At 41.7% G+C, this 60948-nt stretch overlaps 1 protein-coding gene, 1 long non-coding RNA gene and 1 pseudogene across 4 annotated transcripts; 1 reads left to right on the top strand and 2 right to left on the bottom strand.

Annotated features, from left to right (window-relative positions):
* Positions 1-5715: 5715 nt before the first annotated feature.
* Positions 5716-46088, bottom strand: GGCT (gamma-glutamylcyclotransferase). 3 transcript variants are annotated; one of them, XM_074367290.1, is made up of 5 exons: positions 46008-46088; positions 12827-12991; positions 8553-8698; positions 7445-7580; positions 5716-6304 (listed from the first exon to the last, which is right to left on the bottom strand). In XM_074367290.1, exons 1-5 carry the CDS (start codon positions 46071-46073, stop codon positions 6161-6163), a joined length of 657 nt encoding a protein of 218 aa, XP_074223391.1. In that variant the 5' UTR covers positions 46074-46088; the 3' UTR covers positions 5716-6160. The 3 variants fall into 3 exon arrangements, with proteins under 3 accessions (XP_074223391.1, XP_045364023.1, XP_010969637.1); XM_045508067.2 differs by lacking the exon at positions 46008-46088 and adding an exon at positions 38364-38488; XM_010971335.3 differs by lacking the exon at positions 46008-46088 and adding an exon at positions 13112-13129.
* Positions 12980-35384, top strand: LOC141578150 (uncharacterized). Its single transcript, XR_012508133.1, has 2 exons — positions 12980-13114; positions 35117-35384. It is a non-coding gene; the product is annotated as an uncharacterized LOC141578150 (long non-coding RNA).
* Positions 29612-30211, bottom strand: LOC123613369 (large ribosomal subunit protein uL6 pseudogene; annotated as a pseudogene).
* Positions 46089-60948: the final 14860 nt, after the last annotated feature.

Below are 60948 nucleotides of genomic sequence, written 5' to 3'. Positions count from 1 at the left end.
ATTGCTATGTGCTACAATATTGATGAGCTTCAAAGATATTATGTTGAATGAGAGAAGTCAGACACTAAAGGTCACATATTGTATGAGTCCTTTTATATGAAATATCCAGAATAGGTAGATCCATAGAGGCAGAAAGCAGACTGGTAGTTGCCAGGGAATGGGGGAGGGGAGAATGGATATGTGGTTTCCTTCTGAGTAGGGGTGGATGTAAATGTACTGGAAGTAAATAGTGACGGTTGGACAACATTGTGAGTGTATTAAACGCTACTGAATCGTTCACTTTAAAATAGTTAATTTTATGTTATGTGAATTTAATCATAATTTTAAAAGTCAGTCTAAAAAAATTGTGAATGGTATTATATTTTAAAATTTAGTGTCCAAGTGTTCTAGCATATAGAAATACAACTCATTTTTGTGCATTTATCTTGCATCCTATGACCTTGCTGAACTCACTTCTTGGTTCTAAAAGGAATACTTTTTTTTTTTTTTGTAGATTCCTAGGGATTTTCTATGTAGATAACATGTCATCCGTAAAGAGGGACTGTTTCATTGATTTCTTTCCAATTTATGTGCCTTTCATTTCCTTTTTTTGCCTCATTACACTGGCTAGAACTGCCAGCACTATTTTGAATAAGAGAGGTTGGAGCAGGCATCCCTGCCTTGTCCCCGGTTTTAAGGGGAAAGCACTCAGTCTTTTACTATTAAGTATAATCTTAGCTGTAACTATTTTATAGATGCTCTTTATCAAATTCTTGAAGTTCCCCTCTGTTCCTAGTTTTCTGGGACTGTCATAGCATGAATGGGTGTTGAATTGTGCCAAACACTTTTATGCCTCAACTGATACGATCACACGACTTTTGATAAAATACAGCAGATTACTTTGATTTTCAAGTATTGAACCAGCCTTACAGCTCTGGAATAATCCCCACTCGGTCACAGTATATAATTCTTTTTATGTATTGCTGAATTCTGTTTGCTAGTATTTTGTTAAGGATGTTTGTATCGGTATTCATGAGGGATATACCTTTGTAGGTTTATTTTTTTATTTTTTTTTTTTTTCTATTGTCTGTCTGGTTCTGGTATCAGGGTAACACTAGCTTCACTAGCTTCACAAAATGAATTGGTAAGGGTTACTACAATGCCCTTCTTCATCTCTGGTTATTTTCTTGGTTCTGAAATCTACTTTATCTAATATTAATAAAGCCACTCATTCTTCCGTTTGATTAATGTTTGCATCATATATCTGTTTCCATTCTTTTACTTCCAAACTGTTTTTACTTTCCAAGTTGTTTATAGTTGAAGTGAGTTTCTTGTACCCACCATAAGGTTGGGTCATGTTTTTAATCCACTCTGCCAGTTTCTGTGTTTTAATTGGTGTATTGAGATCATTTATGCTGAGTGTGCTCATTGCTATGTTAGCGTTTAAGTTTGCCATTTTATTTTTTGTTTTCTGTTCTTTCATTTCTGTTGTCTTGTTTCTGTCTTCCTGTGGGTTAACTGAACATTTTTTAGAATTCCATTTTTATTTACCTGTGGTCTTTTTAAGTGTATCGCTTTGCATACCTTTTAAAATTGTTGCTCATATTATATGCACATATAGAATATATATTACATATAATTTTTCAGTCTACTGGTGTCATTTTACCAGTTAGTTCAAATGAAGTGCAGAAACCTTACTTCTGTTTACTTTTCCCTTTTTATAATGTAATTGTCTTTAAGTATTAATTCTACATATATTTAGAACCAGAACGCACACAGCATGGTAATTGTTGCCTCAACCATTACGTAGGAAACCCAAGAGGAGTGTCCATTGCATTTATCCATACTTTTGCTTCCCATGTTATTTTTCCCTTTCTGATATTTCACACTTTCTTCTTTTAGCATTTTCCTTCTGTTAGCATTTTCCTTCTGTTAAGAGAACTTTCTTCAGCCATTTAGGGTAAGTCTGCTGGCAACAAATTTTCCTAGTTTTCCTTCATCTAAGAATGTCTTGCTTTCCCCTTCATTCTCAAAGGCTGTTTTCACTGGATTCTGGGTGGGCGGTATTTTTCTCTCAGCACTTGAAAGGTGTGCCACTTCCTTCTGGCCTCCATGGCTTCTGAGGAGAAATCTGGTATCACTTGAATTGTTTTTCTCCCATAGGAAAGGTGTCATTTCTCCCTCGCTGCTTTCATTATTTATCTTTAGTTTTCAGAAGTTTGACTATAATGTGTCTGGTGTGGATTTCTTTGGGTTGATGTTTGGGGTTCACTCAGCTTTAAATTGTAATACTAACTACTATTTTATCAGGCAACAGCTGTATACCAGGCATTGCGTTGGGCAGTTTTTTGTACACAATCGCTGATCCCACCCACAAACCTGGGAGATTTTTTTTTTTTCAGCTTCAGTTTTATTTTTTTTTTTAACGAGAGAAAAATAATCTGTAGAAAGAAGTTTCTATGATGTATGCAGAAGTCTGCTCCATCCTTCATGTCCTCACACCCAAGGTTGAATGATCATAAACAGAACTATAACCATTCACTGTAAAATAAGCCAGTGAGATCCTTAAAGAGAACAACAATACAAGGACACTGTTAGGTTAAATCACATGAAACTGTCACGGCTTCACTGAGCTTCTTCAATCTGTCAGTTTGTGGCTTTTGCCAAATTCAGGATCTTTAAGCCATTATCTTTGGGGTAGTTTTTCAGCCTGCCCTCTCTCCTGTCTCTCTGAGACTCCCGTGACGCAAATGTTAGATCTTCTGTTACAGACCCACAGGTCCCTGAGGCTCTGTTAATTTTTTTCAGTCTGTTTTCTCTCTACTGTTCAATCTCTATTGTTCTATTTCCCAGTTCACTGGTTCTTTCCTCTGTGCCCTCCAATCTGCTGTTGGACCCATCCATTGAGTTTTTAATTTCAGTTATTATATTTTTCGGTTCTAAAATTTCCATCTGGGATCTTCTGTTTCTTTGCTGAGAATTTCTGCATTTTCACGTGCTCCAAGCCTGTTCTTCATTGTTCACGAAAGTATTTTTTATGATGTCTGCTTTACAATCTTTGTCAGACAATTCTAACACACCTGTCATGGTCTGTTTTGGCATCAGCTGATTGTCTTTCTTCATTTAGTTTGAGATCTTCCTGGTTCTTCAAATGACAAGTAGTTTTTCAATTGACATCTGGACATTTTGGAAATTATGAGACTCTGGATCTTACTGAAATCTTCTACTTTAGCTGGCTTACTCTGAAGCCACCCAGCAGAGAAGGGTAAGGGGCACCACCGCAATACTGCTAAGTGGAGGTGGAAGTCCGGGTTCCCACTCAGCTTCTGTTGTAACCCAGGGGAGGGTGCCCCTTGTTACTGCTCAGCAGAGGTAGGAGTTTCAACTTCCTCTCCACTGATACAATACCTCCTTGGCTAGGAGGAGTAGGAATGCCTCACTACTGCCTCCTACAGGCCTTCACTGACACCACAGGGAAGGGTGGCTTTGTTCCCACTGGGTGGTGATTGAAGTCCTAATCTGCCACTTGGCGTCCTCTGACCCCACCCCAGCAGGGATGGGGAGGGGCACCCCGTTACTGCCAGAGGGGGTGTAAGTACAGGGTCTCCACTGACTCTGCTGGGGAGGGGAGATTGTTACTGCCGGGTGGCTCCCTACTTGAGCTTTTCTGACACTACCCCAACAGTGGGGTGACGGTGGGGGATGGGGTTAGAGTGCCTTGTTACAACCTGGCAAGGGTGGAAGTCTAGACTCCCCTCTTGACCTTTTGCTGGCTTGGGCGGAGGTGGAGGTTCTACAGTTTTTCTCTGCGGTGTTTGGCTGGGTTCTGGGGTAAAGCACTTACCCTCTCAAAGTTTTATCTTGCTAGAGTGTCCCTTTCACAGCCCTTTGGCTGGAGAGGCTTTTCTTGTTTGTTGCTGTTGTTTTGTTTTTTGTCTGTGCTCATGCTCATTGGTGCTTTCAGGCTGCTGGCTTCTTCAGCTGCAAGTCTGAGATGTACAAGGCAAAAGAAAACCCAGAGAATTCAGCACCACGTCATGCCTAGGGTCCCGAGGTCCCTAGCTAGTCTGCTTGTTTTATATGTACTGTTGAGAGATTTCAGCTGCACTCAACAAAACGTATTGGGAAGAATATGTCTACTCCATCTTCCCAGAAGCCGAAGTCTCCAAATATACTTATTTCATATTGTTTCTGATCATTTCAGTATCTTAAAACTTTGCAGAACTAAATTGCTTTTTTCTGTTCTCACTCATAGTGTATCATTTTCCTTATGATTATCTTTTAAATTTTTAAGTGGAAATCCTGAGGACCTGAATTAGGATTGCTTTTTTTCAGAGGGGATTTATGCCTGCCTCTGCTGGGAGCCACCAGGCTTACTAACTGGGGACCATTTAGTTCTCTTCACAGGTTCTGGTTTCATACAGAAATCTCAGGTTGTTTTCCTGTCCTGTAGCAGGAACGCTCAAGAGTTAATCATCTAATTCTGGGGCTATTCTTGTCAAGGACACCAGGGCCATTACCGTCTAGACTTTCAGTTCAGTTTAGCTTCTTTCTCTTTGTGGGAGAGGGACTGGCACAGCTTGAAGATTTTCCTTGTTTTCTTGCAAGCCCAGAAATGCTTTTCAAAAACTATGTTTGCTATGAAGTATCCAGGAGCTGCTTGTATTGTGGTTAGAGGGTCAAAATCACTGGTAGAAATGGAAATTCCTTACAGATGACATTTGCTGGGACACCTTGAAAACGACTGGAAAAAGTTATAACTAACAGATTTTTGTTAAAAGGCCAACATGAAGGTTTTATTGTTAATGTTTTAAATTTCTTCAGTGAAAGTTGTCACTAGGTAGGAGAGAGAGAGATTAGAGTAATATTTAATTTTTAGTATCTACAGCCAAACTGAGTCTTGCTCACTGTATCACCATAACTAGGTTCCGGGTCACAGACAAACCTGGTCTTCTTGGGAGGAGTTAAGAACTGAAGAAAACTGGAATATTTAAGGGTATACTTGAAAAGAGTGAGGCATAATAGCTATAAAACATGGTCTAACCTGTAGTCTGTGCTTCAGCCTCACGACAGAATTGCAGCTGTAGCTGAAAAGTCCTTCGGTCCTTTTTCCCAAGAGTGAAAACCAAATCTTTATTTTTCGCTCCTGTACCTAGTTCACTCTCATTCTAATAGCCTGTTTTGAAGGTCCAGGTCACCGCATTTCACAGAGACATGAGATTTTTTGATAACCAGTGTTGTTTTATTCATGACTCTTCTTTCTTCCATTTATTCAATAAGTAAGAGGATGACCATTTCTTGATAAGCCAAATAAAATTTTAGCTTCCAGGAAACACTTTCCCCTCATCGTCTTGATTCTTCTACTTTAAAATCCTGTTCCAAGGATGGCTCTGTACCAACCAAATTCTTCAATAGGAACAATAATGATTGCTAATACTTACTATAGCCCAGGCTCTGTTCTAAGCTTATTACATATATTTATTCCTTAAAACAATCCTAAGACATGGGTATCTGGGCTGGCCTCCATCTGCAAGCAAGGAGACTGAGGCACGGTCAAAGAACCCAAAGCTTCCCAGCTGGAAGGTAGTGGAACTGACGATCGATACTAGGCTGTCTGGTTCCACAGTTTGGGCGATAATCCTCTAGCATAGACTGGACATGGCCAAGGCCAGACCCAGTATGTGTGACGTTTATGAGTCTCTCTAACAAAATAAAATGTAGTATTTCAGTAGGGAATACAGGCTAAACCACAAATACATTTATTCCTCTAAGAACAGTATGCCATCTTTTAAATTTGTCAAATTTTATTATCAGCTGTCTCTGCAGCTTGCTTGCTCTTATGAAGCAGACTAAAAAATCCCAGAGCAGAGTGATTCACCAGCACCACCATTAAGCTGCAAATCTATCCTTTGTCACAGAGCAAAAATACATGTCAGATCAACTCAATAAAATAACTTTAAGGGTTCACAGAAGTACTCACATCTCCGTGTCGTGCATTCCCGTGCTTCATGGCCCCCTTTTCAATGGTCTAACTTCTAACCCGGTTTCTTTTTATAGTCTGAGAACAGGATTCGCCCAAGTGAGATCTCCCTTCAGAGCACTGTTAAAAATGCATTAAACAGAGAGATATCCCAGGTCCCTGTTCTAAAGTTTAAAAATATATGAGCATATCTATTATGTCTTAGTGAGTTTTTGTTTCCCCCTTTTTGATCATGTCTTCAATTTCTTCTGAGAGCTTTCCTTTGTAGTCATTTGGTTCTACTGCATTTAACTTCTTTTGATACTCCAGTGGCAAACCATTCTCTTTTGCACCCATGCAAATGACCTAGAAATAGTTAAAATAAACAAGAAGCCCTCCTTTAGTTAGGAACATAATTTAATTTAGTATACCACAGCTGTATTTGAAGTATCAAAGTGTGAAATATTAGCTTTTAGATAATTCTAGAATAAACAATTTATAGAACGAAACAGCGAGCGAGCCAGTCCTCTCACAACGAGCATGAAGGCGCAGGGAGCTTTCAGAGCCACACGATCCATTCTTACGGGATATCAACTGTACTCAATAATCTGATTTAAAGTCTTTTTCCATTAAGATAAAAACTTATACAGAATCTGCATGATCTTTTAAGAAACAAACACCACTTTTCAAAAAAAATTTTCTTTTAAGTTTCCAGGGAGCAGTTTTACTTCAATCCTGGAGTCTACCTCTGAGTTAGACATGAGGGAACACACAGCATCTGTGTTCAATGGTACTTCCCAGATCCATCCCAGGAGAATTCCTCTAGGTTCCGTATTAGAAAATTCCAGATTAGGCCCAGGAACTGGGTCACCCTCTCTGAGTGTCATGTCCTGATGGGCCCTGCCAACAAGTACCTAAGTTTGGGTTTCTGAAAAGGGATGTTGGGCTCTCTGTCCTGAATTCTTTTCCTGTGCTTGCAGGAGTGGCTTCCCTGATTTTTAAAAGCAGTGTGACTCTTTTTTTCTCTCTCCATCTAGAAATGGAAAACATTTCAGCAGTAGGAAATATATTTTCTTCCCTATAAAATGAATCTTGATGTTCACTGAAATACCGTTTTGTGAGGAAGAAAAACAATGACAAAAGCAAAGGCGTAGGATAAACCTATCAAAAAATACATTCCTGTTCATATTCATATTTTCTACTTTAAGAAAGAAAAAACATGTCTAGAATTATGACTCAAATACATTTCTAAAAGCTTTTTTTTTAAATAAAGTTTTAGGAACATAGTTCTATCATTATGAATAAATCTGAACATTTTTGAATTTGCACTTCCAGTAAATAACTACCATTTTTGCACTAAAAAACATTTTCAGTAAAATGAATTGTTCATGTAGAATCACAAACACACAAAGCCTTTTGAAAACAAGATATTCCTTAGTTTGGCTCAGTAAAAGCTAATGAGGAATCACCACAAGTCTTTTGCAAGCAGTAAGTTTAAAAAGATACCTTTTTATACTGGGGTGATGGAGGAACGCTCTGATAATTTTTCATCTGATAACTTCGACAGGTTATTTCTTTTCCTTCTTGAGTAGAAACATTAACTTCTATTGGGACATATGTTCCACTTTTAACCCCTTCTTGCCTGAAACCAGAACAGTCAAATTTTAGTCATACTTGACTTAGCCAAATTAGTTTACGGGATTAAAATTTTTACTTGTGTATGGCTATACCTGCTCCCTGTGGATTCTGGGACAGAGGAGAACATACTGTAAACACTACCACATCCAAAGTAAGCTTAGCATTTCAGTTAGAAAGCTTAAGACATTACTTCATATACTTCTAACAGATCTCTACGTTTATGCTTTCTAAAAACATAAATCAGTGTACTTGATTCAAGATGTATAACCCTGAAACATTAATCTCCAGGCTACAAAAACTGGACTGTGTGTTCTGACAGCAAGAGAACAGCCAGCCAGAGAAAAGACTATACACCCGGAGAGGAAGGCTCATTCCCGTTTGCAAGTGACCTAAAGTATCAAGCGTGTCAGATGCTTGTCTGCTCTTCTCAAATCCTACATTTTTCTGCCAACTTTCTTTGTATTAAATGCTCTGCCACATAATCCTTGTGTTCTAGTTGTAAAAAGCATCAGAACATTTCTAATGTGTTTTAAAGTTTTTACAACTCATTATTACTTTTTTAATGATTCAACTGCCACCTTAAAGAATTATTTTTTTTCAAAATTGGCTCTAATAAAAACTGAACTGCTTTTGAAATCAATAAAAGTATATAACAATTATAAAAACTCTTCATGCCTTTTCACAATATGAAACTACAAAGCTACTTTAAAAAAATGAAACATAATAAAAATAAGGACTTTCATCTATTATAGAAGAGATTACTACAAACACCTCTCCAAATCTCAGTCAGAAAGTGTGACCTTTCTAGGCTTTTCTTTTTGGGAAATGAACATTACACCTTTTAGGGTAACTTTAAAATACAAAGAATACGTCCTCAGTATATGGTTTTGAAAAACCAACACATATATGTACATCCTTGCACATGATCCCCTTTCTAAATCAGTGATTATTTAATATATAATTAGAAGCCACCTACGTATCCAGAGAACTTAAGTTGCTTTTGTTCATTTTCCATACGACTCCCCATACTTCATCACCAGGACTTTCAAAAACGGTGGCTATACCTCCGTGCCAAGTTTCACTTGTTTTGCCTTGGGAATTGCCAAAGTCAAGCTTAAAATCCTACAAAAGAAACCAAAGTGAAATCATCAATATCCACTTGAACCAAAACTGCCCTCCTCAAAATAAAAAAAAAGATTTACCTTGAACTGTATGCAATTAAAACATAAACCTTGAGTTCCTTCTAGGCATAAGAAGCTATGGAAAATACAAAGATAAACAAACAAGGACCCAACTCTCACAGACTGTATTTTTTCATAGTTTTCTTTAAAAATAAAATGTATGCTGAGATGGTACATGCATAAACAAGAGGTTTAAGGGGGAAAATAAACTCCATAATCCCAATGCCTTAACACAACTATTTTCATTTTTGAAAATGATCTTGCAGTCTACTTACATACACAAAGATTTTAACCTAGAAGCAATCATAGTGTACATAATTGTTGAAGCTGGGTGATGGCTACAAAAGGGTTATGACATTCTTTCTACTTGTCTGTATGTAAGAGCACCCTGCTAGCATATATCACTGTGTTTGCCCTAAGGGAGCTGGCATTTGTATACTTATGAACTTAACCTAATATTCATATTCATGAATTGTACTAATATATCTGTATCATAGGAGCAGCTAACGCTTACTGGAAAATTACTGGGTTCTATACACTGTACTATGAGCTTTTTCTTCTTCTTTTTTTTTTTTTTTCTTTTTGAGGGGGGAAGTAATTCGATTTATTTATTTATTTATTATGGAGGCACTGGGGATTGAACCCAGGACCTTGTGCATGCTAACCATGTGCTCAACCACTGAGCTATACCCTCCCTCCTGTACTATGAGCTTTATATGGGCTTTCATTTTTTTAATCCTGTCAACAACTTTGTTATACCCATTTAACAGAAAGAAAAACTGTGGCTTAAAAAGATTAACCAACTTGCCTAAGGTCTCACAACTAATAAGTAATGGAGTCAAGGTTTCAACTTTAGGATTCTTCCCTCACAGAGATGGGTAATCAAAGGGCTAAGCTAGGAAGATTAAAAATCCTTCTTGGCTCTTTGGTTTAGGAAGATTTCTTTCCATCTTTCCAGAGCTTAAGTTTCCTTAATGATAAAATAAAAAAGGTTGAACCAGATAATAAACCTAAAGTTTACATTTGATCTCTGTCACCTTTATTTTTTAAAAAACCTGTCAGCAATCTCACAAAAAAAGCTCAGTTCAAGTGGCCAGTACCTTCAACTGGTATGTTAGATGTTCTTGGACCAAGGATCCCTGGCAAGACACCAGGAGGTCTGATAAAAGTCACAACCCCACTGGGAACTAGGAATTTTCATTCCTTGTCTTGTTCTACTCCTCAGCTGCTTCTGACATACTTAGCCTCCCTGTCTTGATCTGTCTCCTTTCTGGCTTTTACACTGTTCCTAGATCTCCTCTATTCATTTTGCCAACTCCTCATTTGCTACCTGATCTTTAAATGTTGCAGTTTCTAAGAGCTCAGTTTAGGTCCTTTTCTCTGTTCAGCAATTTGCTCAAGACAATCTCATCCCCTCCAGTGGCTTCAAATACCATCCAGTATTCCAGTCATCTTTTAATCCAGCACAGATCACTCTTCTGAGCTTCAAAAGTGCTTAGAACATAGTGAGCACTTAATAAATGTTCACTAATATTTTTCTGCTCCCTTGGATATATAATTAGCATCTCAAACTCAGTTCAGCTGACCCTTGAACAACACGGGTTTGCACTGCATGGGTCCACTTATACATGAATTTTTAAAATAAATATAGTACCTGCAATTTCATTTTACAGATCATTAAATTAAAACTAAGTACATGGAAAAGCTTGTGTTCGATTAGAGATTGAAACAGAGAATATGTGGAATCAAAAGAACTAGGACTTGAGCCTTGATTCTATCCAAACTATTCCAGCTTCCCACCCTTGGGTGAGTCTTTTATCAACTCTTTTGTTTTTGAAGCAGAGATGGCAGTTCTCGGATTTTCGGCTGGGCGAAAGGTCGGCACCACTGACCTTGACCACTGTTCAAGGGCCAACTATATGCCCAAACTGAGCCTGATTTTTTTTTTTCACTCCCAACCTAATTCTCCTCTTCTCTTTACAAACATCACCATCATCCACATTGATACCATGCATCCACTATCACTGCATCAAAAACCTTAGTCATCGCCATTATCTCCTCCTCCTTTCACAGTCACCAAGGCTTAACATTGTTCTCTCCTAAGTATCTCCCAAACTCACTTACCGCCCATGGCTACCACTCCAAGGTACCATCATCTTTAGTGTGGACTACTACAAAAACTTCCTAACTGAGCTCCCAACATCTTTCCAATCCATTTTCCACAGCAACCAGAATGAGCTTTCAAAGATGTAAATCTGGCATTTCATTTGCCTAAATTCGGCCGAGGTCTTCTCACTGCTTTCAAGATAAAAACCCACGTCTTCTTTGGCTTCTGTGGTCCTGTAACATGTGGCCCTTCCCGACCTCTCTGGTCCCCACGCTACATCCTCCTCACACACTAAATTCCAGCCACGCTAGCTAGAAGATCCAGGCTTTTTCTTTCCCGAGGTCTTTTGTACCTTCTATTCCTTCTATTTGTTTGCTCCTCCCCTCTCCCCAGTCATTTAGATCTCAGCTTAAAAATCACATTTTCAGGAATGGTTTTACTGAGCATCCTGGTTAGGTTGGGTCCCCAAGTCATATACTCCGATAGCATCCTATGTGTCTCCTTTAAAAAAGAGGGGAGCTTTTTTTTCAGAGCAGTTTTAGGTTCAGAGCAAAATTGAGAGGAAGGTGCAACGTGTTTCCTTTTAAGACCAACCATATTTGTGACTGAATAATCATTTGTTTGATAGCTCTTCACTTCATCCCAACTATAAACATCTGAACTTCTTTCCCACATTTGGAGAATTCCTTACCTTATGAGTTTGGGGAGTAGAAAGTGCCAGAGCCCACCTCCCATTTTTGAAATTTCAAATGCCAGAAGTTGGTTCTCCCAGCTTTGCTTGAAGTCAGGGCATGGGTACATGGCCAAGACAGCCAGTCAGAACACCCACCTAGGGCTCCGAATTAGAAGCTAGTGACCCAGGACAGCAGAAACTCCACCCTGGTGGTGGCGGCCACATTTGGGTTTCAGGAACCGCAGGGAGTAGTGGCAGTGGCAGGCAGGGTCCAGAGCAGGCGATGCTGGATGCAGGGTCCATGCTTACCAAGTTCAGCGGTGGTGCAGCAGCAGCCTCCTGGGCTGGTTCTGTCTGATACCGGTTGTGCTACAGCTCCCTTTATGCCTGTCTGTTTTGTCAGCTTTGTGGTCCTACCTTCCTGGTCATTCTGTGAGCTCTTCAGCGGCCTTTCAACACATTCTTTTTCTGCTTAAATCAGCCGCTTCTGTTGCTTGCAACTAAGAACCCTGACAACAATAGCAGAGACCATGTTTGTCTGGTTCAATAATGTCAGAAGGCTTTGTATGTACTTTGTTTGCTTGTCTCTCCTATAGACTGGGAGGTCCTGAAAGTAGAGAACTTAACTGCGTTATCTTTGTGTCTGCAGGTTAAGTGCTGTAAGAATATGTGCTAAAGGAATAAATGGACTGTACTGAGCGCACTGATTTTTACCAAGGTGCGCGATGGTTCATTCAGCCTCTTGACTTAACTGAGCACAGCCCTTACTATAAATAAGACAGGGCTCCAGCTTTCAGGCTCTCTCAGATCTGGAACAAAAGGCAGGGAAACGGGTTTTTACAAAAACCAGGCGACAAGTCCTGGAGCAAAGTTAGGTACAGAACAGAAAGCATTCTGATTCCCTGTCTTGGGGCAGAAATGGCTTCTCAGAGGGACCAACCGAATGGATTCTGTGCTGATGTCCCCAAGTCAGAGGACACCAGAGAGGAGGTGGGATCTGGGCAGAACCAGCAGCTGGTGGGCATATCAGGAAGGGGAGCTCAGGGCAGCCTGGGAGGCACAGGTGCGGGAGGCACAGCACCGCTCAGCAGGTGTCCAGCATAGAACCAAGGGCCAGTGGGGCGGCCTGGGTCCTGCAGGGGACCTGATGTGCTCTGATCAGAAAGAGCTGCATTCCTGGCCCAGTGCTGCCGACGCGCGGTCCTGAGAAAGAGACTTCTCGAAATCCTGACCCCCTCGTCTGCAGAGGCGGCACAGGACGTCGCAGCGGCCGGGCAGGGAGCACTGACCTGCAGGCAGGCCACGCAGCAGAACGCGGCGGAGGGGTTTCGAAGGTGGATCCGCTCCGTCAGCAGGTTGCTGCCGTAGGCGAAGTAGAGAAAACTCTCCTCTTCCTGGTTCCGGAGGGCCTCGCCGCTCACGTTCGCCATGTCCCACCGGACGTCTGCACGGACCTAGGGTCGGTAGCAGAAGTGTGAGGAGAGGACGATGAGCACAGCGCGGTGGCCGATGACCAGTCCAGGGACCGCGGCGCCGCCGCACCCGAGGTTAGGGGAAAGGCGGGAAGCTGGTACCAGGTGAGTCGGCTGGGAGCACTTTGCTGATAGGTTGCCAGGACTCAACGCTGTGAGTTGCCCCCCTCTGATTGGTCAGCTCACCCTCTTCTCTTTGCTCGCTGCTTGGACTCTGTAATACTCTGCCCTGAGTCGACCGGGGGCTGATTCCTCATTGAATACGCTTCTCAGTTATCCCGCCCTTGTCCTCAAGGTTCCCTCTGATTGGCGGGTGGGCGGGCACTACGCGGGGTGGGGGTCAGGTCCTGCAAGCTCTGTTTCAAGGTCTTGGCCCGCCGGTCCTAGATCGGCTTTCTCACCTTTGGGTGGAGCGTGTGTGGTTCCCTGGCTGTGTGTGCTCTTGAGGGAGTTTTCAGCAGATGTGAGGGGAAACCGCGGCTCTGGCCACGCCCCTGACACCAGACGGTACTCTCATCTGGCAGCTCTCCCGCTTCCTGCCCTCTGGGTTTGGAGGAGTCAGGACCGGTCTGTTCACCCCACACGCTGGTTCCCGCACCCTTAGCCCTGATCGTCTCCCTGAGACCTTTACTAAGCACCCTTGTCTTCCTGGAGAAGCTATTGTGAGTGTCAGGGGCTCCCTTCCCTGATGGAAGTAGTGTGTCCGGTCAAATCCCGACGCTGCTGTTTACTGGACACCTCGGGTACCTCTCAACTCCGTTTCCTCCTTTTAAAATAGAAATCATAACATAACTTGATCACAAGTTATATAACATAAAGTGTGATTCCCCTGCCTCATAGGATTGGAGTAAGTATTAAAAGTAATTTTGTTAAATGTTATTAGGTGCAAAAGCTCCAGTGTAAATATAAAGAAGGATAATAACAATGACATAAAAACTCTATGTTATTAACACGAAATGAAACCGTTAATATGAACCCAGGTCCTAGAAACAATGACTATACTTGGCACCCAGATTTTGATCTCTACCACTTCCTACTAAAAGGTACTAGAGCTCCTTGGAGAAATGGCTGATGCCAGGTCAAGCGCTGGGAAATAATAGGAGCATTTGGAACATCTTTTGACAGAAAGTCAGGAGGTATTAAAAAACAAGGTCGTTTGAAAAGGACGCAGAAGCCGGCTTGAAGGAATGCCTACTGGCCAAAGTTAGAACAATTTGAGCATCAAAAATAATAACCGCAACTGCTTTAAAATGTCAAGCATATAAAATTCATTTCCCCAGAAGAGTAAACCAAATGTAAAATACAACAATTTTTTAAAACTGCCTTTGCCATACTGCTGGTAGTGACTATTACATGAACTCTTTACTCCAAAAAGTGGTGATTTAAGAAAATAAACATTTTTCCTGCTTTTCTAGTTGCAGCTGTATTTCAGGGTAACCAAATGGCCCCAGCTGATGAGGAAACTTCTCTTTACAAAAGTATGCCAGCTAAATAATGTAAAAATGAATGACAGAATTAGAAATTCACCATTTTGCATTCCCTAAAAATAATTGATTCATGCCAGGGTCATCAATGAAACCAATTGGTAAAAGTGAGATAGAGAACAGGATATTCACATAAAGACAAATTGTCCCCCAGGGATTACTTGCCAGTAATCAGGGGAAAACCACAATGAAGAAATCTGGTCCCCTCCCACCTTAACCTAGATTGATCTTATCATCTCTAAAATTGGACCAATCTGCCATTATGTGTCCCCTGATGTGGTACAATAAGAAGCACCAGCATCATTTGTGAAGTATTGTTTCCAAAAATCTTTAACCTCAGTATAATCAAGCAAAAACTACAAAGATAGAAGGAAATAATTAGAAAACTCCAGAACAAATGCTGAGATATCGTGCAGAACAAATGGTTGTCTCTTAAATTAACTCAGTGTCATAAAAAAGAGAAAAAAAAAAAAAAAGAAGAATAAAGCAGTACTGAGGGAGGGCTGTTTTAATTAAAAGAAACCTAAGAAACAAAATAACCAAATGCAATGGTTTGTCTTTGATCCTGGTTTAATAAACCAGATATAAAAGATATTTGGGGGACAAGTGAAGAAATCTGAATACAGACTACAACATGAGATGATATTAGACAATTTTGTATAGATCTGATAATGGCATCGTGCTTATGTAGAAAAATGTCTCTTTTTAGACACACATATTAGTGGATTTAGGGCTAAAACGTTTGATATCTACATTTGTAAAGAATTCAGAAGAATTAAAATATGAAAAGTGTTCAACATTAAACTGAGTGTGTATATGGATACTTATTCTATTTTTCTATATATTTGAACACTTTCATGTTAAAAAGTAAAAAGAATAAAAAGAAAAATGGTGATATTTGTAAAGCACTTGACATATAGGAGCACTCAATAAGCAGTAACTTTATTGTTATATAATCTGCAGATAGGAAGGTTCAGACCGTCTCCTGCTCCCCAAACATCAAGGCAGAACTTGACATACATATTTGGTCATTTCAGTGAGCAAGTTGCTTTTCTTGGCAAGATAGCAGTCTAATGCAGCAAGAATTCCCAAGATCTCTGCTTCGGAGCACTACTTTTTAAAATGTCCTTCTGTGGTTTAAACTGCTTTTAGACATTTAAAATGAATTTATTATTTAATGATTTTTTAAGGTATTTGACTTCTTTTCTTATACTTCTCACTGATTGCTTAATTTTATGGTGACTGATTTTTCTCAATACCGTTTTGTGAAAATTTTCGGAAGTGAAGCATTGATGTTTCCTTAAACACTGAAAATTTTTTCTACCCCCGTGAAGCAGTTTATTTAGCTTCCCCATGTAGACTGCAATGTACTGACCCCTGTTGGCCAACAAGAGGCAGCAGACAGCAAGAGTTTTTGTTGTTATCACATTTAACCAAAGCCTGGTTAACATTAGTTAACATTCACTGAGTGCTTATTAAATGCCAGGCACTAGTCTAAATTCGTACATATATGAGCTCATTCAACCCTGAAAATGGCTCTGTGCAGAAACTACTAATATTCTCCTTACTTGACAGTTGAGGAAACTGAGATGCAGTAGGTTAACTAACTTGCCCCAGGTTGTAGTTAGCGATGACTGAAGCAGAGATTAAGCAGTCTGAGTCTAGAGTCATTGCTGGGTGTTGCTTCCTAAATTTCTCAAATTGTAAAGCCCTCATGGTCTTGATATATAACTGGTTATTAATAACTCACTTTCAAGTACAATCTCTATCTTATTTATAAGGATATTATGAAATAATAATACTAGCATTCGGTCAGTTGATAATAAGGATAATGAATTGGTCAGATTTCTTCCAAATGCCGTCTTTTAATCCAGTAGACTTAAAGTCTTTTGTTGTATCATTAAAATTTTTGAGCACACACACTACATATATAATAATATATATCAAAAATATATGATGTAATATCCACAAAATTGGAATTTTAGAAATGAGTATTTTAACTGTCATGTCAATGCAAAACAGAAGTGTAGAGCAAAATTAATTATAAATAATAGTGGATAAAAATCCATTTCTTTTTTTTAATCTCTTTTTTTAATTGAAGTATAGTCAGTCACAATGTGGCAATTTCTGGTGTACAGCACAATGTCCCAGTCATGCATATATACATATATTAATTTACATATTCTTTTTCATTAAAGGTAATTACAAGATGTTGAATATAGTTGCCTGTGCTATACAGAAGAAATTTGTTTTTTATCTATTTTTTTATATAGTGGTTAACATTTGCAAATCTCAAACTTCCAAATCTATCCCCTTCACTCCCTCTCCCCAGGTAACCATAAGATTGTTTACTGTCTGCAAGTTTGTTTCTGTTTTGTAGATGAGTTCATTAGTGTCTTTTTTTTTAATTCCACATATGAGTGATCTCATATGGTATAAAAATCTTATTTCAAATAGTCATGCAAATTTCCATTTTCTAGCTAACTTGGTAAAATCGTATTAGATCATCATTTTTATGTCATTATGGAGGTGAGAAAAGCTTGTTCCAAAGTTAGAAATATCAGCTCTGTCCCTTTCCTTTTTCTTTTCTTGCGCTTGCAAGCTTCAGTCTAGTTCTTTGCAGAAATCTTTGTGAGAATTAGTTAGTTCTCTGGAAATCCACTTAACCAAGCAAATTAAGTAAATCACAAGACACAGAAAGTGAATGAACGAGGGCCAGTGCCACCTTCAGTCCCCCTGGGGAAGGCACTCCCACCCCTCCCCAGGATACCTCACATCTCTTATGAGACAGATGATGACTGTCTGACTGACTGTGGGTTCTAAGTACTACAGTAAAATAAAATTCTTAATTAAAAAAAAAAAAGGAACCTGCTAATTCTAGTTTTCTTCTGTGAGAATTTAAACTTGAGTCTGAAAGGATTAGGTTACTCTCTGGATGCCTAGACTGTAGCTTGTAACATTCTGAGCTGGTCTCAGCCACGTTGACACAGACAGAATGAGAAGAGGAAGGTGACTGAGTGACAGAGAGTAGACCACAGCCTAAGGGGAGACAGGAGATTAGAGAAATCTGAGTCTGGAGCTGTTACCAAGATCCAGTTACCAAGGTCTGGTTTTCACTAGATAATCTCATACCTCTTTTACTCCAAACCACTCTGCTTATGAAGTAAAAGATTCTTATTAAGTATAAATACATCATGTGGGAAGCAGCATGTTTAATCCCAGAATAATATTTTAGAGTGTGTCTTGAAGACTTCTAGCTCCCAAAATATTTTGCCCTGCCTGTATTATTTTAAATAAATATGTTAGTGACCTAAGGAAGAGAGAAATCATTATCAATTATAGGTGGTCCCAGGTTACACCGGCAGTATGAAATAAACACCAACCTCCAACAACTACAAGGATGTGGTGTAAGCAGTTATTGAGAATTCTGTCATTGCCTAAAACGTAAAATGAGTTACCTCTGACTGATCTCTGCTCTCTTTCCAATCCTACATCCAATTAATAGGTATGATCTGTGGCTACTCCCTTGTTCTCACCCTCCGCTGCATTCCCACACTCCCCTCCCTCTGCCTAGTGTCTTGATCGCACACCTGGTTGACTGCAACAGCCTCCTGGCTGGTTTCCCTGACTCTGTTTTTCTCTGGAGATGGGGTAAGGGTGTGAAACACATGAAGACAGGACAGAAGTGGGTCTGGGGATTGGTAAGTAGTTCAATTGCAATAGAGCAATGGATTTATATCAGGAAATGGGAGATAAGTCTGGACATTTAGCATAGTTTATGGGAGGGCCCTGAATTTTGCAGTCAAAAGTTCACACTCTTTGGTGGTCAAAGGGGAGACATTTTTTACTTTTGAGCAGAGAGGGGCTCTCCCGTACCTTTGGAAACTTGTGTTCTTGTGGCTGTGTCTAGGCTGACCTGGGAGGGAGGGAGGGAAGGAGGGAGGAGGCTGGATACAAGTTCACTGCAACAGGCAAGGGCGTGAAAGCCTGAACTGCAGCAGTAGTTAAGGGGCCGGGGGTGGGGGGTGGGGGGTGGCAATGAAGGGATGCCAAGGAGCGGAGTCATAGTCTTTCAGTTTGTTTTTATTGTGTCACTCCTTTGCGCAGAAACCTTTAGAGGCTGCCTGCTGTTTATCACTTTTTCAAGTTCAAGCTCTTGTGCAAGCCTCTGTTATTTGACCCCATTCTGTCTGTCTGGTCTGATTTCTCAGTTGATAGTAAGCCCACTGTGGGCAGGGACCACACCTTTTATTTCTGTACGCCTGCAGTGCTGACCCCAGCGGAGGTCAATAACAATCCTTGCTGAGCGATTCAACCAGAGGCAGAAGCTCCCTACCCTTTGCACAGGCTCCCAGATCTTTTTCCCTCTATTATTTTTTTCCAGGTTCCCTTGACTTACTGAGAGGCACTTCAGCGCTAATGGAAGATTTTAAAATCTATACTAATGCTTTAACATACGGAATCCTGTGTAAATTTTATTAGCCATGGTGGTATTTATATTGCCTCTCAGCTTATGGTCTGACACATGACAGGGAAGCATGCCAGAATATGTTAAATCCAAAATGCTTTGGGGGAAAAATAGTAAAATTTCATGAGGCAATAATTTCTCAGTAATTTGACAGGTAATCTGTATTCTGGTTTTGAGATTAACCCTGAAAAGCAGTTTCAATAAAGTTTATCATTTAGTGTGTGGGTAAATGGTCTCCTTTGATATCTCTATGTTTGTATCTACAACTATACACTTTGGAAAGGCCCACATCAAACTGTTAATGGTGCTTACCTGTGGGAAGGGAAATGGAAGTGGAATGGGAACAAGTTGAACAAAAAACTACTATCTTTTCATTCTGTATTCTTTTTTTTTTTTTGCCTATTTGAACATGTATTCTTGTATAATTTTTATTATTTAAAAATACATTTATTATTAAATTCATCTCTTATGGAATTTTAAGTCAATATCCAGAGATCTAATGTCACAAGGATAAAAAGAGGGCAATGACTAAATAAATTGCCTAAAGAGAAAACTGAATCAGCAAATATATTTCCAAGTAGGTCTATCTCTCAACATATCAATCAGATAATTAGGCCAGATCAAGTCAGCCTTGCTCTGTGGGAGGATATGATCTCATCCCGTGAGGCCCAAAGCTGCAGGATCTCGCGGTGCCTATCTGGATGCTCCCTCTTTGCCCTTTGAGATGTCCATAGATACAAGAACCAGAATATTTCCCTAATCTGGTTTTGAAGAAGGCCACGCATATGTTCTAGGACAATGACATGCTAGACCCTACTGCCAACCTTAAATCACTTCCAGAAGGTCCTGGAAATATAACAATTCAGCTATCTCCATGCCATTTCCCGTAGGAACATTAGATCCAGAGGTACCATTCTCAAGACTGACTACTGTTAAGGTTAAAGTCTGACAAATTGCATCGTAATATATTCGTTTTCTCAGCTTACATGTCCTTGTTATTTGTAACACTTTAAATTCAGCTGAAATTAAAATGTAAAAAGCAAATTTGCTTTACGTTTTTTACTGTTAGTAAGAGGAGTAATATAAGTAATAACACTTTAGAATGTAATTTATTTAAATGAAAATCCCAATGTTTCCCTTGATGATAGACCTCATTCTTTTCTTCCTAGAAAGAAATTTAAACACAGTAAATTCTTAATATCATGTATAGTAATTAGATGAGATCCAAGCTCTTCTTAAGTCGCCATAAGAAGCCTGGCTTTGGAAGGAGGGCTGGTTTAAGCATTTGGAAACATTTTCGGAAAGTGAGAACTATGCTTGAGTTCTCTGCTCAATTAATGTTCCCAGGATTCATGTTTTCGTCTATTCAACAATATTTAACTGATAATTAACTCTTCTCAGAAACTTACACTCAAATGAAGCTGGTTTACTTGACTAGAATACAACTCTGGGTATTTCAAAATCTTTCCAGAAGAGCTGATCTAGTGCTGGTGTCAACCTTTTTTCTTCTTCATTATTTTCTGCTTTCACATGGGTACAACACATCCCAATAATAGAGCTACCAAAAGGCATCTCTACTTATTGTCTTTGTTAAACGCTTATTGGCTGAGAAGACAACAGACACTCTATACAGCTGAGTAACAGAAACTCAAATGGCTCACTGACCATGAACAGTATTCATGGGAGAAATAGGTATGTTTTGTGTATAGAGAAGAAACTTGCTTCAGTAAGTCATTCTCTAAGCTTCCTGTGGGTAGTGCATTTTATATGCATCTTTTCCCAGTGCGTTAAAAACTATGTGTCAAGCTAGCTAAATCATAGGAACCATTTGATTTGCCCTACGATGCCACAAAATTGTAGTGGCAAAATTTTATTTCCATGACCCAACAATTCCACTCCTGGAATATATACCCAAATATACTCAAATACTTCTACATGAATGTTCCCAGCAGTACTATTCACAATAGCCAAAAGGTGGAAACAACACAAAGTCCATCAGGGGATAAACACACGGTGGTGCACCCATACAACAGGACCTCTTTCAGACATAAAAGGGAATGATGTTGGTGCTACATCCACATGCTACAGTGTGGATAAACGTAAGAAAAACATTATGGTATTTGAAAGAAGCCAGACACAGAGGGTCACATATTGTATGATTCCACTTATATGAGATAGCCAGAATAGGTAAACCCATAGAAACAGAAAGCTGATTGGTGGTTACTGGGGCTGGGGGGAGCAGGGAATGGGGACTTACTACTTAATGGGTAGGTTTTATTTTCAAACTGTCTTGGAACTAGCAAGAGGTGGTGGTTGCACAACATTGTGAACGTATCTCATGTCACTGAAATTTTCATTTTGAAATGGTTAGTTTTATGTTATGTGAATTTCACTTCAATAAGAAAAATTGCAAAAAAAAAAAAAAAAAACCCCACAAACTTTTATTTCCTGGAGTTTCCAAGAGTTTCTGATTAGTGGTTGTGAAAAGTAACAGGAGAACGTTGGTAGATAGCTTGGACATCAAATTCCTTTGATCTGAAGTGGGGGTGAGGAGTTTATGGATTTGATATGTCTCCCTAACAGGACACTCCTATTGCCATGTACACTGCATTCAAGGAATGTGAGACCCTTACCATTTTGAAAGGGATGGTGCCAGAACCCTGCCCCTTGTAGGTGCTCAGTGGATGTTGTGAGAAGCGAAAAGTCAGCCATCACTAAGATGCTGCTCCTTCCCTGGAACGTCTTTTTTACTTTTTTACTGTGTCCAGTGCTTCATTAATGATGAGGAATGTTCAGAATCATAAATATACGTGAAAAGCAGTATTTCCCCAAGTATGCTCTGTGGGACATGGACCCCACCAGACGGTCCCCCATTCAAAAACAGCTTCTGTGGTCAAATGAGCTGGAAACAATTATATTCTCTATTTCCTCTTGGAGATCCACGATGGCCTCTACTACACGAAGAAATCTGAGAATGCTTGTAGTACAGAAACCTCACGAGCTCTGTTTACTTCTGACTGCCCCAAACCATTATGGTCACAGAATCCCTTTAATGTGGAAAGCATATTACTGAGAGTGAGGGGTAGGCTGCTCTGTGTTAACAGTCTGGCCTTGGTTTAAGATGATTGTTCAGTTCTTGAAGAATCATATTCAATAAAATCCGAAATTATCCAGAAAATTGAAGACAAGCAGTGGTGGGTTAGCCAGAAAGGGAAGATTCTAAATCTTTGTACTGCTCTGGTTACCACTGCCTGGCTTTGTGGATAATAACATTTTCTCATGGGATTGACTTACCAAAATGTTGCATGGCTTTGCTGATTAAATACCTGATAATCAAGAATTATGTATGAAAATACTCACTAACCTCTATTAAATGCAGTAATGGTTGCAAGCTGGTGAAAATAAGAATTTGATTGCAAGGCTGAGGACCAACGTGATGGAATCCAAAATTCTCAATTAAACTAGAAAAAGACTGGGCTCCTTGGCTCTATTTCCTATCCTCTTTACTGTGTTCCTTCTTCATTCCTTTAAGATTGTCAAAGCAGTTTACAGGCTTAATAGAACAGGCTGGACAACTTATGGAAACATACCTAATTAGCAATGGTAACAGTGGCAGGTGTTATTAAGCCAGTAGCTTCTTGAAACAAAATGCTTGAGCTTAGTCATTAAAACATTTTACTAAGTGTCAGTGTTGATTCACATTTTCTGATGCAAATGAGTTCTTTCTAAAGTCCAATTTGGAGGAAACTGTTGGCTTACTGAGTTCTACTCCTTGGTGTAATATGATTTTCCATGCTGTCAAGTAATTAAATTTTTTCTCAATATGTGTATAATCACTAATGAATTGATGATGACAAATTAGATTATTATATCTGTTGGTTCCAAGTCCTTCTGCCAGTCTGATTATTGTGCACAGTATCTGATGGGTTCCTGAACGGCTCCAAAGAGGACAAATAACAGTAAGCACTAGTCTGGCATTGAACAAGGGGTGCTTTCTGAGTTTTCAGCCAGAGGAAGGTTTAGAGGTAATAGGGAGCCCATTTTTAGGAAGACTATCTTCCATCTGGCTGAGACATTATAAGAAATTAAAATACCTCTGAGGAAAAAACTCAAAACACATCTTTTTTTTTTCTTGAATTAATTTCATCCACTCTGTTAAAAATAATCCCTTTTATACAATTGTTCTGCATCTAACTTTGCCAACCTTTCACTGCCTAGGGAACAAAAGCAAAAATAAACCCAGAAGACTGAAACCCAGCAAAACATTGGTTATTATTAATACTAGCAAATTAGGATTAGACTGGAATCCTGCTAAAAACAAGACCTGTGAGTTCTGGGCTGCCTATAAATACTTTTCCTACTTTCCTTTCCTGGAAAACTCTTACTTGTTCAAGATCAAAACAAATGTTACTTCCTCTATCAAACCATTCCTAATGTCCAGGTGGATACAGTGCTCTATATTTATAATACTTGATTTGTTTTTTTTACTGTTGCCCTAAAACCATTTTAATTATTTGTTAACACACTTCCTCCCCCTACTAGACTATGATGCCCATGGAGGGCAGGATTTCAACAGAAATTTATTGAGTGTCTACTATGTGCCAACAAGCCATTCTGCTACTCCTTAAGACCACAGAATTCATTTTTTTTCCTCATCGCTTAGTACATGCCTGTCCCATTACTGAGTAGGCACTCAATAATGAGTTGCTAAATAAAACAGAATAACTGAGTGAAAGGATGAATGAATGAATTGATTCTATTGTGTAATATAGAAAAATACCAATTTTACAGTGTAGTTTCAGTTTCCCAATTTGAAAACAGAATCAATAGAGAGAGGCATTAAGCTCCTAAGGACAGCAGGATCTGTCATTTTACAAGGGGATGCAGTGATTCAATTCCTGGTAGGTCTTTGGGTCTAAAGAGACCAGGGCTATAACTTTGGGAGGGGGCAGTCCTAGCCTGTCTCTTCTATGTGCTGGAGCTCCGTCCTGTTCTGAGATAAAGATGGATAGCTAGCTAAATAAGAACTCCCAGGGCTCCCTTGCTAATAACCAGGGAGGAGGGGATAATGGGGAAATGGACCAAGGAGGAAAGAATAATGCAAATGAGATATTCAAAGACTGTAGGTTTTCCCCTTATGCTTGCTTCCCCTATGCTTGCTGCAGAGTCCACAAGGCTTGTTGGTATTTCTCTTGTAATATTTCCCTCTGAGTCTATCCCTCTTCCTAAATAAAGTGCTAGGCTCTATATGGCTGTTGCAAATCATTTTTGCTGGCAAGGAGTACTTTTCCAAGGTGAGCCTGAGCCAACCTCAGCCCTGAACTCATCAGCAGCAGTCTAGCAGTCTGCCCACACAGGCAGTCCCTGGGGCTGGCCCAGACAGGCCGCAATGTCTCTGAATTTCACACTCGAGATGAAGGCTCACTGCATGGAGTCTGATCTATTTCCAATAGCAGGTGTGATTTCTGCAGCTGGATTTGGCATAAAGAGAGGCACAAAAGAAAACCATGAATCTTACTTGTGTTCCTAGTCAATTCCCCTGCCTATTTTTTTTTACACGGCTCTTCCATTCCCTTGCCAATCTCATCCAGCTACCTCGTGGTCAGCAAATAACATGCCTTGTGTTTTAATTTTAAGAGAAAATAGAGGCATCGGGCATCTACCTTTTCGCCTTTCCATATCATGCATATCCTCACCTATGATTCTCCAATTTCCTTCTGCCTCAGAGTAAGAAGGTGTGTTCGTTTTCTGTTGCTGGGTAACAAATTATCCCCAGGTTTAATAGCTTAAAAGAACAAATGATTATTATCTTACAGTTCCCATGAGTCAGGAATTTTAAAGTAGCTTAATTGGGAGAGCTTGGCTCAGGGTCTTTCATGAAGGTGCAGTTAAAATGTCAGCTGGGCTACACTCATGGGAAAGCCTGTCTGGGGCTAGGAGACCAACTTCCAAGATGGATCGCTCACACTGCTGTTGGCAGGAAGCCTGAATCCCTTACCACATGGGCCTCGTCACTGAATTGCATGTTCTCATGAAATATCACCTGGCTTCCCCCAGAATGCGTGACCCAAGAGAACAAGTATGGAAGGCACCACGCCTTCTGTAACTTACTCTCAAAGTTGCACGTCGTCACTCCCACCACATTCTATTAGTTAGAGGTGGTTCACTAAGTGCCACCTACACTCAAAGGCAGAGGATTTACGCTCCATCTTGAAGGAAGGGGGATCAAAGACTTCATGGACATCTTTTAGAACCAGTACACAGGGATCCCTCTTCCTTTTCAGGGCTAATTCCTCCACCTATGAACTTGATTCCATCCTTTCCTACCTGGATTTGGCCAATCAATTATGCTCTTTCTTAATCTCTTAATAGTAGATCCAGTTAATATGTCCTGGTCACTGTGCCAAGCACTTCATTAAGTAGATAATCTCACTTAATACATACTGGCAACTCCATGAGGTAGGGGAATGATTACCCTGCTTTTACAAGTGAGTAGACCAAGGCTCAGAGGGTTTAAGAGAGGTGTCAGGCTCAGAGAACTAGTAAGTAGAAAAGTCACTACTTAAACCCCACCCTTACTGACTCCACAGCTGTGTCCTCCTCCTCTAATCTACCCTAGACTGCCCCACATGGACCTTTAGTCTCTGCCTCTCCATCAGCTTCTTAGCTTTCAAAGCTCAATTCTTCCTCATATAGAAATTACCTTCCTTTAAATCCAGTTTGAGTGAAAAATGTTGCCTCCCCATATCAGTAAACAAAGGATGTTGCAGCCATCAAGCCACTACAGCGGCCCTCAATGGTGAGCCCTGAGGGAACTCACGATGGAGATAAACTGGCTGCCTGCTGCCAAGCACTCAGCCTCTGCAGCCACCCTCAGTGGTGCCCCCTGAGGGGCCTCAGGATGTGAAAGAAGATGATACTGGCCCTAGATAGCTACAGTGCATATCAAAGGAATGATTTCAATGAGCCCAGACTCTTGCATCCTCCCACACACAGAAAAGTGCTAAATTCATTAACTTGGGCTATCTAGTTTTCTTTAATTAACAGTAATCTTTTGATGTTCCCAATACCCGGTCTTTGTTGCAAAAACCACTGTGTATCCTGGCTCCTCCCTTACCTCTTCAGAGAAGTCCCTCAGAGCTATTCTGAGAGGCTGACTTCCAGGTTTGAAGTCCTCAGAAAATCCGTCAAATAAAATATAATTCTCAGCTTTTAGGTTGTGCATTTTTTTTCAGTCGACACTTGCCTCATCTCAAGTTTCATCACATCTTCCCATTTTGTAAAGTAGTGGTCAGCAAACAGTTCCCACATCCACACTCCCACAGCCATCCAGTTCTGCACTTACTAATTTAGTGAAATGATTAACCAGCGACTTCCTAATTTCCAAATCCAATCCTTCCTTTTCAGCCCACATTCTGCTGTATTTCATCAATTCTAAGATGCACAGTTTTCAGCATTTCTGAAGTTAAGGTGTCTTAAAAATCAACAGCACTTCGCATGTGATAGAATAAATTTCTTTGCTCCTCTTTAATTCCATCCCATGGCTCGGTCCCTTCTCCTGGAAATCCCCCAGTCCTGTGCCAGACACCCCTGTGAACAGGCTCCCCAATTCCCCTCTGATAGCTCTATTCCATCCTCTTTATTGGCTCCTCTTCCTCAGACAACCCTCAGATGGTGGTGTAGATAATTTGGTCGAACAGGGGAGCCAAATTTGCTACCCCAAAATATCTCTTTGGCATGAAGATTATTTTGAGTTGAAAACAATCAAGGCTCAAAAGACTCACGAAGAACTATTGACCTACTCCCTAACTGCCTAAAGAGTGTAGACAGAGGACCTGTTCCGGGAAGAGAACTATCACCATAGTAACTACAGTATGAACTCCACGAGTAAACTGAGAGGAACCTAGCAAACTCTATTTGTTAAAATTCCTCTCTGTGTCCCACTGTCTCTGCATGACCCAGCAAACATTTGTTTACCAGACACTTGCTTTTCCATCTTCATGTGAATTACCTTCTTCCCCTTTGAGGTCCCAAACCACAACCCTCAACATCCTCTTTTGTCTTCAGTGAAAGGTGATATTTAAGGTGAGGATGTTGGTCATTTTGGAGAGTTACTCAGTTTTCCTGGGGCTTTTCCATGTATATGTTATTAAACTTTGGTTTGATTTTTTCCTGTTAATCTGTGCCAAGTCAATTTCATTCTTAGACCAACCAGAAGAACATTTCTTCCTCCTCGACAGTGGTGATTCACCGTCTTTACCTTATGAATTACTGAGGAATCTATTACAAAATTGTCCACACATGTTAATAACTCTTAATTTCTGCCCCAGCCTCCATCTTTTTCCTTTTTCTCCTGTATGTTCTACAAGTACCACAAACAGAATGTTCCAAACAACCCCTTTCCAGAACAGCCTCCCTGCTTTCACTCCCTATCTTGGATGTTGACATCACCCACCTCAAAGACTATCTCAGAGACATTTAGTTTAGATTAAAGCACAGCTGACACTTACTCATGTTTAAGGGAGATCAGTGGTTTACAGATTGCCGCCAAACAGGCAAAGCAGGGTTTATAGGGGGAACATTCTCAGTCAAGGGAGCAATGACAAAACTTTCTGTTTTGTCCCTGGGCACGCTGATTGGCTAAAAACTACCAAGGGGGCAATTTGCAACCAAGCAGACTGCATTAGTACCAGGGAAGGCAATTTTAGTTATTTGTAATTTTTCCAAGAAATCGTGTGATTCAGCTGCAGAGTAGCTGGTGATACGCTCATCTTTCATACCGGCTGCTGAGGTCCTTCCTTTGGTGTCTACAACGTGGTTGAGCTGGAACTTTATAAATGCTCACTCCCATCTTGTGATCAAACTCAGATCCAAGACCATGGCTGCTATGAAGAATTTCATGTCTTCTTGATGTGGTATCATCCACTAGATGTTGGTTTGAGCTAACAGCTTATAGTAATATTTAAACAGCGGGATATCACATATTGAATGTACTCAAGAAATACGAGAATAATTACAAATGTAATAAACATTTGAAACCATTTATATCCAGTTTCCTAGTCGGCCTAGACCTAACCAGGAGAATAAGTCTCAGTCTTTTTTTTCTCCCTCACATTCCTTGAATTCCTGTGAGGCTTTTGTAGATTTTAGGAACAGCAGTTAATGGTTGGGGGCCTAGGTTCAGCAAAGACATATACAGATATGTTAGGAGGTCTTATTAGCGGGGTCTAAAGACAGACGGTCCAACCACTTGTTGGAAAAATTGGCAGCCATTGCGGTGGTTTGAGACAGGTAAATAATGAGGGCATTCAAAGAGTTTATGGGAAAGAGACAGCTAAGGGAAAGGCAAAACCAACCATGGCAGTCACTTTATAATCGAATACCTTGACCCACACAAAAGAAGAGAAGTAATAAAAGGAGACAAGTGATAAACTGTTAAATCCTAATCACAGATCTCAACCTAAAAGTCTTGCATAGACACTTGAGTAGCTACCCATTTTCGGAGCTGTGTGCTTATAAAAGCTTTTTACTGACTGATCCTTAAGGTTATCTACCTCCAGTGGGACTGGATGTCCAGGTTGTAGAGTCATTAGTGACTTTATCCTGGAAATCATAAATCCATGAGTATATACCCTAGAGATTAAGAGCAATATTTGTGGCTGAGTGTACTCGACATGACCTTTCCAAAGCTGATGCCTAGGCATCCTCAGCATGCTGTCTCCTGGTTTTGTATTATATAGGGTTGTGTCTGATGTTGTCTCTTTCGAAGTACAGCTTATAGCTGTTGGGCACGTGTCTGTGTGCATATCAGTTCTGACAATAGCTGACAAGACTGAAACATGACAAGGTAAAGTCTGTTGGAGAAGGAGTTAATCTGAGCCTCACTAGTTTTCCTGTATGAATTTCATATGGTGAGAGTTTGAGGTTATGTGGTGTACATCACATTATCATTAAGGCGAAGAATAGAACTTCAGACCACAGAAGGTTAAGCTCTCCTAAAAATTTAGACAGTTTTGACTTTACAATATCATTAGTTTGATTTACCTTTCTAGAAGCATATGGACAAGGATGGTTCTGTTTTATCTGGAGATTCTACATAACCACTTAAAGTACGGAACCTGTAAAGTGAGTTCCTCCATCCAGGTGAAAAAAAAAAAAAGAAATCTTAAGTTTTCTTGTATTAGTTAAAGCATTATCCTTTTCATAGAAGAAAGGTTTTGTTCCAAAAAGAAAAACTGCAGGCAATTACTGAAACACATTTAAGGATTTGTCACTTGGGCAATAGAATAAGTCTGTACACTTTCAAGTGATTCTTAAGATGAGATTCCGAGGTTTGCCCTAACTTTGTAGTTTTTTTTCCCTAGATTTTGAAAATGATAGATTAAGGAAACTTCAGCTACCCCTTGAGCCTTGGGTAAAATTCCCCTAACCACGTTTCTGTATTTTGGACTGATTCATCCTTGGCATCCTAGATGCTTCCATAGAACAAACGTAATAAACGTCTGGGGATGCACTTGGGCGCCACCAGGTGGCCATGTTGGGAAGTCCAAAACTCAAAGCTCTGCGTGAGTTTTTTTTCCCCCTCCAAAACAATAGAGCTTTTATTGTCTCCTTAAAATATCATAAATGAATCTGAAGATTCATCTGGCATCTTGCTGTTTCTGTAGCTGGACAACTTAAGTCTTATTCATCAGCCTGCTGAACTGTTCCTTTTTCAGAAACATAGATACCATCCAAAAATTTTCTAATATCCTTGTTTTTAACTGTCGTGGCTTGCTGAATCAAAGCAGCTGAATTTGATACCAGTTCAATGTCATTTCCCTCAAGAATTAACTCATCTTTCTGAGCCTGAAATACTAAACAAGGAACACCTGGCCTCATCTGACCCCCTGAGGATGTATTTTGCACCCAAGAAATTTCAGATTTCAACAAGAGAACCATTCTCCTGAGTGGCGGCTTTGATCGGGGAAGTGAGCATACACAGACCTCAGCTTGTAACGGAACCCTTGATCCTGTTCTGTACACGGCTGCAGGTAGTGCGAACAGCAGCCAGTTCTTTTCTATTTCCCCACATCTGTCAGCCAGGAGCCTCTTCTTTTTTTTTCCAAGGAGACTGAGTTCTACACTGATGTGACTGAAGTCCCTCTGCAGGGTGCCTCTGGGGCACTGCACAATAACTGTGCATCACTTCAAAGTGATATCGACATTTTCTGGAATGTTGACAGTCTGATTGCTGAGAATGGTCTTCATTGTTGCAGTAGATGCGGCAAAGAGCTCTGCGTGAGAGTTTTGATACGGTCACTATCTCTTTCCCTTCTGTAGGGGTAGATCATTGTATTTGAAAAAAAGTCCTTCTGGGTTGATGAAATCACATCAAATAACTCTCCTGGGAAAATCGGTAAGGGCTGGTTGTTTTGTGTAGCAGAGGGCTCGGGCATTCCCTTTAGCTTCAAAAGTATTACTGGTATATATTTATAGTAGTATTTAAAAGATGATATTCCTTTCAGATGTTGTCTTGTCTTGAATAAGTCATTCATCCATTCATTTTCCATTTTTTGATTCAGGTGCTTGAGGAAGTTAGAAAACCCATTTGCTTTCATACTGTACTGAGACCCTGAACAACCCAAAGGCACATCTACTGTCAGCAAGGGGTTTTTGAATTCTTAAATCTTTAACAAGATGGTGTGCTCTTGTTAGGCAGCAGAGAGTTCAGCAGTTACAGCCTATGCCGCACAGAATGTACTTTGATTATTTTAAAGAACCATGAAAAAATAATACATCAGTGTTGGCCAAGGGACTACCAGTCAGGGTAGGGAATGTTGAGTTTGAAGAGCTGTTCAGCAGTCATGCGATTCACTTCTCTTAGGAGGGGCAGGTAGGTGGGTTTCCTTAGGTTGGATTACTGAGTTTGGAGTTGTGCTTGACAATTATGTGGGAGTAGACAATGAAAAAATGCTGTAGGCAAAATGCGACTATCACACATTGTTTTGAAGCAATTATGTTTGAACAGCAAATCTTATGAGAGCAGTGAGTGAGAAGGGAGCCAGAATAATGCCTGCTCAGGCTTAACTACTTGCGCCACAGCGACAAAGTGGCTAAACCTACCTAAGACAGGCCGTAGGCCAGTGATGAGTCTGTAGCTTTCACCTAAGCACTTTTAAAGCACAACTTGCCTTTTCCTGGGCAAACAATACAAAGGATTTAGCGTGGTTAGGTTGCCCAAAGTCAGGAGTTGCTATACAATGTCTGCTTAGGAAAGGAAAAGGCCTATTTAACATTTGGCTCCAAAGGGACGGGCCCTGGAACATGTGTTTTAGGTGGCTTTTGTAGTGATTGAGCTAAAGGAAATGTGGGAAGACCGAACAGGCTAATTATCTGTAGCATGTCTCCTTGAGATGGTGAGGAGGGTTATCAGGTGAGACAGAACATACCTAAAGATCAGAACGTAAGTGATAGGGGCCTGAAGATAAGAAAATTATTATAATCTTTGTCTGATGGACAATTTAAAATAAAAAACAGTAATAAGTAACAATAATTATTAGGAATCCTAACTTTCAGAAGTGAAGAATTTTTGTTTAAAGATGATTCAAGGAAGGGAGGGTGATAGCTGAGTGGCAGAGCACATTCTTAGCAGGCACATGTTCCTGGGTTCAAGTCCCAATACCTCCACTTAAAAACTAAAATTAAAATAAAATTAAAAAAAGATTCAAAAGCATGACCGAAGATCATTCTTTTTCTGAATTATGTCATTCACAAACTTTATTTGTTTACTAATTCATATGCCTATATATATTTATACATGCACATAAAATTAAGTGGTAAATATATAGCTTTATAAAAAAAGACATATCACATTGAACTTACCATTTCAATAAAACTCCAGCAATTTCCTTGAAAGCCCAACAAAACATATCCATCACCTTACATATTTGCTTGTCTTTGCAACTACTGTTTGAATACTTATTTTATTACAACTTTTACCAAAGAAATTAACTTCTATTCCCTCTCAGGCATGGAGTCAACAGGAAAGGAAGCAACGGAGCATAGTCTGACATCAGGTACTTAGCGGACCACAGCCCCCCAAGGATGCCTGCTTTTGTACCATCAGCTCACTTTCATTCATTCTGCACGTCCTGAACAGAGTGAATGGTATCCTGTATGCCAATATGGCCCAAAGGCATTTGTACATCCTTATTAATCTGCTAACTGATGGTCACTCTCTAAAGAATAAAAACAGGAGGCAAGGGCAGACATATTAAGATTATGCTTCCTTGTTTTTGCATTCCCTATTGTTTAGGATTTTGATCTGCTAAGAAATTGGGCATCCAAAGGTTATTTATTAATTAACTCAATTAGTCCAGGGTCTCAAAGTCAGTTTAGGATCTTGGTGTTATGATTTAAGTTGATGTTACATAATAATGTAGTCACTGATGACAGCAAAGATTGTCAGACAGACAACATTATGAAATTTATAGACAGTGGAAGTGGAGTAACTAGTTCTAAACAGTTACTGTCTGAAATTCTTAAGAGCAAATCTTTTTCAAAGGTATAATTCTGGGTAGTTAGATATATGCATTTCTTAACATTTTTATATTATTAAACAATTAGTAATGTAAACTTAAATGAAGAGCAAGATTAGTAAAAGATTTAGGGAGTCCAGATTTAGGCTTTTCATGAATAAACAAATCCAGGTTTTACAAAAGCTAGAATATTAGCTAGCATTTTTTATCCTGTTAAAAACAGGGAAGACATACTATTGTTTTCAAATGAAAATTGTCAAACCAGTAGATTTAAAGTGTATGGAATGAAACCCTCCTAACACTGTTGGTGGGAATGTAGTTTGGTGCAGTTATTATGGAAAACAGTATGAAGATTCTTCAAAAAAACTAAAAATAGACTTACTATATGATCCAGCAATCCCACTCCTGAGCATATATCCAGAGGAAACTAATTTGAAAAGATATATGCAACTCAATGTTCATAGCAGCACTATTTACAATAGTCCAGACACGGAAACAACCTAAATGTCCTTCGACAGATGACTGGATAAAGAAATTGTGGTATATTTATACAATGGAATACTACTCAGCCATAAAAAAGAATAAAATAATGCCATTTGCAGCAACATGGATGGACCTGGAGATCATCATTCTAAGCAAAGTAAGCCAGAAAGAGAAAGAAAAATACTATATATCACTCATGTGGAATCTAAAAAAAGAAAAAAATGAACTTATTTACAAAACAGAAAGAGACTCATAGAAATAGAAAACAAACTTATGGTTACCAGAGGGGAAAGGGGGTGGGAAGGGGTAAATTGGGAGTTTGATATTTGCAGATACTAGCTACTATATATAAAATAAACAAGTTTATTTCAATATCTATATTCAATATCTTATAGTAACCTATAAAAAGAATATGAAAAGGAATATATGTATGAATGACATACTATGCTGTACATTAGAAATTGACACATTGTAAAGACTATACTTCAATTTAAAAAAATTAAAAAAAAAACAAAGCGTATGGAATGAAATCTTTTTCTTTTCTTGAATTCTTTTGTATCTGTATGAAAGAGGATTTGCCTTTGTACGTCAATCAAAATAGAAGGTGCTTTCATTTAAAAAGCTTTATAATGCAATTTATAAACTCTCTGGAGGTCAGCAAAGATCCACCAATCTATTTGTTTCAGAAGTATTTATACCTTATATTTGTCAGGGTTCTCCAGAGAAACAGAGCCAATAGGATGTAGACATATATAGACAGAGATTTAGTGTAAGGAATTGGCTCCACAATTATGGATGCTCCAAGTCCAGATCTGCAGTGTGGGTAGCAGGCTGGAGACTCAGGAGAGTTGATGGTGCAGATGAGGTCTGAAGACAGTCTGCTGGTAAACTCCCTCTTGCTCAGGGAGGTCAGTCTTTTGGTCTATTCAGGTCTTCAACTGACTGGATGAGGCCCACCACATTATGGTGGGCAATCCAGATTTAAATATTAATCTCATTCCAAAACACCCTCTAAGTCAACACAAAATTAACCATCGCATACCGTGCAATGAAAAAGTCTTATCAAACTCTCAGGAAAGCTAGGTAATTAGAGAGGGATGTAGAGCTGAATTTCTATTTTACGAAATGCTATGTTTTCCATACTTGTTCTGTTCATTTGTGAGTTGAGCTAGAGGTTCACCTTTAAGGTTTATTAACACCTTACTGTTGGCTCACAAAGCTTTACCTCATATCTTGACATCGCTCATTTGCATATATTTCTATAAAACTTTCTTATTTCTTTTACAAGATAATGGAGGAAGAGTCTTGTACTTAAAATCCTTTCAATTTCTTGGGATGTCCTGAAGCTGTGGACAAGCTAGAAGCAATCATTCTTACTCCATCAACCCAAAACATGTGTTTAGATACGATTTATGGCATTTCTACAACTGCTATACAGTTAGAGTTCTTCATTTTTCAGATCGTAAAAAAAAAGTTTCATATTTTTTTTCTCTTTTCTTTGCATACATTTCCCTCCCATTTGATAGCAGATGTGTCTATTTGAGTTAGATAGAACCTATGAGGTTCACAAATAACAAATTCCTGTGGCTAGTCAATCTCCAATAATTAATAATAACAATAACCAAAAAAGCTGTCTGACAAGACTTCTGAGATGCTGGTGTGAGTAGCTAAATAAATTTGAAAAAGCAGAACAAATTTGGAGGATTCACACTTTCTGTTTTCCGAGCTTATAAACCAGCAAGACAGTGTGGTCCTGGCATAAAGAAAAACATACAGATCAATGAATTCAGAGTCTAGAACAAACCTTCATATTTACAACTAATTGATTTTCACCAAGGGTAATTCAATGAGGGAAAAATAGGCTTTTCAACTAATGTTACTGAGGACAGTTAGGTGTCAACATGCAAAAAAATAAAGTTGGGCTCTTTCCTCATTAAATCTACAAAAGTTATCTCAAGATGGTCATAGACCTAAACGTAAGGGTTAAAACTATGAAATTCTTAGAAACTATAAAATTCTTAGAAAATTCTTGGTGAGTCTTCATTACCTTGGGTTAGTCAAAACCTACTTAAATGTGACATCAAGAGCACAAATGAAAAAGAAAATAAATAAATTTAACTTCATCAAAATTAAAAACTTTTGTGTTTCAAAGGACATCATCAAAAAGTGGAAAGAAAAGCTGCAGGACGGGAGAAAGCAAAAGCCACGCAGTAGGTGCAAGAGTGAGACTTGGATTTTGCCTTTGGACAAGCTGCCTGCCTGAAAACTACCAAGGAGAACAGCGCCCCCAGAGGAGCAGAAGAGAATTTCAGTTATTTCTTGCTCTGGTCCAGGTTCTAATCTGCAGTCTCTTAACTGAGTGCCCCCATCCATCTGCCACACCGATGCCAAAATTATCGTAATAAAACAGATGTTTGCCATTTCTCTGTTTAGCAGCCTGGATGGACTCTAAGTTGCCAGTAGAATTAAAACCAAACACCTTATAAAAATGGCATGCAGACCCTACACGACCTGGCCCCTACGGACACAGGCAGCCACATCTCCACCAGAACCCCAGCCCCACCTGCCCTTCTCTGGATGCCATCACCTGAGCTACTCCTCTCTGTCTCACATCTCCCTCTACCTGGACACTCTCTCATTCCTCTGCAAGGAAAACCTCCATTCATTTTTCAAATGTTACCTCTTCTGGGAAGCCTTCCCTGATTTGCTGATCAAAGCAAGTTACTTCTTTATCTGAGTTCCCACAGCACTTTGTACTGACTTCCATTCCATCACTCAGCGCTTACCACGCTGTGCTGTGATCACACGGCTGCTTTGCTCTCACCCTGAGGCCAGTGGCAGTGGCTGTTTTGTCCTTGTGCCCTCCGGTGCCTAACTTCTGATTTGGCTCCAAGAAGTTTCTCAATTAAGTATTTGGTGACTGATTGTGTCATCCATCACAGGGACACAGATCAGAGTGTTTTTTCAGTGCCTACGCCAGCACTGCAGGTGATTTTTTAAAAAAGTAGTTTATAGTCTACTGGAGGTTAAGAGAAGTAAATATGAACATCATAAACCATACAGCAAGCCAATTGCCATGTGGGGGTCTGGTGGGGGAGAATGATTCCTAGAGACAACTCTAAAGATTTCTACAGTTAGAGATGGGGGCCAGGTGATGGTTAATAGGGGAGGGGCAGCTGGGAGCTGTTTACAAATTTGATGCTAGCAAAAGTTGACGGATTTAAATCACTTTTTTTTTCCCAACTGCCCTCCTCTCCACCCCCTAAATAACTTCTGGTGGCAAACTCTATTTCTGAAATGAAAAGTCAGGGATATTATGGATTTTATAAAAGGGTTCAGCTCTCTGGGAACTCCCTCCACTAATACAGACAATATAGCTGGAGGGCTTCCTTCTGCTGTCAGGGTGACCTTCCACTTACGTATCTGGGGAAGGGTTGTTCTCACTGAGACTCCTGAGTGCCCACACTGCAGCGGCAGCTTCCCCTTCCCCACTGCCGCCTGCCCCTCCTAGCTTTCAGCTTTGCTAGTGGCCACACCTGGAGCTTCTGGACCACTGTCTCCCCCTTCATCTGATGCTGCTGTGGCTACACTGGCCTGCGTAGAGGGAGAAGCAAAGAAAGCTTCACTTCCCTCTGCTGCCCGTACTTTGGGACTCCTTCATCTCCACCACCACGAGACTCTCAGGCTGAAACACTTCCAGGTTTTGTCAATTGAGATAAGAACACACAGCATAAAAGTGGTGCATTAAGTTTTATACGGGGACCTTATTACAGCCTGAGAGATAGCTTCTCAGATAGCTCTGAGGAACTGCTCCAAAGAGGTAAGGGAGGAGCCAGAATATATATAAATTTTATTATTTTTTTTAAACTGAAGTATCGTTGATTTACAATGTTGTGTTAGTCTCTGGCGTCCAGTTAGTGAGTCAGCTATCCATAAGCATATGCCTTTTTATTATCGGTTATTACAAGCTATTACATACAATTCCCTGTGCCATATAGTAGGACCTTGTTGTTTATCTATTTTATATACAGTAGTATGTACCTGCTAATCCCTACATGAATTTTTTGGCTGGAAAAAACATGTAGTTGAACATCAAAAGACTACTGCTCATCACAAGAACAGACAACTCAAGTTTATGATTTTAGTGCTTTCCTCTGTATGGGAAGATACAATAATCTAGTGTTACTTGAAATTTTTCCTAAGATATGCATCTTAACTACCTAGGGGCTAGTATATCCAAAGCACAGAATGTTTCCTGTTTTTCTCCATCCTGAATTCCCCTCAGGTGCACTGTCAGCGGGCAGCTGCAGTGGCTGATGGCTTGATCCTTGTAGAACAAGAATGGCAGGCAACTTTTTTTATTTCTTTACAGTTTGGTAGGGAGAGATGAACGGATAAATGGACAATGGTCAGACCATATATAAAAGCAGAACTCTGACCCACAATCTGTAGCAACCAGCCCAGGAAGCCAACCTATCTGCAAGTCAGACTTCCACGAAGTCAGACTTCTAACAACTAGCCCAGGAAGTGAAACAATAGCCCGTGTAACAATCAGCCCCAAATGGTCAGGACTTTATTAATATGTGATAGCCTCCCTAAATCATGCCACCATTTCCAACTGGAGAAAGCAAATATGCTCCCCTGACCAATCACATAGGATGCTGTGCTTCTGGCTGGCATGCCTGCAGCTTCCCATGCCAACAGCCTTCAGTCGGGCACACCTGCAGCCTTCCCCTTTTTCCACTAGAAAGCCTCCCCTCTCCTCTGCCTGCCTTTGAATGTCTGCCAAAACTTAAGCGACGTTGGCTGACTCCCTTGCTAGAGCAAGCCCTGTATAAATAGCCTTTGCTCGAGCTCAATCGGTTGGTGTTTATTTCTACAACAGAAAAAGGGTTTCAAATCCAGATGCTCAATATCGTTCCCAGAATCAAAGGGAGGGAAATGTTAAATGCCTCATAAGAGCGCTCTCATGGGCATAACCAGCCTGAGGCTCACTTTGGGTGTCTCAATTTAACCATCCTCGCCAATTCCGTAGGCTGTGGGGAAGCACACACAGGCTGGTCTTGCCCTGGTACCTGTACCCCCACCCTGAGCAGCAGCACGGTGGAGCTAGGTAAGTCATAGGAGTGTGAGTTCAGTTTAGAATCAGGTCACCAAGGAGCTCCGACAGAGGAACCCAGGGTAGGCACTGCCCCCCAACCCTGGGGCAAGTTGCAGTCTCAGCTCCTGTTCCGTATAATCTCCCAGCCCCTGAGACTGACTCTTGGATGGAAGCCCACACACACAGCTCTCGTGATAACAATGTTCAGAGACAGTACACCGGGGATCCATGGCCAGGAAAAAGAACATTTTCCTAAAGCAGCATAATTGGAAAAGAATGCCCTCTTTTTCTTTCTTACCTTGCAGAGAAGTTTTACTTCAACTCTCCCTTCCTCCACTGCCCGACCTGCCCTGTCTTCTTGTCCACACCAGCGTCCTCACTGGCTCCCTTCCCGACAGCCGAGCCCTGCACTCTGAGCACGCTCACTAGAGACGCAGAGAATGAGCAGGAGTTTTCACAATTGTTTTTCATCCAGTTTATAGTCTCAAGCTCAGCTGTGTCTTCCCACTTGGCCGGATTAAGAAGAAAGGGAGTTGGTAAGATTTGCTCTCCTTGTATCCAGAGCAAACCACAGGGGCTGAGATGTGAGGAAGATGAGGGGGAGTTTTTGTCAAATTTGTGTCTGGACATACAATTTGAATTAAATATTCCTGTTTTAAATTTTTTTAAAAAATTGTGGTACTAACACAGCATTGTAAATCAACTATACTTCAATTTCAAAAGTTATGGTAAAATACATGTAAATGCCCATCTAAGGGTACAGCTCAGTGGTGTTAAATACATTCACAGTTGCACAACTGTTAGGCAGTTGGATAGAAAGGAGCACCGGGCAGGGGGAGAGGAAGGGGAAAGGAACAGCCCAGAAAATAACAGTATGCCTGCATTCAGGATAAGGGACTCCAGAAATTTTCACTTTCTCTAAATGAGGGCCAGCAAAAGAAGCCAGTTAAAATCAAAATCCTGCAGCTGCGTATAAGAGAAGGACCCAGGGTAACTTGACACAATGCTCATTATAATGTAATTAACATTACAGTTTGAGCTCCCTCCTGGAGGTTTTTCTGTGTGCTTCATGGGTAAGAACCTGCCCAAAAGGGGCTGGGCATGCCAGAGCACTAGGAACCTGAGCTGTCAATCAACCTGAGCACAAGGAGCCTGAGCTGTCAATCAGCTTGATCACTCAAAGAACCTGTGCAGTTAATCAATCAATCACAAAAAATGCCCCTAAGCCAAGATATAAGATGGAAAAACAAAGGAGCGGCACCGTTTTTATCTCCTGGATTGGCCGGCTCCCAGTTCTCAGGAGTGTACTACCTTTTACCACCTTTTTACTTCACTAATAAAAATCTTACTTGTATCGTGCTTTCTGTCTCTCGTTAAAAATTCTTTTTTTTTTCCGATGACTAAGAACCGAGGTTAATTCTTATTTCCCTTTTCCCAGTAACACAATCAATGTTTAGAACCCTTTTCATCTTGCAAAACTTAAGCCCTGCACGCAGGGTTAAGTAAGTTCTCATTGCCCCTCCCCCAGCCCCTGGCCGCCACCGTTCTACTTTCTGCCCCTATGATTCTGACCACCCTAAGTACCACATATAGGTGGAGTCCTGCAGTGTTTGTCTTTTTGAAACTGGCTTCTTTCACTTACACAATGTCCCTGAGGTTCATCCATGTTGTAGCATGTGTCAGAATTTCCTTTCTTTTTAAGGCTGAAAAATAGTCCATTTTTGGCCTGAAAATAATCAAAGTTCAGCTTTTAAATTCATTACATTATTTAACTTCTGAAATACACTTTAAAGGAAAGTCTGAGGAGAATAGATCCCCAAGTTTATGCCGAACAATAGATTTGGAAAGAAAATGGAACTGAGCTTCTCAGCTCTGGCTGCAGTGGGGAGATTTGAAAAAGCACCTGTGCTAAGGTCCTACGCCCTGGAAAGTCTGAAATATGATCTGCGCCTGTTAGAGTCACCTGAGAGCTTTTAAGTGGCACAATGCCCAGACCCTACCTGAGACCCATTATATTGGAACTTTGGGGGTGGGGCCCAGGCACTGATGTATTTTAAAGGTACCCCAGGTATTATGAGTAGCTGGGACTGAGAACCACTGGCATAGCCCGCAACTCGACACCTAGAGGGAGTAAAGATGAGCCACATGGACTGGAATGGAGTTGGGAGAGGGCTGTGGCATGAGCCTAGAGAAAAGGGGATACTTGGGTGGGATCCAGGTGGAGGGGACCATGCCCTGAACCTATTCACATCCTTTCATTAAACTCTGCTTGATTACCTTGTTAGAGTGAGTCACCTTTCCCTGCTAGATCCTGACGGATATAGTTGTCCTCATCTAGGTAAGGCTGCAAAAAATCATTGAAGGTCAGGTTGCCAGGAGCAGATGCTGTAACCTTATAAGGCTACATCTGGACAAGACCTGGATGAGGAAAGCCATCCTGAGCCAAGCATGTTGAGGGACAGCTACTCCAGCCCACCCTCTTCCCCAAGACTTCCTCATACCTTCCTAGCATCTCTGCTGTTTTTGGCTCTGTTCTCTCCTTGCTGCCCCCAAATCTGCAGCTCCAATGCCAGCAGAGCACCTCTGGTCCAGACCCTGTCTCAGGTCCTGGCCGACCTGGAGCAGCAGCTGCCACCCCTACCTCCAACCAGAACAGAACCTGAGGTCCCCTGGGCAGAGGATGCCAGGAAGGGCAGTGCCATCTAAAAGGGGCACTAGATCACTGGGCTTGACATTTCCAGGACACAGGGCCACTGCTACCCATTAGCCTGATGGACTTCAGTCACTGTTTTCCTTTTCCTTTTTGTGAATTAATAAATGACACAAAGTGCATAACATTTTATGCAGGTGAATATGTTTTGACACATGTGTACACCTGTGTAACCACCACTCAGGAGATACAGAAATTTCCAGCGCTGGGGAGGCTCTCTTGTGCCCCTTCTGGTCAACTCCCTTCACCCCTAGGGCAAGCATTATTTTGTCTTCTTTCACTAGAGATTAATTTTGCTTATTCTTGAACTCCATGTAAATTAAATCACACCCTATGTACTCTTTTTGTTTCTTTTGCTTCATATTATGTCTGTGAGATTCAGCCATGTTATTTACTTATGCATTCTATTTTTTTTAAAGTTTTAATTGATTTATTTTTTATTATAGGAGGAGGCAATTAGTATATTTATTTATTTTGATGGAGGTACTGGGGCTCAAACCCAGGACCTCGTGCATGCTAAGCACACACTCTACCACTTGAGCTGTACCACCCCCATTCTATTCTTAATAGACATTTGGGTTGTTAACAGACTGGGGGCTATTATGTATAAAGCTGCTATGAACATTCTGTCAGGTCTTTCAGTGAACACAAGCACTTATTTCTTTGGGGAACATAACCAGGAGCGGAACTGCTGGGTCACAGGGTAGACATAGAAGATAACTGCCAATTGCCCAAAATGATCATACCAACTTACCCTCCCACCAGCAATATATGAAAGTTCTAGCTGCTCCACAGTCTAGATACTTGACATCATCAGCTCTCCTAATTGTAGCCATTCTGGGAAGGATATGGTCGCATATCATTGTGATTTCAATTTGCATATTGAGTATATTATTAAACCAATTAACTTATAAAACCAACAAATCAAGGAGCTCTTTCTATAAGTTGCCACTTCTAGAGAGGAATTATCCTCTACTTTTCTAGGTTCTTCAAGGTGGTCTAAGAATTAAATTGACATGAGACAGATTAGCAGGAGAAAATCAAAGGGAAGTTTAATAACATGTATACGCTGGGGCTCAGAGTGGGCCTCTCCAGAATATGCAACACTGGCATATTGATAATTTTGGATTAAAATTACTTAAGAAATAGCCAATGCAAGAGGGACACTGTGACCCTCATTTCCGTCTCCCTGAAAGTAGGAAATAAATCTCCCATGTGAAAGGTGCACCCCTTGCATCTGGAGGTAGAAGGACCCCTTGTCCCCAGAGATGGGGATTCAGACCAAGAAGCTTATATAAATGAACTTCGTTACTTCTTTAACTTACTACCCCAAGCCCAAATTCTGTTTAGATTCTTCACTAATGGAGCACTCAACACCTACCAACTCCTCACAAATTTATTGACTCTTTGTCTAAAAAAGTACAAAAGTTGCCTGCTTTGGCCTCTTCTTAGGTCCTGTTTCTAAGAGACTGTGTGTGCACAAATTAAAATTTGTTTTTTTTCCCTCCTGTTGCATGTGTCTTGTGTCAATCTTATTATTAGCCTAGTCACAAGAACTCAAGATGGGTAGAAGGGAAATTTTCCCCTTCCCAACATGCACATGGGAGAGACTCAGGAAAACTAACTCTCCAAAAGGGCCAAAACCCTCACCTTAAGTACAATCTTTGGTTAAAGACAAAAGAGGATGTTGCGGGTAGTGGTTTAGAACTTTAGGAGGGAGGAAGGCACCTCATATGAAGACAGAAAAGAAAATGTTTGGTAAATAAATGTTTGCTGGGCATTGCAGAGACAATGGTCACAGAATTGTCTCTGATCTTTAGGCTTTATGATTCAAGCAAAAAAAAAGAGGGCCAGGGGAATTAGCACCCAAAGACACCAAGCTTTTATGAGCAGAGCCAGGCTCAGAACGTGGACCACTTGATTGTTGCCCAGGGTCCTCTCATACAGCCTCTGAGCATCTTTAGTTCTGAGTTTCTCCAAGCCTTTTCAGGTTGTGGAGAGAGTTATAAAGTCACAATAGCAGTTATAACTCTCCTCCCTACCTGCCAACACAAGACTTCCCTCTTCTTGTAAATTTCTCTGCAACTATTTCTCCTCCATCCCAGGGAGGGTCAGTCTCTCAGGGCTGGTTTTGTTGGACACAGTGTTCTACATCATCATTTCCACCAGGTGGCAGCACTACATTAGCCGGCACAGCCTTAATTCACGGAGTCCTCCTTTTAGATTGTAACAAAGAGTTATTTTCTCCCCTTTGCATTACTTAAAAAAATTTTTTTTACTTTTAAAATTTTAAATTTTTTAGCTTTTGTCTTTTAAAATTTTTGTTTTGTATTGTTTTGTGGGGGGGGTAATTAGGTTTATCTATTTATTTTAATGGAGGTACTAGGGATTGAACACAGGACCTCGTGAGCTAAGCTTGTGCTCTACCACTGAGCTCTACCCATCCCCTCTGCATTACTTTTTTTTGTTTTTGGATATTTTGCCATTTGTGGTCCTTCATTCACTTTTTTTTTTTTTTCACTTTAAAAACCAGAATTTTATAACTGGCATAAACATTTTCATTGCATCAAAAACAACAAAACACCTAGAAATAAACTTACGACAGGACAGATCTCGAATGAGTCCTACCTCCCAAGCTATGAGATTCTGAGCAGATTAATCTCAAAACCTACTTTTCCTCACATGTAAAATGGGAAAAATGGTGGTACCTACTTCATAGGGCCGAAGTGCAGATTAAATGAGAGTCTAGCATGCATAGTCCTTAACACATGGGATGCATTGATTAATGTTAGTACTTATTATTATAACCATATATGCCTATAAAAAAGATGAAAATTATTAACAGTGATTCTTTCTGGTGGCAGGATCAGAGCTGATTTTAATTTCTTCTTTGCTTTCCAAATTCTTTTCAATAAACATACATTGTTTTTATAATCAGGAAAAAAGGCAATTAAAATATAGTAGATTGTTGACTCCAGTTCCTGATGATTCCACTGAAACATTCAAATACTTTCTCCACTGCTCAATGAGCTCTGAAGGGCTGGGCCTAGGTCTTGTCTATTTTGGTATCGTTAACATTAAATATATCATTTGACACCCAGTAGGTAGTCGATACTCATTTCCTGAACAAAATCTCAATGATAACTGCTTCAGATTTTAATTTCTCAGTGTTACTGAATATCTTTTCCTTCTCCATGAGTTCTTTTCCTTACTTAGGTCCAATTTCAAATCCTTTTGAAAACAGCTTTTTTGCCCCTTCCCTTTTTGCCCATTTCTGTCCCCCTCTAACCTGAAAAGAACCTAACTACAGGAAGGTCAATAAGCAATTGAAACCAACTCCTGACTTCTGCTCTCCTGAGTGCACAACATGCCTTGCCTAACCTGTTGATTCCTTCTCTAGATAAGAGAAGAATGAAGAATTAAGCAGTTAAGGAATGACTAGCTCTCTACCCTCAACAGCCCCCTGAGCAAGCAAGCCTGCAGGCAGATCACGTGGGTGAGATAACACATGAAGAGAGAACCAGCCAGTCTGTGGTCATTGAGGGATGCGGAACCCAGCCTCCTGCCTCAATGATTCACTGAGATTCTCCTCTCCATATTTCACTTTAAAAACTTAAGCTTTCAGTTGATACGATGCTAAAGCAGGGCTGTGTTCCCTTTGGCCCCTGCTCCTGAGCCCCCTACCTATTAGAGCAGACACATAGCTAGATATGAGCAGAGAAAAGGGGGGCATGGGCCAAATGGCAGGAAACCATACAGCTTATAAACAATGGGGGGACGGGGAGTGTCCCTGGACAGACAAAGAAAAGGAGGAAACTCTAGACTGACAGGAAACCACATATTTTGGGGCGATAAGGGTCCCAGAGGCAGACAAAGAAAGGTGGGAAAAGGCAAGAAACTCTGGTGTCTGAACGTAACCTTTTGCTCATTATACCCTCCTTACAATAAAATGAGCCTTGCAGGTAAGAAGTACCCACCATGCACTGATGCCATGACACTTCTGATCCAGACTAAATAAGGACAAAAATCTTTCCTTCCCTTGGGAAGGTGGAGCTGGGATGAAACTCAGAGAATACGACCCAAGCCCCTTCCTCTCCAATGAATATTCTGCCCAGTCGTTTTTACATCCCATGAATCAGCTTGCAAAGAAACTGAGCACAGCTTCTCACCTGAGTCCGCCCGCTCTCCACTTAAAAGTGTACTATTGCTTCATAAATCTTCACTTTACTCTCTTGACCTCTTGTGTCCTGTCTCTGAATTCTTTCTACGATGAGACAAGAAGCTACTCCCATAACACATCCAGGCAGGAGTGGGAAGAGGCTCCCACCCTCTCTGCCATGCTGCCCCATCACACCTGGGTATCTGGCCCCCGGAGCAGGAGAGCTCTGTCTTCTGCTGCCCGCAGCTCCTCTCTCCAGATGGCTCAGACCTGGTCCTTGTGAGGCTGAGGCGCAGACACTGTCTTTCCAACCTCTGTCTTCTGCCCCCCAGGCACTGGGACATAAACATCCTCTCTTACTATTTAAGCAACAAACGAATAAATAAGTGAAAGTCAAATCACGCAAATCTCTTTGGCAGAGGCCAAATATCTCTGGGTTGTCAAACTTGCCCAGACCTGCCTGAGCTGAGAAGGAAAGGCCGATCAAGCTCACAGAGCTTGTGCTTAGCAGAGCAGGTGCTTAGCATGCATGAGGTCCTGGGTTCAATCCCCAGTACCTCCATTAAAAATAAATAAATTTAAAATTTAAAAATAAATAAATAAACTTAATTACCCCCCCCCCCCAATTAAACAATTAGAGCCTGGAACCCTGGGTCATAAGGAAAATTCCAGCTAACGGGGAACATTGCCCTGACCCCTGCTTCAAGCAGAAGAAAAGAACAGAAAAAGCAAGTGGCAGAGGCAGAATCCTCACCAGAAACACGGCCTTGGAGCAGACAAGAGCTGTAAATAGACAACCACCAGGCATTTAGAAAATGAAGAAATGGTTGCCTCTGAGAAGAAAGAGTACGGGAAAAAGATGGTAAGACACCAGGACGTAAAACATGAGCTTAGAAAACAAGTAGGGGAAAAAAAAGAAAAATTAGCCCAAGGAAGAAAAACCACTGCTGAAAATATTGCAGTGATGTAAAAAAAACTCAGCAAAATGAAGTGGAAATAAAAAAGCTTAAAAGAATTAGACATGCAAAGGATCAGCAAAGACCTTACGGATGTACTGAGCACCTATGACTTACCAGGCACCATTCTAGGCACTCGTGTAGGGGAGCAAAACGTGCCACCCCGAGGGGTCTCTTTGGCATGTGGAGAATTTTCAATGGAAGACAATCGAGCCTCAAAAGACTCAGGAACAAACTTCGATCTTCTCCTTAACTGCCTAAATGGATTTAGATAGAGGGCCTGCTCCTGGAATAGAGCTGTCACCAGGGAGCTCTGTAAAGATTACAGGCTGGTTGGGGTGGGGGAAACTTGGCAGTGCCTGCACATTAGAGTCCACTCTGGCCCGTTGCCTCTGTGTGGCCCAGCAAACGTTTGTTTCTAAAATTTGCTTTTCCATCTCCATGTGAATTGCCTTCCTCCCCTTTGAGGTCCCAAACCATAACCCCCAACATCCTCTTTTGTCCTTAGCTGAAGACAGTGTTTAAGGTGAGGGTTTCGGTCATTTTGGAGTTACTCAGTTTTCCTGGGTCTCGCCCATGTATACACATTATTAAACTTTTGTTTGACTTTCTCCTGTTAATCTGTCTCATGTCAACTTAATTCCTACACCGGCCAGAAGGGCAGAGGAACATTTCTTCCTCCCTGACATAGGAATACAGCGGCTCCATGATGACACTGACCAGGCCCTTGTAGCCCCTGGAACAAAATCGTGTCTTGTTTTCAGCTTTCCATACCATCTACAGTCGAAAACGCAAAGCCCACTGTCAGAGGATGGAAGGAATGAAAAGCGCCCACCGAACTGAGAAAGCATCTTGAGACCGAAGGCATCTTGAAACTTGGAGGCAGGCAGCTCCATATAACCAATGATCAGTTTATTATGGGACAGCTTACACACAGGGTGGGATCTGGATCTGGTGGGCAACGATCCGGAAGGATTCGCAGTTGCCCTCCACACCACCGAGGGGCTGTGGGGACCACTTTACAGTTACCTAGGACGTGGCGGCAGGTGCTCAGAAGCACGACGTGCATTCCTAAGCTGAGATTTATGAATGCGTAACTAGCCTCAAGGGTGCCAGGATTATACAAGCAACAGTTTTCATCATTGTTTGGGGACTTACAGAGGCCACCTGGCCTCAGTGACTATTAAACAATATCTATTAACTACAAAGCCCTTGATGACAGAGAGGTGATTCACTGCACAGTACAGTCCTGGGTAGGGCCAGCTGAAGGGCAGGAGAAATCGTAAGTGCCCAAGATGGCGTCAGTTATGCCAACAGCCGTACAACCCCGCAACAGAGGGCCCACAGCCAAGGTACCCCATGGACCCCTCTGCTCCCTCCCATCAACAGGTGTCTGGTATTATCCAGCATTGGAACAGCCTCCTCAAAAATTGATTTTCCACACATTTCTAACTTTATCTTGTCACCTCCTCCTCAGCTTGGTCATTGTGATGGATTGAATTGTGTCCCCTCGCCCAATTCTTAGGATGAAGCCCTAGCCTCAAAATGGGACTGTATTTGGAGATATGGCCTTTAGGGAGGTCATTAAGGTTAAATGAGGTCATAAGGATGGGGCCTTGATCCAGTAAGACTGGTTTCCTTATAAGAGGACGAGACACAGGAGTGAGTGCACACGCAGGAGAGGCCAGGTGAGGGCACCGTGAGAAGGAAGCCGGCTACGAGCCAGGAAGAGGGCTCTCACCTGAACCTGAATTTGCGGCACCTTGACCATGGACCTCTAACCTCCAGAACCATAAAGAAGTAAATGTCTGTGGTTTAAGCCACCCGGCCTATGGGATTTTATTATGTCAGCTCAGTCTAATACAGTCACTGAATGTGGCCCACGCCCGGAAAGGGACCATCTCCTCTTTTTGCTTCCTGGGTAATGTCCAGAGCAAAGGGGTGGTGAGCTCTATAAGCTTATTTTGAAAAGTTGGGATTCTACCCTGACCATTCCCGGGCATGGTGCTTCCTTTCTCCCCCAGATGCAACACCAGGCCAGGCTGGTGTGTACCCTCCTGGGGGCGGCTCAACCAAAAGGGGACGAGGGGATCCAGACAATTCTGGATCAGCCACTGGATCTTCTTCTTGGCTTGAGACGGTCCTAGATCATAAAGCTAATGGCTACTTGGCTGAGAGCCCTGCTTGCCGAATCCTCCTGCAGCAGTCCCTGGAGCACTGCTGTGGGTCTCTGTGAATCTGTTAAAAATCCTTGTCACTCTTGCATGTGGCCCTCCTGGACAGAAGGTCTGGGTGTGCTGTGGGGATCACTAAGGAAAGATGAAGGTACAGGCATTGGAACGGGATGGGATGGCCACTTTTATGGTGGTGGAGGAAGAAGCAGAACCCTAGCATCTGTGGGCGGCATGCCTTGGACCCTGGGGGTGCTGAGTTGCAGGGGCAGGGGTGCAAGTAATGGTTCCTTGTCCACAGGACCTGGCACAATCACACTGTCTGCCTAGATCAGGCAGCAGCTATTACTGCAACATACCCTTCTGTGGGGTTTGTCATCCTGATCTGAACACAATGAAAATAGAGAAATTCATGTGGAAATGGTGGCTTCTGAAGCATCCTCTATGCCTGATGCTGCCAGTAGCAGCCCCAGTCATGCCTCCCAGCACCCCTCATACTGTCCAAACACCTTGTTTCTATCTGACTGAGTCAAATTCGCATGCTGCTTCTGATGCCCGAGTGGTCTTGGGTTATGCCACGTGTGGCAATCAAGGCTGCAACGACTCAGGGCCCTGTTCATGTCCCTTAACCAAACTATCATAGTAGTGATCCAAATCCAATTTAACAACGAATCCCAAGCTGGAGTGACCCATGCCCCTTTGGAGTCTATCTCTGTATGTGAGGGAGAACGGGCCACTGCATGTCTCTCCAATGGGATCTGAGTCTCAGCCCCGGAAAAGGCGCTCCCCAAGGTGACTTCTTCCTTGGGTGCTGTGCCTCAGTCCTGAGCCACTGCCTGCTCCTACATCCACTCTTCCTGTTCTTTGTGTGTGTGTGAGTGTGTGGTGAATGGACATAAATAAAATTCACCACTTTAACCCTTGTTTAAGTGTACAATTCAGTGACATTAAGTACATCATGATGTTGGGTAATCATCACCATTATCTATTTCCCAACTCTTCCATCATCCCGAACTGAAACTCTACCCATTAAACAACAGCTCCCCATTCCCCCTCCATCAGCCCCTGGCTACCTCTGTTCTACTTTGTCTGCATGAATTTGCCTATTCCAGATACCCCGTATAAGTGGGACTGTACTATATTTGTCCTTTTGTGTCTGGCTTATTTCACTCAGCAAAAGTTTTCAAGGTTCATCCACTTTGGGGCACGTGTCAGAATTTCCTTCCGTCCTTTGGCAGAATAATATTCCATTGTGTGTATATACCACATTTTGTTTATCCACTTATCTCTTTCTGTATTCATTAGAGTTCTCCTTACCACTCAGTGGTTAACCCTCTGCCATCGGTTAATAATTATTTATATTAAACTTTCCTTGTTCACATCGTGTGGTTCCTGTCTCCTGGCTGGGACCCTGACTGACACACCAGCTTTTGGGAACTGTCTTTCTCTTACTCAGTGTGACTTTGATGGGGCCAATCATGGAATCTCATTTCTCTCATCATAAGTCATACTGCTCCATCACTCTAGTAATAGTGATGACCCAGGACAGGAACCTAAACCAACCAATGCCAACCAGATTCCTTCCCCAGGACTGACAGATGAATACGGGAATCCCCATGGGATTGCTTCTCTGGAGTTCCTGCGGCCGCCTTCCCAACACGGACAGGGGGCTTGGCTCATGACAGAAGAAACTGAGACCAACAGGCCAAGAGAACTAGAGATGGGAGTGAGACGTGAAGAGCCTCCTAATACGGCTGAGGTGGCGCAGCTGGAGAAGGGTCAGGCCTTAAGGGAGTGAGGGGTCAATGGGAGCAGTGACAAGGGGCAGCCAGACGCAGAAGGAACATCAGATGCCGTTAGTACCTGATATTGTGATCACTAGGACACCAAGAGAGGATTTTTTAAGAGAAAGGAGATTTTAGAAGGGCTGGAAAATGGCCCCTGGATGGGGCATGAGGTGGGGGTGGAGAACAGCGCCCCCAGAGCGCTCCCTGTCCGTCTCCAGCACCTCGAGAGCTCCAGGCTCGGCCACACTTGCTGTTCCTCAAAGGTCCTGCAGCTCTCAAGCTTCCCCAGCTCATCCTTTTGACTAAGTCTGATTGATTCTCCCAAATTCAGCTCAAGCTCAGCTCTTCAGAGAGGCCCAGCAGGTCAGCTTCCTGATCCCAGAGAGGAGGAGCCCTTCCCGCAGCACTTGGCTTGTCCTTCCCTCGGACAGTCAATCTTCATGCTGTTGGCTTTGCACGTTTGTCCCCTTCCCCAGTCTGAGGACCCCTGTAAGGCGGGGACTTGGCTTTGTGCATCTTTGTGTTCCAAGCACTCAGCACAGGGCCTGACCTTGGAAGGAGCTCAGCACGCACTGATGGGTCAGGGTCTGCAGGGCTGCACTCGCCACTCTTGTGAGAGGAGAAGGCGATCTGGTTGCCATGGTGCTGAGGGAGCGATTTCTCCACCCGCTGTTTTCAGAAGGAACAAATCACAGTGAGCTGACTGCATCTGGGCGTCTGGCCAGCAGGAGCTGCAGAATTCAGCAGGATGGAGGCCACGCCAACCCTGAGATGGCTGAGACCCCTTTCCAGCTATCCAGACCTTTCTGCCCTTTTCTCCCAGGCAAATAAAAATCAAAGAATTGCCTTCTTTCTGTCCTTGGCTGATTTAAAGGGCTCGTCTTTTGCCAGAATTCCCTTAATTCTCAGGCCAGTTTTTCCTCTCCCCCTGCATGGTCCTTTCTACCTCCTTGCCTGCTGCTACCAAATCTCGAGAGGACCTCAGTCTTTTCCTAAAGGCCTTCTTCAGCTGATTGGATGAGGCCCAACCACATGACGGAGAATTACTCTACTCAAAGTCTACTGATTTAAATGTTAGTCTCATCTAAAAAAAATTCCTTCACACAACAACATGTTTGACCAAATGTCTGGACACCGTGGCCTAGCCAAGGTCACACACACAATGAAACATCACATTGTATGACCCAGTGCTGGACAATGAGATGTCAGCAGAAGTCGCTGAGTGGGGCTGCTGGGAGGGTTCCTGAAGAGGGGGGCAGCTACGCTGGCCCACGTCCTGTTACCTTTTTCTCATCCTTCCTGCCTGAGAGGTGAGCCTAGTGATGGGCACTTCATTAGCCATCTTGAACTAGCCTCGGAAAACCCAAGAGAAGCTCAAAGAACTCAGCCCCAACATCCTTAAGCCCTGCACTCACCCCGGACTTCTCACCTTGGGGCTTCTCTGTAGATGAGAGAACAACAGAGCACTGGGTTGCTGTGCCTCTGTTTCTCATGTCTCTGCCACCTGCAGCCAGAAGCAATTCCTAACTAATACTCTCTGCTTCTTGGACATTCAGACCTCCCTCGGGCCTGAGCATTCTAGAGCCTGGCCCCCCAGGCTCTCACAGACCCTGTGAGGCTCTCTGATGTCTCTCCAATAGGTGTCCTGTCATTTGGGCTTGTCTGAATGGGACCTTGTTTGCACCCAAGAATCCTCCCTGATATAAGTCATAAGCCAGGTAGGAGGAACTAAGGAGATTAGGGGCATGATGGGGGGCAGAGGGCAGTAGAGATGAAAGAAAATGTTCCAGGGAGAGGTATGAGGACACACAGAAGCCAAAGGCAAAAGACCACACTTCCCATAGGTTAGTAAGGCTGGGTCACAGAGTGTGTGTGTGTGGGGGGGCTGACTAGAGTGGGGCTGAGAGGGAGGCTATGGTGAGACTGGACTTTAACTCCAAGGATGTGGGCAGTCATGGGCAGGTTTTGTGTATGTGTGTAAGGTCACATGATCACATTTCCAAACTGGGAAGCTCGCTGTAAATGTAGCAAGGAGAAAGGATTACAAGGAGCCAGTTTGAAGAGAGAAACTTGTGGCAGGGCTCCATGTAAGGAATGATGGAGGCAATAGGGAAAGGAGAAACAAATTTCAGAGAGGTGTGGAGATAAAATAGGCGAGAACTATATCTGGTCGGTAAAGGAGAAAAAGACGTCAAGTTCAGAATCAAGAATTCTGTCTTGATGAATGGATAAAGGAGATGTGATGTATACATATTACTCAGCCATAAAAAAGAATGAAATATTGCCATTTGCAGTAACATGGATGGACCTAGAGAATATCATGCTAAATGAGGTAAGTCAGATAGAGACAAATATTATATGATATCACTTAAATGTGGAATCTAAAAAATAATACAAATGAATTTACTGACAAAACAGAAACAGACTCAAAACAAACTTATGGTTACCAAAGGGGAAAGAGAGGAGAGGGATAAATTAGGAGTTTGGGATTAACAGATACACACTACTATATATGAAATAAATAAACAACAGGTACCTACTGTATAGCACAGGGAACCATATTCAGTATCTTGTAATAACTTATAATGGAAAAGATTCAGAAAAAAATATATAACTGAATCACTTTGCTGTACACGTGAAACTAATATTGTAAATCAACTAAACTTCAGGTTTTTAAAAAAGAATTCTATTTTGAGCACCTGGATGGATACCACTTTTTTCCTCCAGCAGGCAGTTTATCATCTTCATACCACACCCCTGTACCTGTGGAAGTGTTCCTGGTGACCAAAGAACCTGTCATCTCTTATCCCTTCCTTGGAATCACAACGGTCACAGTCTTTCAGATGGTCTCAGGCTGCATCATCAAAGATATTAAGCTCACAACCGGGGAGGTGATGCTCCTGCTCTCCTGACTCTGGTTAGCACATATACCAGCTATATCATATCCAGTCTTGGTCCCTAATGGCAAAGAGAAGTTTAACAACTAGAGCTTGTCCGTGTAAAGTGACCATTAGGAAACCACAGCAATGAGGACATTTAGAGGGACCTGGGACCAGACAATTTTTAAGGGGATAAGGCTCCTGTGCATAAATATCTAAAGGCAGAGGGAGCAGAGGGTTCTGTGTGGCCCTAGAATACAGAGCAAGGACTGGTGGGCTGAAGCTATAGGGAGGCTGATTTTTGTCCAACACAAAAACCTTCTCTGGGTCAGAGTTGCTCCATGTAAACAGGAAGCCTAGGGAAGGAATGAACAGCCCACACTGAGAAGAGTTTGGGGAGCAGCTGAGGGGTTCCTCCTACCAGCCTCCAGGGACAGTGGAACTGGGACCACAGCTCAAATGCCCACAGGAGCCAAGTGAGGCACTCGGAGGAGCGGTCCAGCTAAAGGCACCCAAATTCAAAACTAAAACCAACAGCAGCAACAACAAACACTGTGCATTTGTAACAAAGCCCACTGCAAAGGTGGGGTGGAGTGGACGCACAGCCTCTGCCATTGAAGGTGGGGGGCAGAGTGTATTAATATGCTGGTGCTGCCAGAACACAGAACCCCAAACTGGATGGCTTAAGAGAAATCTATCATCTCACAGTTCTGGAGGCCAGAAGTTCAAAATCAAAGTGCTGGCAGGGCCATGCTCCTTCTGAAGCTTTTGGGGGAGGATCCTTCCAGCTTCTAGCCGCCCCTGTGTTACTTGGCTTCTGACTAGACATGACTCCAATCTCTGCCTCCATCTCTACGTGGCCATCTTCCGTCTATGTCTGTGTCCAGATTTCCCAAGGACACCAGTCATACTAGACTAAGGGTCCACCCTACCCCAGTATGAACTCATCTTAATTTAATTAGTCACACTTGCACTGATCTCGTTTCCAAATGAGGTCACATTCTGAGGTGACGGTATCTTTTGGGGAGATGCTGGAGACATGTCAACCTAGGGGTAACATCTAGGTTTGGTGAGTCTTTTATTCGCCTGGTTTTGCTGTCTTGTCTTCCCAGCTCGCATAAACTTCCTTCTCCTGATCAAACTGGCAAAGCCAGAGCCCCACTAATCTTTAGTGACTAACCCACTCTCTCTCTGCAGGACAGGCGTGGGGGGCTGGAATGCCTTAGGGAAGAGCTGAGAAGGGGTTCAAGGGCTCCCCTGTGGTCACTCTCCAGGGGCAGCATGCCTACTGCTCAGAACTTGGGCTCAGAGGTTCCTTCCTGTGCAGAAGGCCCCATAAGGCCAGGCCTGCACATGCCCATCACAGCCCTCACACAGCTTAGCTGCTGGTTTGTGGGGAGCTGCTCCCCTCTGCTGGACAGAAGGAAATCTGCTCTCTTTCCATTTCTTAGGAGTTCGTTTCCCTATGTCACAAGTTCACAACCCCATAGTAGAAACAGGAAGGGGTCAGAGATCAGCAGGTCCAGTTTACCTCATTGTTCAGAGTGGGAAACTGAGGCTGGAGTGGGGAAAGGCCCTGTCTAAGGCCACACAGAGACCAAGCATGAGCTGCCTCCCTCCCATATTAAGGTCTGGGAAGCATCATCCGTTAGGGTCCTGGAGGCATGGGTTGGAAACAAGCCACGGCGGGGCTCCTGGAAGTCTGCATACTGCAGACCTTGGAGGACAAACGGCCAGAGGAGGAGAAGTCAAAGAATGAGCGGGTACCTTACTTCAGGAAGAGGCACCAGAAAGCTGGAGAGACACTGACCCAGGGAAGAGAACCAGGACCAGCAGTCAGTCCACTCACTCTGGGTGATTCCCCATCAGCCTGTATGAGTGATCCCAGTACAGCCTAACTCCATACTCCTAAAAAGTCATTTATAAACAGAACTTTTGTAAATCAAATGCTCTTTTCACCCTCTCCCTCTTTCTCCTATGTCCCAGATACCCTGACCACCTTTCTCACATGTGGCCCAGTGGTAGTACTGCAGTTAGGGCAAGCTTACTGCTCTAAAAAGTGGACCAGGATGTATCATAGCTCAAACGCAATGGAAACTTACTTTGTGCTTGTGTCAACAGTTCACAGTGGTGTTGGGAAAACTGGACAGCAGCATGTAAATCAGTGAAGCTAGAACACTCCCTTACACCATACACAAAAATAAACTCAAAATGGATCAAAAACTTAAACATAAGACAAGATACAATAAACCTCCTAGAAGAAAATATAGGCAAAATATTATTTCACATACATCTCAAAAATGCTCTCCTAGGGCAGTCTACCCAAGCAATAGAAATATAAGCAAGAATAAACAAATGGGACCTAATTAAACTTACAAGCTTCTGCACAGCAAAGGAAACCATAAGTAAAACAAAATGACAACCTACGGAATGGGAGAAAATTTTTGCAAACGATGAAACTGACAAAGGCTTGATCTCCAGTATATATAAGCAGCTCATATAACATAATAAGAAAAAACCAAACAACCCAATCCAAAAATGGGCAGAAGACCTAAATAAGCAATTCTCCAAGGAAGAAATACAAATGATCGATAGGCACATGAAAAAATGCTCAATATCACTAATTATCAGATGAGGTATCACCTCACACCAGACAGAATGGCCATCATTTAAAACTCCACAAATGACAAATGCTGGAGAGGCTGTGGAGAAAAGGGAACCCTCCTACACTGCTGGTGGGAATGCAGTTTGGTGCAGCCACTGTGGAAAACAGTATGGAGATTCCTCAAAAGACTAGGAATAGACTTACCATATGACCCAGAAATCCCACTCCTGGGTATATATCCAGAAGGAACCCTACTTCAAAAAGACACCTGCACCCCAATGTTCATAGCAGCACTATTTACAATAGCCAAGACATGGAAACAGCCTAAATGTCCATCAACAGAGGACTGGATAAAGAAGATGTGGTATATTTATACAGTGGAATACTATGCAGCCATAAAAATGACAGCATAATGCCATTTGCAGCAACATGGATGTCCCTGGAGAATGTCATTCTACGTGAAGTAAGCCAGAAAGAGAAAGAAAAATACCATATGAGATCGCTCATATGCGGAATCTAAAAAAAACCCAAAACATAAATACAAAACAGAAACAGACTCATAGACATAGAATACAAACTTGTGGTTACCAAGGGGATGGTGGGTGGGAAGGGACAGACTGGGATTTCAAAATTTGTAGATACCAACAGGCATATGCAGAATAGATAAACAGGATTATACTGTATAGCACAGGGAAATATATACAAGATCTTGTGGTAGCTCACAGCAAAAAAAAATGTGACAGCGAATATATGTATGTTCATGTATAACTGAAAAATTGTGCTCTACGCTGGAATTTGACACGACATTGTAAAATGACTATTACTCAATAGAAAAATGTAAAAAAAACCAAAAAACAGTTCACAGAGCTTATCAGAAGTGGTGGGGTGATGGGCTCTGTTCCACATAGTCACTCACGGACCAGGCTCTGCCATCTTTAACATACAGACATCGATATCCAACCAGCAGAAAATGGAAAGGCAGAGGATGGCACACAGGAGTTCTTAGAGGCTGGGCTGGGAAGTGGTGTACAGCAAACTCAGTCATGTTCTATTGGCTAGAACTCAAAGGACCCAGAAAGGACAAGGAAGAAAACAAGCCCAAACCTGGGTTAGATGTTGATCTGACGGGAGGTGTGGTAACACAAGAATCCACCTCACAGGCCTCCTACCCCAACTGCTGCTCTTTGAAATCCACGACAAAGCTTGTGCCAAAGCACGCCTCCCACAGGCTGCTCCCTGTATTGCAGCTGAGTGCAGTTGACACACTAAGGCAGATGGTTCCTGCCACGACAGAAGACTCTTGTGTGTTGTGTTGTCAACTTTGGTTGCAGAACTTCCAGTCGCTTTGCTGAGCCTTCCTTAGACTATGTGGCAGGCTAAGATGCTTCACCCAACTATCACTCTCTCTCTCCTTCTCTTGGGGTCAGACTTGCATTGTGGTCTGGTGGTTTTCCTGGCCTCTCTGGCTTCTTCCCTATTTCCTTTCACATAGGGTCTTCCCTTGATAAAATCCTTGCACTCTTAATCCTGTCTTGGCATCTGCAACTTAGAGGACCCAGTCTGACACAGGAGACTACTCCCTGGTGAATACCCCAATGCTGGTTGGAGTCATTTAGCACAGGTAGCGAAGATGGACAAGACTTGTTCGAACAAAAGATGCTCTGGGTAATCCCAGAACTTGCTAAGTTCATATAAAGGTACCAGCGGTTAGAATTTCAATATGCTTTTTGGGAGGACACAATTCAACTCATCATAGTCTCCACCTTTGGTTAGGCCTCCAGTAGTGGCTTGACTCCTGTCCGCATTTTCCTACAGGGTTACTCTACTGCTCTTCAGCAGGGCTTTTCCAAACCTTCTCCACTCTCAACATTACAGCCCTGCAACCTTTCCCTTCACATTCAATGACTTTAGCGCCTCCTTCACAGAAAAATGGACGCCGACAGAAGGCGAGTCCTTTAACCTCATGCGGTACCTGCCTTTCACTGTCTCTGCCTTCTTCTCCTGCCCTCCATCGCCATATTCTTCTTCTAGTCTAATCTATATCCTAGTTTTTGGATCTCTTTCCTCTGATGCAGGAACCTTGCCCCTCTCCCAATTTTCACCACATCAGGAAATGACACCACGATCTATGCATTTGCTCAAGCTAACGATATCTATGAGTCCATCTTTATTATTTGCTTTTCCTGACTTTCCTTCTCCAACACAACTAATCCATAGCATGTCTTATTTGCTTCACCTTCAGAATATTTCCTAAATCCAACCCCTTTCAATATCACCACTATAACTGCTCTGATCCAGGCAATCTAACAGGTAACTACAATAGCATCTTAACTGGTCTCCCTGCTTCCACTCTTGTTTCATTCCAGCCCAGTCTCCACACATAGCCAGGATGATCATCTTAGAGACATCAGACCACTCACTCCCCTGCTTCTAATGCTTCAGAGACTTCGCATTGCACTGGAAAAAAAAAGTGTGTGTATATATATATAATACATTTTTTTTTTACCATGGCCTACAAGATCTATATGATTTGGTCTCTGCTTACCACTCTAATACTATTTCTTGCTTCTCTATTCTTCACTCACAACATTCCAGACACATGGGTTTTCTCACTTTTCTTCACACAGGCCAAGTAGGTTCCTACCTCAGGGCCTTTGCACATGCTATTACCATAGATCTTCTCACAGCTGATTCCTTGTCATGTTTATATTCTTCAAATGTCACCTCCTCAGAGAGTCCTGACCACCTATCTAAAGACCACATTACCCCAAGATCATGTTCTATCCAATTTCCCCATTTTATTATTTTTTAGAATCTTTATCACTATCTGAAACAGTTTATTAATCAGCTCATTTTCATATTGCCAGTCTGGTCCAAAGAACACAAACTCCTTATGAATAGAAAGTCAGTCAGTTTTGTTCATTGCTGTCCCTCCAATTCCTAGAACAATGTCTGGCACATAGTAGGCATTTGGTAAATGTTTTTTGAATGACTATGTGACAGGTGCTAGGGCTTTTAAGCAGCATGGAAGATTCAGGGAGGCCACTGTCTCACTACTGTGACATTCACTGTACAAGTCCCCTGAAGGTCAACAGTTTGGTCACTTGCATGCCAAGCTGGAACACAGGAACTCTTTCAAAGGCTAGGAGTCCCAGCCCTTGGATCCAGTCTCCCCAGTGGTGTTGCATAACCATTTCTCACTTAGATCCAGCACTATGGCCAGGACGATGTTTGGAAACAGTGCTGGTCTCCATTTCTTTGAGATCCACGGACTTTAGCTCTTTGTCTCAGAGAAAATCCTGCCACTCTAGCCACTTCTGCTTCTTACTTTCCAAGCCCTTCAGTGGACATCTTTACCCTGACCCCTACTTTAACAGTATTAGAAGACAAAATCTGTCCTTAACTATGCCCTGGGAATCAAGGAGAGAAGGAGTTCTCTTTCCTCCTGATGTTTCTACACCAGTAAAATCAAAACAGAAATTAATCATGATAAATTACCCTGCCTCAGCCATAGACATTATCACTCAGATTTCAAGGGACCTTGCCTCCTTGTTTTTACAGGACAGAGGCTGAAACAATCTTTGCTAAGGGAGGCCAGAAGTTGAGGCAAAACTTTGTTAATGTCAGGACCCAGGAAAGAGAGTCAGTGAGGGAGAATTAAGGAAGCCAGATCAGCTGATCACAGCCTGTGTTCACTCATCCTGCATTTAAAATCTTTCTCAGGGCACCTCCCTGCTTTGGCCCCCACTATAGCTGCCTAAGGAAAGAAGATCCAGAAAATCAAGCCTTGAAATCCTCTGCTTCTCAGGTAAAGGGGTACATGTTTATTGAATGACTTTATGATCAGTGCCTGGTTCTTCTATAGTAAGGGGATTCAGGGAGGACACTCTTCTTACTGCAGTGACATTCTCACTGTAAAAGTCCCAAAAAGTTCCTTGCAGGCCAACACTCTGGTCACTCACTTCTCAAAAAAAGGGGTTGCATAGTCAGTTCAGGGAAGACACTGTATTAGTTATCTATTTTTGTGTAACAAATTACCCCAAAGCAGCTAGCAATTTAAAAAGCAACAAACATTTCTTACCTCACAGTTTTCATAGGTCAGACATTTGGGAGTTTAGCTAGGTAGTTCTGGATCAGGGTTTTCCGGAAAGTTGGAGTCAAGATGTTGGCTGGGGCTGCAGTCATCTGAAGGCTGGGCTAGGGCTGGGGGACTTGCTTCCTAGGTGGCTTCCTCACTTGGCTTGTGGTAGGAGGACTTAGCTTCTCACTGGCCACTAGCATTATTCATACAAAGGCCGGAGTGGCTATATTCACATGAGACTAAATAGATTGAAAGATAAAAGGTACATTTAGAGATGAACATTTCATATTAACAAAAGTGTCATCCAGCAAGAAGATGTAACAATTATAAATGTGTATATGCCAAATAAATTCAAAACACATGAAGCAAACTTGAAAGAACTAAAGGGAGAAACAGACAAATTCACAGTCATAGCGAAAGATTTTAAAATCCTCTCTCAGGTACTGATAGAACCACTAGACAAAAGAAATTAATATTGATATAGAAGATCTGAATAGCACCATGAGCCACCTTTTCTAGTTGTCATATATAAAACACTGCATACAACAACTATATAATGCACATTCTCTTAAAGTCATGGAATAGTCACCAAAGTATGTCAGGTCATAAAACTGATTGAAGTCAATAAATTTCAAAAGTGTTTCCCAGACCACATGGGAATTAAACTAGAAAGCAATAATAAAAATAATAGGATATGTTTAAAAGCCCCAAATATTTGGAAATTAAACAACACTCCTCTCAATAACTAATAGGTCAAAGAAGAAATCATAAGGGGAATTAGAATTTTGAACTAAAGGAAAACAAAAATAACAATCAAAAATTTGGGGATCCAACTAAAGCAGTACTTAGAGGCAAATCTATAGTTTTAAGTATTTGTTTTAAAAGAGAAGAGGGGCTTACAATAAATGATCTAAATTTCTACCTTGAGAAGCCAGAGAATGAAGGGCAAATTTAAACCCAAATTAAATAAAAGGAAAGCATTATGAAGATTAAAGTAGAAATCAATGGAATAGAAAACGGGCAAAGCAATAGAGAACCTTAACCAAGCCCAGGAGGGAATTTTGTGAGGTGAGGGAAATGTTCTTGGTTTTTTTTTTTTTTTTTTTTTGAGGGAAATGTTATCTTGATTGGGGTGTGGGTTATAAGAGGGTATTCCTTTGTTAAAACCCTTTGAACTCTATGCTTAAGATTTGTGCATTACAGGGCATGCAAATTTTAGTCCCTCAAATAAAGAACGTAACTTTAATAAAGAAAGAAAAAAATATGAGTATACAGTGCCAGGGCCTCTTTCAGGGTCTTGAGAGAGCCCATCCAATGAGGGGTCCTCGGTCCTTATGTGCCCTGAAAGCTTTATCAGCTGCACGGTAAAACTGCCACCTCCTGGTCCCCATATTCTGGCCCTCTGCTCTCTTAATTGTGTGTTTAATATCTTAGTGACTTGAATCTCAAATCTGTAAAATGGGAATTATTATGGAGCCTATCACATTGGATTAGTGAATAAATTACGTGAGATAACTCAGAACACTAACTGGTAC

The sequence above is a fragment of the Camelus bactrianus genome, chromosome 7 (genome assembly GCF_048773025.1).
Source record: "Camelus bactrianus isolate YW-2024 breed Bactrian camel chromosome 7, ASM4877302v1, whole genome shotgun sequence".
NCBI classification, from domain to species: domain Eukaryota; kingdom Metazoa; phylum Chordata; class Mammalia; order Artiodactyla; family Camelidae; genus Camelus; species Camelus bactrianus.
Note: the sequence above shows the minus strand (reverse complement) of the source record. Positions and strands in the feature narration are given on the sequence as shown.

Excerpts from the sequence above, each read along its gene's own strand:
- GGCT (XM_074367290.1), bottom strand. The coding sequence starts at position 46,073 with ATGCCAAAGAGACCCCTCGGGGTGGCACGTTTTGCTCCCCTACACGAG. Across the intron at positions 8,699-12,826 it reads GCTGCGTGGCCTGCCTGCAG|GATTTTAAGCTTGACTTTGG; the intron begins GTCAGTGCTCCC and ends TTTCTTTTGTAG. Across the intron at positions 7,581-8,552 it reads AACTTAAGTTCTCTGGATAC|GCAAGAAGGGGTTAAAAGTG; the intron begins GTAGGTGGCTTC and ends TTCTGGTTTCAG.